General features: G+C 44.7%; 2 protein-coding genes across 2 annotated transcripts; both read left to right on the top strand.

The window, feature by feature from the left end:
• The first annotated feature begins 19482 nt into the window (after window positions 1-19482).
• LOC139234618 (scavenger receptor cysteine-rich domain-containing protein DMBT1-like) lies at window positions 19483-49581 on the top strand. The gene is made up of 7 exons (XM_070865306.1): window positions 19483-19501; window positions 25691-26008; window positions 28512-28766; window positions 38861-39175; window positions 41839-42153; window positions 49366-49487; window positions 49558-49581. Exons 1-7 carry the CDS (start codon window positions 19483-19485, stop codon window positions 49579-49581), a joined length of 1368 nt encoding a protein of 455 aa, XP_070721407.1.
• A 19-nt stretch (window positions 49582-49600) lies between these two features.
• LOC139234617 (scavenger receptor cysteine-rich type 1 protein M130-like) lies at window positions 49601-50477 on the top strand (the record flags this gene model as incomplete). The annotated part of the gene is made up of 4 exons (XM_070865305.1): window positions 49601-49680; window positions 49829-50146; window positions 50232-50309; window positions 50398-50477. Coding segments are annotated over exons 2-4 (465 nt in total), but the record flags the coding sequence as incomplete, so codon positions are not given.
• Between the last annotated feature and the right edge of the window lie 21612 nt (window positions 50478-72089).

The raw sequence follows: 72089 nt of genomic DNA, 5'->3' as shown, positions 1-72089 counted from the left end.
GGGCAAGACAACACGATTGCCCCACAATATATAGTCCGCCTGTGGAACAGCTTAATCGCCTCCTGTATCTCCGCTGGGAATCAGACCAGCTCCCATGGAGGAAATTTTTTTTTTTTTACCAAGGACAGTAGCAGATCCTGGCTGGTCCACGTCCTGATCTGGTGGGCTGTAACGGGGGACTTCTCGCTCTCGAATGTCTCCACGAGCATGAGCAAGTCCGCTGGCTGTGCCATTTCCACCCTGATGGTGGACAATGGCACCGAATGAGAGCATCTGGCAGTTCTCTATGCCCGGTCTGTGGCGGATTACATAGTTGTATGCCGACAGCGTGAGCGCCCATCTTTCGACGCGGTCAAAGGCATTGGTATTAATCCCTTTTCTCTTGAGAACAGCGATATGTGCGGCTTGTGGTCAGTTTCAAGCTCAAAGTTGAGGCCAACTAAGGACTGGTGCATTTGTTTCACCCCGTAGACGCACGCCAGAGTTTCTTTTTCAATCATGCTGTCGGCCCTTTCGGCCTTGGACAAACTCCTGGACGCATAAGCGACTGGTTGCAAAATCCCCGATTCATTAGCCTGTTGTAACACACACCCAACCCCGTACAACGACGCATCTCAAGCTACCACTACTCGTTTACAAGGGTTAGACATGACAAGCAGTTTGTTTGAAGACAACAAATTTCTGGCTTTCTTAAAGGCAGCCTCTTGTGAATTTCCCCATACCCAGTCGTCTCACTTGCGCAGTAGCGCATGTAGGGGTTCTGGCAGTGTGCTTGACCCAGGTAGGAAATTTCCAAAATAGTTAAGGAGTCCCAGGAATGATCGCAGCTCCGTTATGTTCTGTGGTCTCGGCGCATTCTTGGTGTCCTCGGTCTTGGCGTCGGTGGGTCTGATGCTGTCTGCTTCGATTCTTCTTCCCAAGAACTTGACGTCCTGCACCGGAAAAACAAACTTCGAGCATTTCAACCTTACTCATAATGGACTGACTTGCACCCGTGTCCAGTTCCATAGATACTGGAATTCCGTTCAGTTCGACTTTCAACATAATTGGTGGACATTTCGTAGTGAATGTGTGTACCCTGTACTTCTACCTCCTCGGTACGAGTCTCCAATTCAGCCTGATCCATAGTGGATCGATCTTCCTCATGCACATTGCAAATAATGGCAGCAAAGCAATTGAAGAAGTGACTTTTTTTTGAGCGTCTGTTCTTGTACCGAACGCCGAGGCTTCCAAGGGGCAATTTGATAATTTGAGCTGAAGCTTCCCCCTTTATGCACTTGGTTTGACCTCTTTCTCCCGTTATTAATTTCCCCTCAGCAGCCTTAATTCATTTCTGGGTAACTCTTCGGGATATACTCGGGTTATTAGTTGCTGGGTGACTTCAGTAACAGGTCACCGTTAGTTCTTAAAACTTTGGGGAACTTGCTGTGTGACTATAGCTGCTCAGTTTGTAATTAATTCAAATATACGACCGTTTCAAATTAAGATTTCTGTTTCATACATTTATAATTACAGTGCCATGCCCTAATTAAGTGTTCTTTATCTCCTTCCACATACCTTTAAAACAATGTAATGTGGTACTTAATAAGAGATTGAGAATGGTTTCTCAATCTCCTTCCACCTGCTCGATATTATTTACTGAGGTCCGTGACTCCATCATTTTCTCTCTGTTTACATGTGTGTTTGGTTTTATTTATTCATTCAACTCTGTCAATAACAAAAGCTGGGTTACTGACAGGGCACATTTATTTCACTTATCAGTGACCTGATGTGTTTAATTAAATATATTACTGTGAATCATTTTATATTATTTAATAAAACTGATTACTTGATAAAATCCTGTTTACGTAAATTAGTTAAAGAACATTTTCTGCTAATCATAAAATGGGGAAAAACATGAAATGTATATTTCTCTCTGATTCATTATCTTAAATCGCGTGCTGCTCAAAATCATAACATAAGAACATAAGAACTTAGGAACATAAGAAATAGGAACAGGAGTAGGCCATACGGCCCCTCGAGCATGCTCCGTCATTCAATACGATCATGGCTGATCTGATCATGGACACGATTCGCAGAAAACGGCAATGTTTTATTTAAATGTGTCATTCATTTGGGATGGCATGATCTGAGTATTGAAATTTTTATTTAATTAGTAGAAGTTCAATTTAATACATATTTTGCGTTGCTTGATTTCAAGTTCCATCAACGACAAATAGGCTTTCAGTTCCACATTTCTGTCGGTAGCAGCAAACACATTTAGAATATTTTACATCTGATTAACACTTATTTTAAATTGGCAGTTGAGATTTGTGTCAAACATAGAAACATAGAAAATATGTGCAGGAGTAGGCCATTTGGCCCTTCGAGCCTGCACCACCATTCAATACGATCATGGCTGATCATTCCCGCAGTACCCCTTTCCTGCTTTCTCTCCATACCCCTTGATCCCCTTAACTGTAAGGGCCATATCTAACTCCCTCTTGAATATATCCAATGAACTGGCATCAACAACTCTCTGCAGCAGGTCATTCCACAGGTTAGCAATTCTGTGAGTGAAGAAGTTTCTCCTCATCTCAGTCCTAAACGGCCTACCCCTTATCCTAAGACTATGTCCCCTGGTTCTGGACTTCCTCAACATCGGGAACATTCTTCCTGCATCTAACCTGACCAGTCCCTTCAAAATCTTATACGTTTCAATGAGATCCCCTCTCATCCTTCTAAACTCCAGTGAATAAAGGCCCAGTTGATCCAGTCTCTCCTCATATGACAGTCCAGCCATCCCTGGAATTAGGCTGGTGACCCTTCGCTGCATTCACTCAATAGCAAGAACGTCCTTCCTCAGATTAGGAGACCAAAACTGAATACAATATTTCAGGTGAGGCCTCACTAAGGTCCTGTACAACTGCAGTAAATCCTCCCTGCTCCTTTACTCAAATGCCCTAGCAATGAAGGCCAACATATCATATGCCTTCTTCACCGCCTGCTGTACCTGCATGCCAACCCTCAATGACTGATGAACCATGACACCCAGGTCTCGTTGCACCTCCCCTTTTCCTAATCTGCTGCCATTCAGATAATATTCTGCCTTCGTGTTTTTGCCTCCAAAATGGATAACCTCACATTTCTCCACATTATACTGCATCTGCCATGCATTTGCCCACTCACCTAACCTGTCCAATTCACCATGCAGCCTCTTAGCATCCCTCTCACAGCTCACACCGCCACACAGTTTAGTGTCATCTGCAAACTTGGAGATATTACACTCAATCCCTTCATCCAAATCGTTAATATATATTGTAAAGAGGTCCCAGTACTGAGCCCTGCAGCACTCCACTAGTCACTGCCTGCCATTCTGAAAAGGATCTGTTTATCCTGACTCTCTGCTTCCTGTCTGCCAACCAGTTCTCTATCCACGTCAGTACCTTATCCCCAATACCGTGCGCTTTGACTTTGCACATCAATCTCTTGTGTGGAACCTTGTCAAAAGTCTTTCGAAAGTCCAAATACACCACATCCACGGGTTCTCCCTTGTCTACTCTGCTAGTTACATCCTCTTCAAAGTTAGATTGAAAGCAGAAATCGAACACAAATCCCACGGCAGTTTTTTTTATTTTGTCCCCTGCAACTCTTGCACAGCCAGAGCAGACTGCAGCTGAAATTCTGATCGGATTATTTAAACCGAGCCTGCTAGAAGTAGAGCGCAGTTACTGTTAGAATAGAATGTATCAGAGCTAACTTAGTGAGTGTAGAACAGCAGTCAAAACTGTATATACTGCTGACTGAAGCCACACACACATTTCTGTAATGGATATCTCTCAGTAGATGCAATGTCTGGCCCCGTGGGATAAAAAGAATGAAACTAAAATGTTTGAAATAGTTTGCTCAGCATTAGATTGTTGGACAAGGACTATAATTATGATAAAGTTAAAGATTAACTAGGGGTGGAGCTAGTATTGTTTCAATTAGCATTAATTATTAGTATCATTATTATTAAGCATACTCTCCAAAAAATAAGCTTACTGAAAGGTCCTAAGACTTTGGGGAATTTGCAGTGAGTTGTTGTTGTAGTTAGTGGTGATCTTAAGAATTGTGAACTTTTATATTAAATTAACTGTTAAATTTTATGCATTTCTTAAAACAGTGTCTTGAATAATTAAGCTTTTTCAGTCGCCTTTCATGCCTTCCATACTTTTTATACAATGTCGTGTAGCATTTACTGAGATATCGGGACTTGTTTCTCAAATTCCATCCACCTGCTGGGTATTTTTTGCAGTCTGTCGGTCCGTTCCTCCATTCAGTTTCTCACTGTTTCCAGCACGTATTTGATTATATTTATTATCCTCTATCAACAACAAATGTTGGTTTACTGACAGGCAAACATTCCAGCAAAGATTTCATATACGTTATGCGTTTAAGGAAATATATTTCTGTGAATTGTTTTACTTTATAATCGTGATTTGATAATAAAATCCTGTTTCTGTAGATCATTTAAAAAAATTAATTTTCTGCAAATCATAGAAAGGTAAAAAAACTGAAATGTATTTTATTCTCTGAATCATTTTCACAAATCGCATGCACATCAAATTTAATGCAAAGGTAACGAGCATATTTTTATAAATGTGTCATTCATTGGCTTTGTACGCAGTGCAATTGAGAGCCTGCTCCATGCCAACAAGCAAGCCGTGTGTCGCAAACATGGCTCATAGGCTTTCAATCGTGGCCGTAAAGGTGCTTACATACATTATTGCACATTCAATCCATTTTGAGTAAGCGTCCACGACAACCAAAAACATTTTGCCGAGAAATGGGCCCGCATAGTCCACGTGGATCCTCGACCACGGTTTGGAGACCACGGCCACAAACTTAGCGGTGCCTCTCTGGTGCATTGTTCAGCTGAAAGCAAGTGTTGCACTGGTGCACACATGACTTTAAATCTGAGTTGATGGCAGACCACCACACAAGGGATCTGGCTGTGACTTTCATCTTTACAATGCCTGGGTGGGTGCTTTGTAGTTCACATATGAACGTTTCTCTGCCTTTCTTGGGCAAGACCACGCGATTGCCCCACAATAAACAGTCCGCCTGTGGAACAACTTAATCGCCTCTTGCACACCTGTGTGACACCGGACCAGCTCCCATGGAGGACAGAGTTTTGTTTACCAAGGACAGTAACAGATCCCGGCTGGTCCAGGTCCTTATCTGGCGGGCCACAACAGGGGCCTTCTCGTTATCGAATGCCTCCATGCCATGAGCAAGTACACTGGCTGTGCCATTTTCATCCCGGTGGTGGGCAACGGCAGCCGACTGAGATTATCTGCGCATTTCTCTGTGCCCGGTCTGTGGCGGATTACATAGTTGTATGCCGACAGCATGAGCGCCCATCCTTGGATGTGGACTGTGGCATTGGTATTAATCCCTTTTCTCTTGAGAAAAGCGATGAGTGGCTTGTGGTCAGTTTCAAGCTTAAACTTGAGCCCAAATAAGTACGGGTGCATTCCCTTCACCCCGTAATCGCACGTCAGAGCCTCTTTTTCAATCATGCTGTAGGCCCTTTCGGCCTCGGATAAACTCCAATGCCTAAGTGACTGGTTGCAAAATCCCCGATTCATTAGCCTGTTGTAACACACACCCAACCCCATAAAACGACGCATCGCAAGCTACCACTATTCGTTTACAAGGGTTATACAGGACAAGCAGTTTGTTTGAAGACAACAGATTTCTGGCTTTCTTAAAGGCAGACTCTTGTGAATTTCCCCATACCCAGTCATCTCCCTTGCGCAGTAGCACTTGTAGGGGTTCTAGCAGAGTGCTTAACCCAGGTAGGAAATGACCAAAATAGTTAAGAAGTCCCAGGATTGAATGCAGCTCCGTTACATTGTGGACTCGGCACATTCTTGGTGGCCTCCGTCTTGGCGTCGGTGGGTCTGATGCCGTCTGCCGCAATTATTCTTCCCAAGAACTCGACGTCCTGCACCAAGAAAACAAACTTCGAGCATTTCAACCTGAGACCCACGTGGTCCAACCGACTAAGAACCTCTTCCAGATTCTTCAAGTGCTCAATGGTGTCCCGACCTGTAACCAGTATGTCATCCAGTACGGTGCAAGGAACCGACCTTAGCAGGCTCTCCATGTTCAGCTGGAAGATATCCGCAGCTGACCGAATCCCGAATGGGCACCAGTTATAGATGAACAGACCTTTGTGTGTTGATGCAGGTGAGGCCTTTTGAAGTCTCCTCCAGCTCCTGCATCATATATGCCGAGATCAGGTCCAACATGGTGAACGTCTTCCCTCCAGCCAGGGTCACAAATAGTTCATCATCCTTGGGTAGCGTGTACTGCTCCTGCAGCGAAAATCGGTTAATCATTACTTTATAGTCCACACAAATTCTAACCGTGACATCCTCAATAAGTTCTGGGACAATTGGACTCGCCCAGTCATTCAATTCTGCCGGCGCAATGATGCCTTCTCGCTGCAGCCTGTCCAGCTCAATTTCCACTTTTTCACGCATCATGTACAATACCGGCTGTGCCTTGTGATGGTTGCGTCACGTACCGGGAACCAAATGGATCTGCACTTTCACCCCCGAGAAGCTTTCAATGCCTGGCTTGAACAATGGTGGGAACTTGCTCAGAACCTGGGCATGTGAGGCGTTGTCAACAGACGAAAGCGCTCGGATGTCATCCCAGTTCCAGCGGATTTTTCCCAGCCAGCTTCTGCCAAACAAAGTGGGGCTATCCCCGGCACAATCCACAGCAGGAGTTCGTGTACTGCTCCGTCATAGGAGACTTTGACTTCTGCACTGCCAATTCCAGGGATTTGTTCCTTGGTGTAAATCTTTATTTTGGTGTGAATGTGCCTGTGTGCCTTTTTACTCATTATGGACTGACTTGCACCCGTGTTCAGTTCCATAGATACTGGAATTGCATTCAGTTCGACTTTCAACATTATTGGTACACTTCTGCCTCCTCGGTATGAGTCTCCAATTCAGCCTGATCCACGGTGGATCGATCTTCCTCTGCAAAGTGGTGGTTTGCAGGGTTTCCAGGGTTTGCAGCTCACCTGCACATTCGCTAGAAGTGAACGCATAGTGCTTGAAGCGTCATTGATGGGGCCAATGATCACCTCCACAACGCCAACAAGGTGTTAACTGACTTGCATTAACGATTGATGGCAGACTCTGGGTCAACTGAGATTGGGTAGCAGCAGCCGGCGTGTACGTTCTGCCATGTACATTTCTGCTTGAAATTGACGTTGCTTTATGCAGAGTACTGTCCGAAACTTCTTTAGTCTGCGAAATCTGTTTGTTGTTGTCGCTGGTGGACATAAATGCCTGGGCTATCGTTATGGTTTTACTTAGATTCGGAGATTGTACAGGCAACAGTTTGTGAAGGAATGTCTCATGTCCAATGCCCAGAACAAAAAAATCGGAGTATTTGTTCTAGAAAACCCTCAAACTCACAATATCCTGTGAGGCGCTTCAGTTTGGTGACATAGCTCGCCACTTCCTGGCCCTCCAATCGTTGCCACGTGTAGAACCGATATCTCGACATCAAACCACTTTCCTTTGGATTTAGGTGCTCCCGGACCAGCGTACACAATTCTTCATAGGATTTCTCTGTTGGTTTTGCCGGAGCCAGGAGATTGTTCATGATGCCATATGTTGTTGCCCCACAGGCAGTTAGGAGGATCATCCTTCGATTGGTAGCATTCTCGTCCGCTTCCAGCTTTTTGGCCACGAAGTATTAATCGAGTCTCTCGACGAAGGCCTCCCAATCTTCCCCTTCTGTGAACTTCTCCAGGATACCGATTGTTCTTTGCTTTTTTGCACAGTTGTTCGTTACCTCATCGCCAATTGATACACTCATAATAAAGGATGAAACTGAGTACTGTGTACAATGGGCAAGTGTGACCTTAGCTCCTTTATTAAGACTCCAGAGTGCAGGTACCTCGTGGGTGGCCTGCTTATATATCGTGCTCCCAAGGGACACGGGGATCTCTTGGGACTCCAACAGGTGGGCCATCTGGTGGTCAGGTTTCATACAGGTTACAAGGGGTTAAATACATAACAAAAACCATCCCTTATACACTCCAGGTAATCCTCCTCCACCTTATTGCTACCAGTTTGCTTAGCCCAATCTATATGCAGCTTAAAGTTACCCATGATAACTGCTGTACCTTTATTGCACGTATCCCTAATTTCTTGTTTAATGCCATCCCCAATCTCACTACTACTGTTTGGTGGTCTGTACACAACTCCCACTAGCGTTTTCTGCCCTTTGGTGTTCCGCAGCTCTACTCATACAGATTCCACATCATCCAAGCTCATGTCCTTGCTTACTATTGCATTAATTTCCTGCTTAACTTGCAATGCTACCCCACCTCCTTTTCCTTCTGTCTATCCTTCCTGAATATTGAATACCCCTGGATGTTGAGTTCCCAGCCTTGGTCACCCTAGAGCCATGCCTTCGTAATTACATCATATCCGTTAACAGCTGTCTGCGCAGTTAATTCATTCACCTTATTATGAATGCTCCTCGCATTGAGACGCAGGGCCTTCAGGCTTGTTTTTTTTTTAAACACTCTTTGTCCTGGGTTATGTTACCTGTAGAATTGCAGGTTCTTTTAGCCCACAGGTTTGTTGTATTTAAATTCCATTAGCTACAAATAGGGAACATTTACCGATTTCTTTCGCTGTCACTAAATAGGTTTAGAATATTTTACATCTGATTACAACATATTTTAAATTCCAGATGGGACTTGTGTGAAACTTCTATTTCAAACGGAAATCGAACACAAACACTGCGGCAGTTTTGTTTTACTTTGTCGGTAGCGGATCTTGTACAGACAGAGCAGATTGGGATTGAAATTTCAGTCGGATTATTTAAAATGTGTCTGTTAGAAATAGAGTACGGTCACTGTTAGAATAGATTCTGAGGTGTAAGTTAACTTGCTGAGTGTAGAACATTAGTCAAAGCAACACTTACTGCCGACTGAACCCACACACACATTTCTTTCACAGATATTTTGCAGTAGAGGCGTTGTCTGACCAGTCATGCAAAGAAATAAACTAAAATATTTTTGAAAGTTTGCTCGGCATTCGAGTGTAGAAGAAGGAATAAAATATTGTGCACTTCAGTAATAACGAGACTTGGAACCAAAATGTTTTTCAATTTGCATTAATAGTCAGTATAATTATTGTTAAATATACTCTCTAAAAGTTTGTTACTGAAATTTTCAAAATCTCTGGGCGAATTGCTGTGTGCATATTGTTGTTCATTCAGTGACGACCTTAATAATTATGAACATCTTATCCGAAACTATTTATTCTTTTTCATCCATTTATATGAATAGTTGCATGTAATAATTAACGCTTTAATGTCTTCTTCCACATGATCTATGTTTTTAAACAATGCCATGTCAAATTTAATGAGTTATTGGGTCTTGTATCTCAGTCTCCTTCCACCTGCTTTGTTTTCCAGAGTCATGTCGTGTTTGATGAGATATCGGATATTGTTTCTCAATCTCCTTCCACCTGCTCGATATCGTTGCAGAGTTTGTTGGTCGCTGACACCACTCGGTTTCTCATTGTTTCCAGTGTGTGTTTGGGTAGATTTAGTAATCTCCATCAACAGCAAATGCTTTTAAGGAAATATATTTGTGTGAATTGTTTAACTTTATAAAACTGATTTGATACTAAAATCCTCTTTCTGTAGATCATTTAAAAAATGATCTATTGATTAGCACTTATTTCAATTTTGGAAGTAAGAACGCTTTCACCGTTACCATAGTCTGTATCGAAGCCTGGCGAGCAGCATAACTCACTGAGTGTAGAGTATAGAGCACCAGTCAAAGCTGCGCCAAATGCCGACTGATCCCACAAAGAGATTTCTGTCTCAATATTTCTCAGTCGAAGTGTTATCTGACGCATGTGAAATACAAAGATTTGAACTAAAAATATGTTATAATGTTTCTTCAGTGATAGAATGTTGGACAAGGACTATAAATATTGTGAATTGTAAAAATATTAACGGGAGGTGGAACCATTTTGCTTCAATTAGTATGAATTATTTATATAATTCTTATCAAGTACACTCTCCAAAAAATGATGCTATTGAAAGATCAAAAACTCCCGGGGATTTGCTGCATGTACAGTGTAAAATAACATTTAATGTTTCTCAGTGTCAGTCCACATGCCCCGTACTTTTTATACCGAATCGTGTAGTGTTTAATGAGATATCAGGACTTGTTTCCCAATCTCCTTCTGGCTGCTTTGCGTAACAAATTCTGAATTCGGTTGTGCATTTCTCTTCGGCAGATAGGGATCAGAGCAATTTTAGAGGTCTTCGATGCACGTTTTATTATTTTCTAACAGTGCTGACGTTTATTCAGGCAATAGTTAAGGGGTGTAGAAATATTTTGTTACACTTTATGAACGCTCAGAGTCTGGATTGTTTGGTGTGAGCGCCATCTGGTGTTTTACTGGAGGTATTAACCTGCAATTAATGTTTTTAAATTCAATTGCTGCCGAAATCCGGCAATACGTCGCTTAATTGTTTAAGCTCTTCAAATCTGTCCTGAAATAGTTCAATGTAGAATAATTAATTTGATTCTTGACACACCTGAGAAGAATTTTCAAATAAATATTCTATATTGACTCGAATTTGTAATCCCTAAATCAGCCTTGTAGTTAGTCAATAAACTCAACAATCTAATGTGATAATGACAAGTGGAGCGACGGTCCTGGAACCAGCGTGGAACCCCGACCTGCGAGGAAACACGAGCCGCAGGTTGGGGTAGAAGAGGTGGAGCCACCAAGATACAGCACAAGCCGTTCCAGGAGGGCAACGGCTTCGAGGAGGGCGACTGGGTGACGTCACCAAAATCTAGGCCGCCGATTGGAGCGTGGGCAGGAACTTCGTCGGATCCCAGATACAGCAGATGTGCGGTGAATGATCTGGGTGGAAGTGTGGTGAGAGATCGTGGCTGAGCTGCAGAGAGAGATTGGAGCCCAAGAGCAACGTGAACGGGGCTCAGGAGAGGTGAGCGTTTGGTGCTCAGAAGAGGTGAGAGCCCAGGGGCAGCACAGGCCAGCCCACACTGTGATATGTGTGTGCACTAGGTTCATGCAGCAGAGCTGGTCTCCAGTCATCTTGGTTAATCATTGCCACTGAACCAAGATCTAGCTCTGTCAAGCCCCTGTCAATGTGCAACGGCGACCACACGTTAAAAAAATCCACTCATAGACATCTTCCAACCTTCATTATGCAGTTCATGGCCTGATGTGAAAGCGAGTCATCCTTGATTCGCGTGACCACCTAAGAGAGAAGTGATTGACCAAATAATCTGTTTTCTTTATGTTGATCGCGGGATTAATATTAACAATCATACCAGAGATAATTCCCCGACTCTGCTTCGAAATAATGTCATGTTGCCTTTTCTGTCCAGGAATGAGGGCGACGCTGTGCAAACCGGAATTTATTGGTCAACCCTAGTTGCCTTGAGAAGTTGTTGATCACTTTGCTTAAGCCATTGCAGTCCTTGTGGTGTAAATGTTCTGGACCCATCGATTGTCCATCGCTAGTTGCCCTGAAAAGGTATTTTGGTGCCCCTTAAATCTCTGCTTTATATAAAAAGTCACCGACGTGACATGGAAAATTCAACAGGGATTTACCTGGATGGTTTTGGACTAACAGGATATAAACCAGAAGAAAAGGAGAAATACAGAGTCGCTGGAAGAATGTTCACCAATTCTAACATAAGAATATAAGAACGTAAGAAATATGAGCAGGAGTAGGACATGCAGCCCCTCGAGCCTGCTCCGCCAGTCAATAAGATCATGGCTGATCATCAATCTGAACTCCACTTTCGTGCCATATCTCCGCATCCCTTGATTCCCCTCGGCACTAAAAATCTATTTATCTCAGCCTTGAATATACTCAGAGACTCAACATCCACAGTCCTCTAGCGCAGAGAATTCGAAACATTCACAGCCGTGTGAGTGAAGATATTCCTCCTCAGGTCTGTCTTAAATTGCCTACACCTTATTCTGAGACTGTTCCCCGTAGTTCAAGACATTCATGCCAGGGGAAACAACGTCTCAGCATCTCCACTGTAAATCCCTTTCAAAATCAAGTATGTTTCATAGAAACATAGAAACATAGAAAATAGGTGCAGGAGTAGGCCATTCAGCCCTTCGAGCCTACACCGCCATTCAATGAGTTCATGGCTGAACATGCAATTTCAGTACCCCCTTCCTGCTTTCTCGCCATACCCCTTGATTCCCCCTAGTAGTAAGGACTACATCTAACTCCTTTTTGAATATATTTAGTGAATTGGCCTCAACAACTTCCTGTGGTAGAGAATTCCACAGGTTCACCACTCTCTGGGTGAAGAAGTTTCTCCTCATCTCTTTCCTAAATGGCTTACCCCTTATCCTTAGACTGTGACCCCTGGTTCTGGACTTCCCCAACATTGGGAACATTCTTCCTGCATCTAGCCTGTCTAAACCCGTCAGAATTTTAAACGTTTCTATGAGATCCCCTCTCATTCTTCTGAACTCCAGTGAATACAAGCCCAGTTGATCCAGTCTTTCTTGATATGTCAGTTCCGCCATCCCAGGAATCAGTCTGGTGAACCTTCGCTGCACTCCCTCAATAACAAGATTGTCCTTCCTCAAGTTAGGAGACCAAAACTGTACACAATACTCCAGGTGTGGCCTCACCAAGGACATGTACAACTGTAGTAACACCTCCCTGCCCCTGTACTCAAATCCCCTCGCTATGAAGGCCACCATGCCATTTGCTGTACCTGCATGCCAACCTTCAATGACTGATGAACCATGACACCCAGGTCTCGTTGCACCTCCCCTTTCACCATTCAGATAATAGTCTGTTTCTCTGTTTTTACCACCAAAGTGGATAACCTCACATTTATCCACATTATACTTCATCTGCCATGCATTTGCCCACTCACCTAACCTATCCAAGTCGCTCTGCAGCCTCATAGCATCCTCCTCGCAGCTCACACTGCCACCCAACTTAGTGTCATCCGCAAATTTGGAGATACTACATTTAATCCCTTTGTCTAAATCATTAATGTACAGTGTAAACAGCTGGGGCCCCAGCACAGAACCTTGCGGTACCCCACTAGTCACCGCCTGCCATTCTGAAAAGTATCCATTTACTCCTATTCTTTGCTTCCTGTCTGACAACCAGTTCTCAATCCGTGTCAGCACACTACCCCCAATCCCATGTGCTTTAACTTTGCACATTAATCTCTTGTGTGGGACCTTATCGAAAGCCTTCTGAAAGTCCAAATATACCACATCAACTGGTTCTCCCTTGTCCACTCTACTGGAAACATCCTCAAAAAATTCCAGAAGATTTGTCAAGCATGATTTCCCTTTCACAAATCCATGCTGACTTGGACCGAGCATGTCACCTCTTTCCAAATGCGCTGCTATGACATCCTTAATAATTGATTCAATTCCCTGTTTTCTCTCTCCCTCCTTTTTTAAAAAGTGGAGTTACATTGGCTATCCTCACTCCATAGGAACTGATCCAGAGTCTATGGAATTTTAGAAAATGACTGTCAATGCATCCGTTATTCCAAGGCCACCTCCTTAAGGACTCTGGGATGCAGACCATCAGGCCCTGAGGATTTATCGGCCTTCAATCCCATCAATTTCCCCAACACAATTTCCCGACTAATAAGGATTTCCCTCAGTTCCTCCTTTTTACTTGACCCTCTGACCCCTTTTATATCCGGTAGGTTATTTGTGTCCTCCTTAGTGAATACCGAACCAAACTAATTGTTCAATTGGTCTGCCATTTCTTTGTTTCCCGTTATGACTTACCCTGATTTTGACTGCAGGGGACCTACGTTTGTCTTTACTAACTTTTTTCTCTTTACATATCTATAGAAGCTCTTGCAGTCCGTCTTAATGTTCCCTGCAAGCTTCCTCTCGTACTCTATTTCCCCTGCCCTAATCAAACCCTTTGTCCTCCTCTGCTGAGTTCTAAATTTCTCCCAGTCCCCGGGTTCGCTGCAATTTCTACCCAATTTGTATGCCACTTCCTTGGCTTTAAAACTATCCCTGATTTCCCTCAATAGCCACGGTTGAGCCGCCTGCCCTTTTTTATTTTTATGCCAGACAATTGTTGTAGTTCATCCATGAGGTCTCTAAATGTCTGCCATTGCCCATCCACTGTCAATCCCTTCAGTATCATTCGCCAATCTATCCTCGCCAATTCACGCCTCATACCTTCAAAGTTACCCTTCTTTAAGTTATGATCTCTGAATTAACTGTTTCATTCTCCATCCTAATGTAGAATTCCACCATATTATGGCCACTCTTCCCCAAGGGGCCTCGCACAACGAGATTGCTAATTAATCCTCTCTCATTACACAACACCCAGTCCAAGATGGCCTCCCTCCTAGTTGGTTCCTTGACATATTGGTCTAGAAAACCATCCCTTATGCACTCCAGGAAATCCTCCTCCACCGTATTGCTTCCAGTTTGGTTAGCCCAATAGAAACATAGAAAATAGGTGCAGGAGTAGGCCATTCGGCCCTTCTAGCCTGCACCGCCATTCAATGAGTTCATGGCTGAACATTCAACTTCAGTACCCCATTCCTGCTTTCTCGCCATACCCCTTGATCCCCCTAGTAGTAAGGACCTCATCTAACTCCTTTTTGAATATATTTAGTGAATTGGCCTCAACAACTTTCTGTGGTAGAGAATTCCACAGGTTCACCACTCTCTGGGTGAAGAAGTTCCTCCGCATCTCGGTCCTAAATGGCTTACCCCTTATCCTTAGACTGTGACCTCTGGTTCTGGACTTCCCCAACATTGGGAACATTCTTCCTGCATCTAACCTGTCTAACCCCGTCAGAATTTTAAATGTTTCTATGAGGTCCCCTCTCATTCTTCTGAACTCCAGTGAATACAAGCCCAGTTGATCCAGTCTTTCTTGATAGGTCAGTTCCGCCATCCCGGGAATCAGTCTGGTGAACCTTCGCTGCACTCCCTCAATGTATATGCATATTAAAGTCACCCTTGATAACTGCTGCACCTTTATTGCATGCACACCTAATTTCCTGTTTGATGCCCTCCCCAACATCACTGCTACTGTTTGGAGGTCTGTACACAACTCCCACTAACGTTTTTTGCCCTTTGGTGTTCTGCAGCTCTACCCATATAGATTCCACATCATCGAAGCTAATGTCCTTCCTAACTATTGCATTAATCAACTCTTTAACCAGCAATGCAACCCCACCTCCTTTTCCTTTTATTCTATCCTTCCTGAATGTTGAATACCCCTGAATGTTGAGTTCCCAGCCCTGATCATCCTGGAGCCACGGCTCTGTAATCCCAATCTCATCATATCTGTTAACATCTATTTGCACAGTTAATTCATTCACCTTATTACGGATACTCCTTGCATTAAGACACAAAGCCTTCAGGCTTGTTTTTTTAATACCCTTTGTCCTTTTAGAATTATGATGTAGTGTGGCCCTTTTTGTTTCTTGCCTTTGTTTACTCGGCCTTCCACTCTTGCGTTTTATCTTTCTACCATCTGTTTCTGACTCTATATTACTTCACCCTATCTCACTGCATAAGTTCCCATCCCCCTGCCATATTAGTTTAAACAATCCCGAACTGCATTAGCAAATGTTACCCCCGGGACATCAGTTTCAGTCCTGCCCAAGTGCAGACCGTTCCTTTTGTACAGACCCCACTTCACCCAGAACTGGTTGCAATATCCCAGGAATTTAAACCCCTCACTCTTGCACCACTGCTCAAGTCATGTATTTATTCTAACTATCCTGCTCCCTCTACTCTGATTAGCAGGTGGCACTGATAGCAATCCAGAGATTACTATCATTGAGGTCCTATTTTTAATTTAACTCCTAGCTCCCTAAATTCAGCTTGTAGGACCTCTTCCCGCTTCTTACCTATATCGTTGGTACCTACATGTACCACGATAACTAGCTGTTCACCCTCCCTCTCCAGAATGCTCTGCAGCCGCTGCGAGACATCCTTGACCCTTGCACCAGGGAGGCAACATACCATCCTGGAGTCTCGGTTGCGGCCGCAGAAACTCCTATCTATTCCCCTTACAATAGAGTCTCTGATTACTATAGCTCTCCCACTCTTTTTCCCTCCCTTCTGTGCAGCAGAGCCACCCATGGTGCCATGAACCTGGCTGCTGGTGCCTTCTCCTGGTAAGTCATCTGGCAGGGGACTCATGCACTACGTTCCTGCTCTTACCTTGTCTCTTGGTCACCCATTCACTATCTGTCCTAACCCTTACCTGCGGTGTGACCAACTCACTTAATGTGCTATCCACAACATTCTCTGCATCGCGCATGCTCCAGAGTGAGTCCATTCGCAGCTCCAGTGCCATCATGCGGTCTGTCAGGAGCTGCAGCTGGACACACTTCCCGCACACATAGTAGTCAGGGACACTAGAAGTGTCCCTGATTTCCCACATAGCATAGGAGGAGCATGACATGGGTCCGAGCTCACCTGCCATGTCTTAACCCTTAAGTTAATTTACTTACTAAAATTTACTTAAACATCAAACAGCTACTTAGTGATCATCTCTCATTCATCTACACTCCAGAGAGTATGGGACCAATTTACACAATCTCTCATCATAATTCGGCCCTGTCATCCCAGTTATCAACCTAGTGAACTTCTGTTGCACCAACTCCAAGGCAAATATATCTTCCTTAGATAAGGCGAGCAAAACTGTGCACAATGCTCCACGTGTGATCTCAGCCATGTCCTGTACAATTGTAGCAGATTTCTTTAATCTTCTACTCCAATCCACTAGCAATGAAGTAGAACATGCTATTTCCCTTACTTAATGCTTCCTGAACCTGCATGCTTGCTTTCTGTGTGTCGTGCACAAGGAAAACCAAATCTCTCTGAAAACCAACATTTAAAAGTTTCTTGCCATTTAAAAAATGTTCTGTTTTTCCATTCTTCCTGCCAATGTGAATAACCTCATATTTCCCTACATTATACTTCATCTACCACCTTACTGCCCACTCACTTAGTCTATCTATATCCCTTTACAGACGCTTTGTGTTCTCCTCGCAGCTTACTGTCACACCTAGCTTTGTATCATCAGCAAACTTGGACATATTACACTCGGCCCCTTCATCTAGGTCATTAATATAGATTGTAAAGAGCTGAGGCCACAACACTGATCCTTGTAGCACCCCACTAGTTAAAGCCTGCCAACCTGAAAAAGACCTGTTGAACCCTACTCTCTGTTTTCTGTCCGTTAACCAATCCTCTATCCATGCTAATACATTGCCTCCAATCCCATGAGCACTTATCCTGTGTAATAACCTTTTACGTGGCATCTTATCGAATCCCTTCTGGAAATCCAATAAACTACGTCCACTGGTTCCCTTTTATCTATCCTGCTAGTTACATCCTCAAAAAAACGATGACAAATGTTTGAAGCACGATTTCCTTTTCATAAAACCATGTTGCTTCTGACTAGTAATGTTATGATTTTCTAAGTGCCCTGATACCACTCTTTAACAATGGATTCCAGCAATTTCCGATGACTGATGTCCGACTAACTGGACTATAGTTCTTTGTTTTCTCCCTCACTCATTTCTTGAATAGCCCTGTTACATTTTGAACCTTCCAATCTGCTGGGAGCATTCGAGAATCTATGGAATATTGAAAGATCTGCATTAATGCATCCACTATCACTGCAGCCACCTCTTTTAGAACCCGATGCCACAGTCTGTCAGGTCCATGGGATTCATCGGTTATAGTCCCATTAGTTTATCTAGTACTTTTTCTCTACTTATATTAATTGCATTAAGTTCCTCACCCTAATTAGACCCTTTGTTCCACAACATTTTAGGTATGCTTTATGCGTCTTCTATGGTGCAGACTGATATAAAATATTTGTTTAACTGACCTGACATATCCTTATTCTCCATCATAATTTCTCCTGCCTCAATCTCTAATCTTTACTTTGGCTAACCTCGTCCTTTTTACATACTTGTAGAAGCAAACAATCCGTTTTTATATTTCTCACTAGCTTCCTCTCAGTGTATCTTTTCACTTTTTACCAATTTTTGGGTCATCATTTGCTCTCTGAATTCCTCTGAAATTCTCCCAATCCTCAGGCTTACCAGTACTCTTCGCAACATTATAAGCTTCATCTTTGAATCCAGTGCTATGCTTAACTTATTCAGTTAGCCAAGGGTAGACCTCTCATCCTGTGCAGTTTTTGTTTCTCAATGGAATTTGTTGTTGAGAATTATGAACTATTTATGTAAATACTAGCCACTGCTTATCTACTGCCATACTTTTTAATCCATTTTTACAACCTACCTTAACTAACTCGCCCTTCATATCTTTGTAATTGGCTTTATTTAAGTTTAAGACTCTAGTTTCGGACTTTTGCAAGTCACTCTCAAAAGTAAGGTGATATTCTATCGTATTATTATCATCTGTACAAGAGGATCCTTTACTATGAGATTGATGATTAACCCTGTCTCATTAGATAATATATGATTTAAAATATCCTGTTCCCTGTTTGATTTCATGAAGTATTGTTCTAGGAAACTGTCCCGAACGCATTCCATGAACCCATCCTCCAGACAACCATTGCCAATTTAATTTGTCTAGTATATATAAGAACATATTAACATAAGGAATAGGAGCAGGGGTAAGCCATTTGGCCCCTCGAGCCTGCTCTGTCATTCAATAAGATCCTGGCTGATCTGATCATAGGCTCAGCTCCACTTCCCTGCCCGCCACCCCCACCCCCGCCCCGCCCCTTAATCCTTTACTCCCTTATCATTCAAAATTCTGGCTATATCCGCCTTAAATATATTCAATGACCCATCCTCCACAGTTCTCTGGGGTAGAAAATTCTACAGATGTATAACCGTCTGAGAGAAGAAATTCGTGATCATCTCAGTTTTAGTTGGGCTACCCCTTATACTAAAACTATGCCCCCAAGATCCCCCACGAGGGGAAATATCCTTTTGCATCTACCTTGTCGAGCCCCCTCATTATCGTACAGGTCTCAATAATATCACCTCTCATTCATCTGAACTCCTTGAGTATAGGTCCAACCTGCTCAACCTTTCTTCATAATTCAACCCATTCCACTCAGGAATCAACCGAGTGAACCTTCTCTGAACTGCCTTCAATGCAGTATATCATTCCATAAATAAGGAGAGCAAAACTGTACGCGGTAATCTAGATCTGAGTCATGAATAAATTCTGATGGGATTGGACAGGTTAGATGCAGATAGAATCTTCGCAATGTTGGGGAACTCCAGAACCAGGGGTCACAATCTAAGGATAAGGGGTAAGCCATATAGGACCGAGATGAGGAGAAACCCAGAGAATTGTGAACCTATGGAATTCTCTACCACAGGAAGTTGTTGAGTCCAGTTCGTTGCATATATTCAAAAGGGAGTTACTTATGGCCCTGGTGGCTAAAGGTACCAGGGGGTATGGAGAGAAGGCAGTAGTGGGGTACTGAAGTTGCATGATCAGCCATGATCATATTAAATGGTGGTGCAAGCTCGAAGGGTCGAATGGCCTGCTCCTGCACCTATTTTCTATGTTTCTATGTTTCTATGTACAGTTGTAGCAGGACTTCTCTGTTTGATACTACATTTCTTTGCAATAAAGGACAACAGTCCATTTGCCGTCCTGATTAATGCTTTACCTGAAAACTAACTTTGTGTTTCATGCACAAGGACCACCAGGTCTCTCTGTACTGCAGCATTTTGTAATGTTTCTGCATTTGAATAATAATTTGCTTTGAAATTGTTTCTGCCAAAGTGGATAACCTCACACTTTACCACATTATCCTCCATTTGCCAAATGTTTTGCCCACTCACTTACCATACCTATATCCCTTTGCAGATTTCATGTGTCCTCCTCACACCTTGCTTTCCCACCCATCTTTTTATCATCAGCAAACATGGCTATATTACACGGTCCATTCATCCAATTCCTCAATATAGATTGTAAATAGTTGAGGCCCCTGCACCGATCCCTGTGGCACCGCACTAGTTACTGTTTCCCAACCGGAAAATGAGCCATTTATCCCGACTCTCTGTTTTCTGTTAGCTACCCAATCCTTTATGCATGCTAATAAATTACCCTCAACCCCATCTTGTGCTGTAACCATTTATGTGGCACCTTATTGAATGCCTTCTGGAAATCTAAATACAACACATCCACTAGTTCGCCCTTATCCACCCTGCTTGTTACATCCTCAAAGAGCTCCAGGAAATGTGCCAAACATGATTTCTTTTTCATAAAACTATGATGAATTTGCTTGACTAAATTATGCTTTTCCAAATGTCCTGCAAGTGTTTTCTTATTAATGGAATCCAGCATTTTCCTAATGACAGAGGTTACGCGAACTAGTCAATAGTTTCCTGCTTTGTGCCTGCCTCGTTTTTTAAATAGGGGCGTTACATTCGCGGTTTTCCAATCCGCTGGGACCTCCCCAGAATCCAGGGAATTTTGGTAGATTATAACCAAACTATCCACTATCTCTGCAGGCACTTCTTTTACGACCCAAGGAAGCAAGCTATCAGATGCAGGGGACTTGTCCATCTTTAACCCATTATTTTACCGTGTACTTCTCCTTTAGTGGCAATGATGGTTTTAAGTTACTCCCTCCCTTATAGCCCATTGATTATCCATTATTGGCATGTTTATAATGTCTTCTACCATGAAGACCAACACCTAAATATTTGTTCAAAGTCTCTGCCATTTCCCTGATCCCCATTAAATCCCTAGTCTCTTCCTCTAAGCAACCAACATTTATTTTAGACATTCGTTTCCTTTTTATGTACCTGTAGAAACTCTTACTATCTGTTTTTATATTTCTTGCTAGTTTATTTTCATAATCTATCTTCCCTCTCTTTATTATATTCTTAATCGTTCTTTGCTGGTTTTTAAAGTTTCCCAATCCTCTGGCCTCCCACTAATCGTGGCACGTTGTTTCCCATTGTTTACAATTTGCTACCATCCTTTATTTCCTTAGTTAGCCACGGATGGTTATCCCTTCTCTTAAAGTCTTTCATAGCAACATAGAAACATAGAAAATAGGTGCAGGAGTAGACCATTCGGCCCTTTGAGCCTGCAACACCATTCAATAAGTTCAAGGCTGATCATTCCCTCAGTATCTCTTTCCTGCTTTCTCTCTGTACCCCTTGATCCCCTTAGCCCCTTAGCCGTAAGGGCCATATCTAACTCCCTCTTGAATATATCCAATGAACTGGCTTCAACAACTCTCTGCGGCAGGGAATTCCATAGGGTAACAACTCTCTAAGTGAAAAAGTTTCTCCTCATCTCACTCCCAAATGGCCTAAGACTGTGTCCCCTGGTTCTGGCCTTCCCCAACATCAGGAACATTCTACCTGCATCTAATCAGTCCTGACCCGTCAGAATTTTATATGTTTCTATGAGATCCCCTCTCATCCTTCTAAACTCCAATGTATAAAGGCCCAGTCGATCCAGTCTCTCCTCATATGTCAGTCCAGCCATCCAGGGAATCAGTCTGGTAAACCTTCGCTGCACTCCCTCAATAGCAAGAACGTCCTTCCTCAGATTAGGAGACCAGAAATGAACACAATATTCCAGGTGAGGCCTCACCAAGGCCCTGTACAACTGCAGTAAGACTTCCTGCTCCTATACTCAAATCCCCTCGCTATGAAGGCCAACATGCCATTTGCCTGCTGTATCTATATGCCAACTTTCAATGACTGATGAACCATGACATCCAGGTCTCGTTGCTCCTCCCCTTTTCCTAATCTGCCATCATTCAGATAATATTCTGTCTTCGCTTTTTTTGCCTCAAGTGGATAACCTCACATTTATCCACATTATACTGCATCTGCCATGCATTTGCCCACTCACCTAACCTGTCCAATTCACCATGCAGCCTCTTAGCGTCCCCCTCACAGCTCACACCATCACCGAGTTTAGTGTCATCTGCAAACTTGGAGATATTAAACAAAATTCCTTCATCGAAATCATTGATGTATTTTGTAAAGTGCTGGGGCCCCAGCACTGATCGCTGTAGCACTCCACTGGTCACTGCCTTTCATTCCGAAAAGGACCCGTTTATCCCGACTCTCTGCTTACTGTCTGCCAACCAGTTCTCTATCCACGTCTGCATATTACCCCCAATACCATGCGCTTTGATTTTGCACACCAATCTCTTGTGTGGGAGCTTGTCAAAAGCCTTTTGAAAGTCCAAATACACCAGATCCACTGGTTCTCCCTTGTCCACTCTACTAGTTACATCCTCAAAAAATTCCAGAAGATTTTTCAAGCATGATGTCCCCTTCATAAATCCACGCTGACTTGGACCGATCCTGTCACTGCTTTCAAAATGCGTTGCTATTTCATCCTTCTTATTGTGATGTATTTGTGTTGAGAATTATGAAATATCTCCCTAAATGCCCCCGCTGCTCTTCAACCATCTTTTACTTAATCTTTTTTCCCAGTCCACTTAATCCAACTCTGCCCATATCTTTGTAGTCTCCTTTATTTAAGGTTTGGAAACTGGTTTGAGATCGAACTTTCTCACCGTCCAGCTGAACTTGAAATTCATCCATGCTATGATGACTCTTTCGTAGAGGATCCTTTACTAGGAGATAATGTATTAATCCTGTCTCATTACACAGTACCAGGTATAAAATAGCCTGCTCCCTGTTTGGTTCCATAATGTACTGTTCAAGAGTATTATCCGGGATACACTATATAAACTCTTCCTCAAGGCTACCTTGAAGATTAAAGTCCCCGCATTACCTTTTGTTACAAGTTCCTACTATTACTTCATTAATATTTTGTCCAATGGTGTAGCTACTGTTAGGAGGCGTATACACTACTCCCACCAGTCTTTTCTGCACCTCGTTATTCCTTATCTTCACCAATACTGATTCTACTTCCTGATCTTCCTAGCCAAGATACTTTCTCTCTACTGTCCTTCTGTCGTCCTTTATTATAAGTGCTACCCCCTCCATTACCAGTCTGTCTTCTTTTCTAAACGTCAAGTCGGCTTTTATTTCCCAATTTTCGTCACCTTTCAACCACGTCTCTGTAATGGCTATTAGATCAAATACATTTTTCTCTATTGTGCCAATAGATTGTCTACCTTGTTAAGAATGCCCGGTGCACAGATAAAGAGCCTTTCATTTTTTTCAAAACATTATTCCTTTTTTTAATCTTATTCTCTGCTGCACTGCTACCTGTGTCGCTTCTTGTGACACTGTGCTTACTTTACCCAAATTGTTTCATTGCTCTCTTGCATTAACCTCTCTCTTCAGGTATTTAAATTTCTTCTTACCTGACCCTTTCTTTCCCCACCCCTCCCAAGTTTCAGATTAAAGCCCTATCTATTTCCCTAGTTATTCAATTTGCCAGGATGTTGGTGCCAGCCCAGTTGAAGTGGAGCCTGTCCGAACGGAACAACTCTCTCTTCCCACACCACGCTTTGAGCCATGCATTTAACTCTCTGATCTGGTTGACCCTATACCAATTTGTGCGTGGTTCGGTAGTAATCCAGAAATTATTGCCCTTGAGGTTTTGCTTATGAAGTTAGACCCTAGCTCCTCAAACACACTCAGCAGAACCTCACTCTTAGTTCTACCTATGTCATTGGTTCCTACATGGATCACTAAAACTGGATCTTTTCCCGCCCACTCCAACTGCTTCTCCAGCCGCAAGGAGATATCCTGAACCCTTAACCTAAGAGTTGCTGAGTTTGTTAGCGTTTTTTAGGAAATACTGAAAGACTATTCCCACTAGTCTGTCAATGGGTAACAAGAAAAGAGGAATTTACAGGCACTAACTATTATCAATGAGAGTTAGTAACGAAAGTTGAGACTCTCGTGGTGTGGAAGCAAGTCACGCACTGACAGAACTCGAGGCAGACGAGAGCAGAGAACTTATGTTTGGGAAAATGTGTATCGTTCAAAAACGCTCTCCAAGCGCAGCTTAGGACACAAATCGGCGTCACCCTGTCTGTATTATATAACGTATATAATAGAAAGTAACCATGTCATCTGTGGGACTCAATACCACCAGGGGTATTGGGAGCAGGTCAGCATACTGGCTGCATTTTAAAAATCAGCAAGGCTTAATCAGTAAACGAGAGGAGAATTAACCGAACATCATTAACGGGTAAAATGATGGAACAATTCGGCGAGGGCAGATTAAAAGACAATCCGCACAGGAATAACTTAATGAGGCACAGCCAGCACGGAGACAGGAGATGTGAACCCAGATGACGAACGGTTTATTTTGTTGTGTTTGTTTTGTTTGAGGACGTTGGAATAAAATGAGTAGCAGAAACTCTCAATTGCAATTTTATTGAAATGTTGACATTTCCACGTGGTAGCCATTGGATTAAAATAAAAGTACTGAAGTTCATCACTCTAAGATAATCTTTAATTTAATTTTAATTTTATTTCTGTTCCTTCATGGGCTTTGGTTCGGAATCGCCATCACAATTAATAATGCAGAGGACCAAAGAGCGGGCCTATCAGCACCGCTTAATCAAGGCACCTACACACCTGTAATAAATGGGTCACGAACACCGTCACCACAAGGACAGCGTGAACCCAGGTGTCTGTGTTTGTGTGAAAACATTTCTCGATAAATTGTAGGCACTTTAGACTTTTTAGCTTTCTGCAGATATTGTATTTGCAGTTTTATGAGGAATGAAAAATAGATTAAATCACAGACCCTGCAAAGTGACGGGAATTCTTGCCCACAGTTTGTTCTATTTGTGACTTTTCTTTCTGACAGTTCCATTCATTTCTTGCCTCAGCCAATTCTAATTCTCAATGTCTCATTTCAGGCAGACCCGGGAACAGTCAGGCTGACCCGTCAGGTAATCGCAATTTATTGTCACTTTATCTGGCACCTCGGCTCTGATACTTCCATTGAATATTATGGCGGGTGACAATCTCAGGCCCTTTTGATCGCCCGCTTCCTGTTTGCCTCTCTGAATGCTTCCCGCTGACTACTACTAAAGATCTTTAATTACAGCTGAGAGGTGGCTGCTACCTTCATGCAGACCGATAATAAAGGAGTTTACTGAAGGGCAGAGACTGAAGGTTCGGTTCAAATGACACTGCTCTTCGTCCCGAACGAGCTCTCACTTTCCACCTCACCAATCAGTGCTTACATGAAGATCACAAGACCATCCAGCCCCGCCTCTATCTCAATTGGCTACGGGGATGGAGGCGATTTCTTCTAATCCATACTGGATTTGAGGGTCTCTCTATTTTCGGCCAATCTAGACTGTGCTATATGGAAAGCTGACCATTTCAGCCACGTCCTTCTCACCTCTTCAGAAGCTGGAATATATTCTGAGCCTATCGCCCACCCGGCCCTCGTGGGAGCCGCTCTTAGGCTGGGAACTTCTTGTTGACCCCATTTTCACTGCTCGTTTACACCGTGCATTAATAGTTCACTCTTCCTTTTGCCATGTTCAATATTTACTCCGGTTTCATTCGGGGTCTGGGCACAGTCTGATGTTCCCACTGATTCCTCACATGTTCCCACGTCTCCGGTGAATGAGTGCGGTCCGCGCGCTGGGAGACTGCGGGTTTAATACACAGCAACCTCTTGATGTTATTTCTGATATTTTACAGAGCTGATGAAGCTGAGACTGGTGAATGGGGGCGACCCGTGCGCTGGGAGACTGGAGATTCACTACAGGGGACAGTGGGGAACTGTGGATGATCGTCGCTGGGACCTGCCGGACGCCGCTGTTGTGTGTCGGGAGCTCGGCTGCGGGGTCGCGCTGTCGGCACCGGGCGGGGCTCACTTTGGGAAAGGGGCCGGACCCATTGTGACGTCACAGGTTCAGTGCGGCGGGACCGAGGCCGCTCTGCGGGAGTGTGTGTCAGATATCCCATGGGATCACTATCCCGCGCCACACTCCGGGGATGCCGGCGTCATCTGCTCAGGTAAACATCTTTCTCCTGTCTCTCATCTCCTGCCGCGTTTGGTGGTTTGCGGAAAAAGCAGAAGTAAAATAATCCGCAACTGTCCGTCCCCGGAAACTGGGAGATTATAATATCAGTGTCCTTCGGTTATTAATGTTACATTATTAATAAAGGATGACTGTTTGTGGTATCCTAATCTCACTATTATTATATGTAATACACCCTCACCCCTACCCACCGAGAGCAGTAAATACCTGACACGCGGCACATTTACAATGCAGACAGAACAAGTTCCCATTGAGATTTGACCCAAAGCCGCAGTGAATGAGCGGAACCGCTGGAAATGTCACAATCTCAATCCAACTCCCCATTCTCGACCCGACAGCTACCGGGCATGCGCCGTGAGCCCGGCTGTGCGCCTGCGCTCATCGCTTCATGACAGATCTGATATTTTGCACAGACTGTGAATCTGACACTGGGGAGGGAGGCTTCCCTGCCTCGGGGAGCCTGGGCAATGGGCTCGCGGTTACTGTGGCAGCACGGGAGGAAACTACACAATAAGAATCCATTCTTAAGAGATTTAGATAGATATTTAAACAACAAAGAAAGAATCTTAGACAAGAGCAACAAATTGTTCTGATAAATAAACATCATCCCATGGGAATGCTGGAAAAGAGCAGAGAATTCTCCTGGAATCCTGGCCCATAGTTCTTGTCGCGTCGCTATCGAAACTGATTTATTAGCTATTTACTCCAGTTGCTTATTGGGGGTCATGCTGTGCGCAACATGGATGTCCCTGAAACATGCCGGGATAGCGTATTGTGAATGGACATTCATTTCCCGGTTGGACTATTTGAGAATAGTTCTCTCCATAAGTAAGTACACAGAGGTGTACAGGGCCGGGAATACCTGGACATCTGGTGCACCTGCTGCTCCTGAATGTTTCGCAGCCTTCGGTCCGAATTTCTTCAGGGTTTTATCCATTACCCCTTGAATTTGCCGAATATGATTACTTCATATCTCACGATTCAGTTTAAGTCACTCACTACTCAGCATTCAGAAAGGTCCATCCGTGTGAGTGAGTTAAACGCCTGACCTGCCCACAATAATTAGATGTTTTCTCGATTGTGACAGAAATATTTTCATTTAAATTCATCAACATTTGATCATCTCGGTGCGATTGTGTTGCAGTCCCTGGATTCAATTTTCAACTCTTCTCTTTTTGCAATGCTCCACCTCACACTTTAGAAGCTCCCCGCTGGAGTAGAACTAAACTACAGAACCAGTGGGAATCTCTTCAACCTTCGTCGACTCCAGGCCAGGTCCAAGACCATCCCAACCTCTGTCGTCAAACTACAGTACGAGGATGATGCTTGCGACTGCACACATTCAGAGACTGAACTCCAAGTCATCGTCAGCATCTTCACCGAGGCATACGAAAGCATGGGCCTTACACAAAACAACCGAAAGACAGAGGTCCTCCACCGACCTGACCCCGCCACCCAGCACTGTCCCCCAGTCATCAAGTTCCACGGCGCGGCCCTGGACAACGTGGATCACTTTCCATTCATCGGGAACCTATTATCAGCAAGGGCAGACATCGACAGCGAGGTTCAACACCGCCTCCAGTGCACCAGCGCAGCCTTCAGCCGCCTGAGGAAGAGAGTGTTTGAAGATCAGGCCCTCAAATCTGGCACCACCAAATCTGGTCTACAGGGCTGTTGTGATACCCGCCCTCCTGTATGGCTCAGAGACGTGGGCCATATAGTGTAGACACCTCAAATCACTGGAGAAATGCCACCAACACTATCTCCGCAAGATCCTGCAAATCCCCTGGTAGGACACACACACCAACGTTAGCGTCTTCGAATGGGCCAGCATTTCCAGCATCGAAGCACTGACCACACTCGACCAGCTCCATTGGGCGAACCACATTGTTCGCATGCCTGACACAAAACTCCGAAAGCATGTACTCAACTCGGAACTCCTACATGTCAAGCGAGCCCGGGTGGGCAGAGGATGTGTTTCAGTCCTTCTTGATAAAATGCAACATCCCCACTGACACCTGGGATTCCCTGGCCAAAGACCGCCCTAAGTTGAGGAAGAGCTTCTGGGAGGGCGCTGAGCACCTCGAGTCTCGTTGCCAAGGGCATGTAGAAATGAAGCGCAGGCAGCGGAAGGAGCATGTGGCAAACAGTCCCACCTACCCTTTCCTTTAACAACTGTAATTCCCATATTGGACTGTTCAGTCACCTAAGAACTCACTTTTAGAGTGGAAGCAAGTCTGCCTCTATTTCGAGGGACTGCAGACGATAATGAAATTTTCAACTTTCAAATGAAAAGCACAAAATAGAAGGGTTTATCTTAAAATAACATGAGTAAGATGTGCGGCGATAAGATAGAAACTCATATCACCGACACTATGTCTAACATGTTGAAGTTTGATGTCAGTGTTTAATTGTCTCTCGCCTGATTAAATAAACATGGCAATGGATTAATTGATGAGATTAAATATAATTCCCAGGAAGCGCCAAGCCCAGACTGGTGAATGGAAGCAGTCCCTGTGCGGGGAGACTGGAGATTTACGGGAATGGAATCTGGAGGACTGTTTGCGGTGATAGGTCCTGGGTCCTACAGAATGCGGAAGCTGTTTGTAACGAGCTGGGTTGTGGCTCAGGAGTAGCAGCGCCACTTGATGCTCAATTTGGAGAAGGGTCAGGGCCTGTTATTGGTCCACCTGGCTGCGGACACCAGCGGGATGTTGGAGTTATCTGTTCAGGTACAAATTCCGATAGTTATGGGAATGTACGGGTTAGAGTGCAGCTGCCTCTAGATAGATAGCGAAAGTTTCGAAGCATTCACATCTTGATAAAGGGGAGGACTTCAAAGAGCTTTCTGTATTACATTTCTTGGCTTTCAGGTGAAGAGGTGGAATTTTCCACAAATAGTCGTTATAATTCACTGGCTGACTTGTACAATCAGAAGTTAGTTGCTATTTTTCAATCCTATTACTTTGACTGCACACACTGAGCTGGCAAGGGGTAAGCATTTGTTGTCCCTGCTGCTGAGCGGTTTCTCACTGCAACTACGAATGGTTGAGCTGACATTGCACATTGTGCTGAGCGCTGCCAGTGCCTTTCAGTAAATCATAGAGTCATAGAATGGTTACAGTACAGAGTAGGTCATTAGGCCCATCAACCTCATTCCGGCTAACTGCAAGAGCACCTCAGCTATTCCCAGTCCCCGCCCTTTCTTTGCAGCCCTGCATTGTTTTTCTTTCTGGTAATTATCCGATTCCCTGTTGAAAGCCATGATTGAGTCTTCCTCAGGCATCCTGTCATTGCAAATCCGAACCACTCGCTGCATAAAAAAATCCTCATGTTGCCTTCAGACCTCTGCCAATCACCTTAAATTGTTGTCCTCGAGTTCTCGACCCTTCTACCAAAGGGATCAATTTCTCTCAATCTACTCTGTCCAGCCCCCTCATGATATCGAACACCACTCACGTCTCCTCTCAATCTTTTCTGCTCGAAGGAGAACAAGCACAGCTTCACCAGTCCCTCATTCCTGGAAGCATTCTAGTCCCTCTTTTCTGGACCCTCTCAGTACTCTCTGCCTCTATTCACAAAGTTCAGGATCCCGTATGCTATATTAAGCGCTTTCTCAATCTGCCCTGCTACCTTCAACGAATTGTGCCCAGCAGCCCAGTTCTCTCTGCTTCTACACCCTTTTAAAAAATTTCAAAATTCTCATCCTTGCTTTCAAGTCCCGCCATAGTCTCACCCCTCCCTATTGCTGTAAAGTGCCCCGAGATGTCTGCACTCCTCTAATTCTGCCTTCTTGAGCATCCCTGGATATAATCGCTCAATCAATGGTGGCTGTGCCTTCTATTGCCTCGGCCCCAACTTTGGAATTCCCTACCTAAACTTTTCCACCTTTCCATCCTTTCAGACGCTCCACGACCAATCCCCTGCCTTAATTTCTCCTTATGTGCCGAATGTTTCACTACGTTAACGGCGCTCTATAAATAAAAGTTGTTGTTGCTATTATTTAGAATTGTATCCTTTAGTGTATGTTGCCCCGCCTCGTTCTTCCAACCAAACTGTATCACTTCGCACTTTTCTGGACTAAACATCATCTGCCACGTGTCCACCCATTTCACCAGCCTATCTATTTCCTCTTGTTGTCGATCCCTTCCTTCCTCCGTCACCACTGTATGTTTCCTGTCACTTAGGCAATTTCATGCTGCCACTGTCCCTTTTATTCCAGGGGCTTCATCTTTGCTGGCATGTCAATTATGTGGCACTTTATCAAATACCTTTTCGGATTTCATGTACACGACTTTGACTGCATTGCTCTCACCAACCGTCTCTGTTGCCTCATCAAAAATTTACAATCATGTTGATTAAACACAATTTGCCTTTCAAAAATCTGTGCTGGTTTCCCTTAATTAATCCACACACCTCCAAGTGATGTTAATTTTGTCCCTCATTACTGTTTCTGAAAGCTTCCCCACCACCGAGGTTAAGCTGACTGGCCTGTTGTTGCTGGGTTTATCCTTGCACGTTTTTTGGAACAAAGTATGATCGGACGATTATGGCCAGTAACTCCACAATTTCCTCCTTTACTTCCCTCTTAATTCTAAAATGCATCCCATCTGGTCCTGGTGGTTTATCTAGTTTAAGTTCAGCTAACATTTCCAGTTCCTCCTCTTTACCAATTTTTATCCGATCCAATAACTCAACTTCCTCCTTCACTATGACTTTGGCAGCATCTTCTGCCTTGGTAAAGACAGATGCAAAATACTAATTTAGCACCTCAGCCATGCCCTCTGCCTCCATGCATAGGTCACATTTTCCACCCCTATTTGGCCCACTCTTTCTTTTACTAGCTGTTTACTATTTAAAGGCCTATAGAACACTTTTGATTTATTTATATGTTCGCTGCCGGTCTATTATCATACACCTGCTTTGCCCTTCTTATTTCATTTTTCACTTCCCCTCTGAGCTTTCTGTATTCAGCCTGGTTCTCACTTATATGTTCAACCTCACATCTGTCATAAGCCACTTTTTCTGCTTTACATTACTCTCTATCTCCTTCGTTATTCAAGGAGCTCTGGCTTTGGTTGCCCTACCTTTTCCGCTCGTGGGAATACGCCACGAATTTACCAGAACAATCTCATCTTTAAAGGTAGCCCCTTTTGAGATTTTATGTACCAATCTTTGATTATATTAGCATGAATAAAGGGGGCTAACTAACAGAAAACAGAGTCAGGATAAATGGGTCATTTTCCTTTTGGCAAAGTATAATGAGTGGGGTGACATAGGGATCGGCGCTGGGGCCTCAACTATTCACAATCTATATTAATGGCTTGGATGAAGGGACCGAGTGTAATGTAGCCACGTTTGCTGCTGATACAAAGATGGGTGGGAAAGCAAGTTGTGAGGAAGAAGCAAAGAGTCTTTAAAAAGATATTGACAGCCAAAGTGAGTGGACAAACATTTGACAGATGGAGTACAATGTGGGGAAGTGTGAGGTTATCCACTTTGGCAGGAACAATAAAAAAGCCAATTATTATTTAAATGGAGAGAGATTACAAAATGTTGCAGTACAGAGGGACCTGAGCTTCCTTGTGTATGAAACACAAACAATTATTATGCAGGTACAGCAAGTAATCAGGAAGGCAAGTAGAATTTAGGCCTTTATTGCAAGAGGGATGGAGTATAAAAGCAGGGAAGTCATGCTACAACTGTACACGCTATTGATAAGACCACACCGAGGGTATTGCTTACAGTTTTATCTCGTTATTTATGGAATGATATACTTGCATTGCACGCATTTCAGAGATGGTTCACTAGGTTGACTCCTGAGATGAAGGGGTTGAATTGTGATGAAAGGTTGAGCAGGTTCTGCCCCAGAGAGCTGTGGAGGCTGGGTCATTGATTATATTTAAGTTGGAGATTGAGAGATTTTTGAAAGATAAGAGAGTGAAGGGTTATAGGGAGCGGGTAGGGAAGTGCAGTTGAGCCCAAGCTCCGATCAGCCATGATCATATTCAATGGCGGAGGTGGCTCGAGGAGCCAAATGGCATACTCCTGCTCATATTTCGTATTCCAATTTACCCAGGCCAGCTCCATTCACAACCGATTGAAATTTGTCCTCCTTCATTTAAATATTTTGAGTCTAGGTTTCTCTTTTTCCTTTTCCGCAGCTAAACGAAAACTTATAATACTATGATCACTGCTCCCTATCTGTTCTTCTACTGAAACTTGATTCACCTCACTTCGCAGAGCCAGATCCAGCAAAGCCTCTTTCATCAGTGGGCCTGAAACGTATTGATTAATATAGTGCTCCTGAACACACTTCAGAAATTCTTCCCCCTCTCTGCCCTTTACACGTTTACTATGTTAATTGAAACCTCCCATTATCACTACTCTGTAGTTCTTACAACCATCTCTAATTTTCCTCCAAATTTGCTCCTCTATATCCGACCCACTCATAGCTAGCCTACGGAATACACCATTAGTATAACGCCACCTCTATTGTTTCTTAACTCTAACCAAATGGATCCTGTTCTTGACCCCCTCCAGGCCATCCTCTCTCTCTCCCCACTGTAGTAGTATCCTTAATCAATACTGCCACACCACCTTTCTTTCCTTTCCTGTCATTCCTGAACACGGTGGGGAGACATTTAGTATTGCCCGGTTTGGGGCACTGAAACTTTAAAAGTTGTAGAATTAGCACCAGTTGCTAATCATTCTCGTCTCCTGCAAAATTCAATTTTAGCGCTCCAAGAGGGAAATGGAGCTCTCACTCAAGTGCGAACCACTTATCTTCGGGAATAAAGTCCACAACAGTCCATACCGGAAACTGAGATGATAATTCAAATATTCTCCCGCTTTTACTAATGTTACTTTTTTTAAAGCAGGATCACTGATTGTGTTGTAATAATATCACTATTATTTTATTGATTAAACACCCTCACCGGGAGCAGTAAATACTTGGCACTCGGAATATTTGCAAAGCAGACAGAACAAGTTCACATTGAGATTTGACCCAAAGCCGCAGTGAATGAGCTGGAAATCTTACCATCTCAATCCAACTCTCCATTCTCCACCCGACAGATGCTACCGGGCATACGCAGTGAGCCTGGCTCTGCGCCTGAACGAATCGCTTGATGTGAGATCTGATATTTTACACAGACTGTGAAGCTGAGATTGGGGATGTAAGTTTCTTGGCTTCGGGGGAACCTGATTAATGGGTTCACGGTCATGGTGGGTAGCACGGGAGGTAACTGCACAGTAGAATCCGAGAGGTGACTGCACACTCCTATTCTTTTCAAGTTTTGATAAATATTGAGAAGCTCGATATCATCAAGGACAAAGTAATCTTCTGGAACGGCAGTGCATCCACCACCTTTAACATCTGCTCCCTGCACCATCGATGTACAATGGCTGCAGTGCCTACTATCTGCAGGATGCTCTGAACCAACACGCCAAGCCTTCTTTTGCAGCATCTCTCAAACTTGCGACATCCACCATCAAGAAAGATAAGGACAGTCAATGCAAGGGATCACCAACACCACCATATTCCTCTCCAAGTCACACAGCATCCTAACTTAAACATATATATATACATCGCAAATTCTTCATCATCGTTGGGTCAAATTCCTGGAACTCCCCATCTAATAGCATTGTGCGAGCTCCTTCATGACAAGTTCTGCAGCTGTTCAAGAGGAAAACCCATCACCACCTTTTCAAGGCAACTAGGTATAGGCAATAAATACTGCCTTGTTAGCGACGACCACAGCTCTATAATTATTGTAAATATTACACGGAAATTCATACAATATACAGTACAGAAACAGGTAATTCAGCCGAAATGGTCCATGCCTGTGTTTGTGCTTCTCCCATTCCTCCTCATCTAACTCTATAAGCATAAACTTCTATTCCTTTCTCCTTCATTTGCTCAATTAATGCCCCCTTAACTGCAGCTATTATATTATTCTCAACTACTCCTTGTAGTAGCGAGTTCCACATTCTGGATAAAGAAGTTTTTTCCTGAAATCCATATTTGGACTTTCTTCTTAATATATTTATGGCTTCAAGTTTTGATCTCCCCCACACTGTGCCCTTTCAAACCAGTTGAAAATCTTAAAGATCTCTATCAGGTCACCACTTAGCATTTTCTATAGCAAGGAGCCCCAGATTGTTCAATCTTTCATAATATTTCCGAATAAGCAATAGTTTGTTCTTATATCCACTCTGCTACTTGTACTCTAACTCCATAAGCCCTCACGGGAGAAACAACGTTTACACCAGAGTCCAGGAATCCTGCTATAAAAGTAACCAAAAATACTGCGGATGTTCGAAATCTGAAATAAAACCCGAAAATTCTGGAAACACTCAGCTGGTCAGGGAGCATCGGCGGAGAGACAAACAGAGTGAACGTTTCAGGTCGAAGACCGTGGCTCATTACGAAAGAAAGAGGGGATATTCTTGGACAGCAGCTGTTATTAGGGGAACTATCCTTGAAATTAGGTGGTAGCCATTAATCAAAGGCAGCGATCTGGATCCGGCAGTGCAAGGGTTGTTCGCGATTATTGAACCTCATCACTGAGGGATGAACTAGGTCTGGTTCTGTGGTGGCCGAAATCATTCTGGGAAATTCTGGCCATGTGCTGCAAGTTTACTGGTCATTCGTTGAGGACGTCGGTTAGAAAAGATTGGATTTACTGTGATTCCCTTCAAATCGTCACTCAGTGTCCACGTTATACAGGGGCAAAGTGGGAGGAAGAGAGAGAACACAGCTGGGAATCTGCAGTCCCGGCCCGTGAACCTCATCGATCATTGTCATTTTAGTCATTGTCCAGTGAGGCCCCTTGCGGAAGGGTGTGATTAAATAAGGAACTGGTTATGGGATTTCACTGTAATACGTCAAACATTTTTTGAGCGATAAGTAGTTATAGGTTGATCCCGTTCTGTTACGACGTGTTCAGGTCTTTTAGTGAGAGAAATCATAAATTATGCCGGGAGGTTATCCCGTGCTAAGTAGCCAAAATACAAACTGGTCTGGTCTCTTTATCTTATAGAAACTCTAAATTCAATGAGATGTTTCACAGGATCATTTTCAAGACGTGTAATTGTAATTGAAATTAAAACTCGGGAATTTAAGGCAGATCAAAGAATGGGTAACAAGTGGGGCAAGATAAGAAATTTAGTGAGGTGCCCATTCTAAACTGGATGGCTTGGAGGATAACATCACACTGGGGGAGGGAGATGGAAGAGTTGGAGCAGAGTGGAGGGGAGTTGCAGGGTGCGGATCGGAGCAGACCTGGAACACGGAAAGTCATAGGTAGTTCAGCCCCATTAGTCTTTTCCATCTCTCATGCATTTTCGGCCAGTCACTGAGATCATTGCTGATCTGTATCCGAACTTCCTTTAACTACATTGGCTCCATAGCCCTAATAGCTTTGGCTGCCATAAATCTATCGATCTCAGATATAAAATCAATAATTCAGTTAGCATCGATTGCATTTTGTGACACCATCCTAAAAATCTCAAGCAAATCAATCTTAACCATACTTACTCTCGACAATACTAGTCGAGTAGATCTAAGCTATCCTCATAATTTAACCATTGGACAACTAGTAATTTTATTTTGAATCTGCGCTGCACTCCTTTCTAGGTCTGTTTTGTAAGCTGTGGTGCCAGAACTGTACACCTTACTCCAGATGTAGTCTAACCAGGGTTTTGTACAGCTGTGGTAAACCCTTCTCTTCTTTATATTCTACCCCGATAGATAAAAAGGCTATCATTCCACTAGAATGCTTTGTTTTTGTACCTGATCACTACATTTAATGATCTGTGTGCATGGACCCCTAAATCTCTTCGGAACGCCACTGTTCCTATTTTTTCAACACTTGGAAATTATTTTACCTATCCTTCCTTGATTGAGATTGTTTTATGACCTTGATACGTAACATGCCCCATCAACGAAAAACAACTATCAGTCGGCAGATCAACTGCTCAACAAAGCAATCAAAACATTCACGTAAAAATCAGGATGTGAGCATTAAACCGAACAGTCCCGCCTTCTACACTGTGTATAACGCCGGTGCCCAGGTAGAGGGCGGCATTATGCCCTGGAAGAGAGGTATAGAGACACACCTGGAGTCATATCTGTACAAGCAGTTGCAGTGAATAGTGGGCCTTGTAACGGGGACTGAGCTATTGAAGGAATTCAGCTCAGAGTTGCTCAGCTGGATTGCGAGCATCAAGCACTGCGATACATCAGGGAGGGGTGGAGATATCTGGACACTGCATTCCAGCAGGCAGTCACAACCCTGAAGTTACATAATTAAAATTTGATCTGTGGTCAGCTACAGGAGGGTGTGACTACGAGTGAGGCTGGTATGGAGATGCAGAATGCAGCATTGGAGGAGCCTCAGCCCTTGCACTTGTCCAACCTGTCCGAGGTTTTTCCTCCCCATGTGGTCAAGGACAAGGTGGATGAGTAAGCGAACAAGAGCACCGTTGTACAGGGGAGCTTTCAAGTTGGGGGAGTAAAAATAAATGTGGGAGTGGTAGGGGACAGTATAGTTATGGGGATAAATACTGTTCTCTGCAAATGAGTCCGTGCCTCCTAAAGGCCGTGTTGCATGCCTGTGCTAGAGTTAAGGTCATCTCCTCTAGGCTGGAGAGGAACTGGATTACTACCTGAAACATGAGCACATTTTCATACTGGACATAAGATCAGAGAGATGAACCCATGTCTCACAAATTGATGTGGTTGAAATGGAATTTGATTGATAATAACATAAGAACATAAGAAATAGGAGCGGGAGTAGGTCATTTGGCCCCTCGAGCCTGCTCCGCAATTCAGTAAGATCATGGCTGATCTGATCATGGAATCAATTCCACTTCCCTGCCCGCTCCCCGAAAACCTTTATTCCCTTATCGCTCAAAAATCTATCTCAGCCTTCAATATATTCAAGCCTCCGCAGCTCTCTGGGCCAGAGAATTGCATGGATTTACAATCCCCTGAGAGTATAAATTAATCCTCATCTCAGTTTTCAATGGGCGACCCCTTTATTCTAAGACTATGACCCCTAGTTTTAGTTTCACCTATATGTGGAAATATCCTCTCTGCATCCACCTTGTCGAGTCCCTTCATTATCTTATAATTTCAATAAGATCACCTCTCATTCTTCTGAACTCCAATGTGTATAGGCCCAAGCTACTCAACCTATCCTCATAAGTCAAGCCCCTCATGTCCTGAATCAATCTATTGAACCTTCTCTGAACAGCTTCCACTGCAAGTATATCCTTCTTTAAATACGGGGAGCAAAACTGAAGGCAGTACTCCAGGTGTGGCCTCACCAATACACTGTACAGTCTCTGCTTGTATACTCTATCCCCCTTGCAATGCAATTCAACATTCCATTTGCCTTCCAGATTATTTGCTGTACCTGCATACTAATGTTTTGTGTTACGTGCACAAAGACTCCCAGGTCTCTCTGTACTATAGCACTTTGCAATGTTTCTCCATTTAAACTATAATTTGATGTTCTATTATTTCTGCCAAAATGGATAACCTCACATTTTCCCACATTTTGCTCCATCTGCCAAACTTTTGCCGACTCACTTTGCCTGTCTATATCCTTTTTCAGATTCTTTGAGTCCTCCTCACAATTTGCTTTCCCACCCATCTTTGTATCATCAGCAAACGTGGCTACATTACACTCGGACCCTTCATCCAAGTCATTAATATAGATTGTAAATAGTTGTGGACCCAGCACCGATTCCTGCGGCATCCCAATAGTCATTGTTTGCCAACTGGAAAATGACTCATTTATCCCGACTCTCTGTTTTCTGTTAGTTTTCCAAGCCTCTATCCATGCTAATATATTACCCCCAACCCCATGAGCTTTTATCTTGTGCAGTAAGCTCTTATGTGGCACCTTATCAAATCCCTTCTGCAAATCCAAATACATCACATCCACTGGTTAACCCTTGTCCACCCTCCTTGTTATATCCTCAAGGAAATCTTGTAAATGTGTCAAACATGATTTCCCTTTCATAACTACATGCTGACTCTGGTTGACTGAATCATGCTTTTCCAACTGTTACTGCTTCCTTAATAAAGGACCTCAGCATTTTCCCAACGACGGATGTTAGGCGAACTGGTCTATAGTTTCCTGCTATTTGTCTGCCTCCTGTTTTAAATTTGCGGTTTTCCAATCCGCTGGGACCGCCCCAGAATCCAAGGAATTTTGGTAGATTACAACCAATGCATCCACTATCTCTGCAGCCATTTCTCTTATGGCCGTAGGATGTAAGCCATCAGGTCCAGGGACTTGTCCGTCATTCATGGGGCACTGGCATCGGTATTGGAATCCGTTTGGATGGGCTTCAATTGAATCATGCTGGGAGCAATGTTCTGGCGAATCGAAGAACTGCGGCTGTAGGTCGGGCTTTAAACTAAATAGTGGGGAATGGAGGGGATGATTCAGGTGAGCAGAAATTTAAAAAGTGAAACAGAAAGAAGATGGCAATAATGCACGATAGTGTGTAAACAAAAGAGTGCATCAGAAAGTGGGGTCAGTCTAGGTAAAAATATTAAAAATACATAAGTAAAATATCTTTATTCCATCAGCTTTTTTAGGAGGAACTGTCAGCTTTGAGTTATCCGACATTTTAATGGGATCCTTTACTAACTGTAATTGTTTTGAAGAGATAATTTATATAAAATACGGATATATGATCGTCGTAGAAAACATGCTTATTTTTCCCGCTGTTTTCTATGCTGCCCTTTATGCAAACTTAGGGAGATTTACAAGCTATTTACAATCTGTATTTGTTTCCAAACCAGGGAACCGTGTACCAAGATTGGTTGGTGGAGGGAACAGATGCTCCGGACGGGTGGAAGTGCTACACGGAGTGCAGTGGGGAACAGTTTGTGATGCTTACTTTGGTTTAGAGGACGCCAGCGTGGTCTGCGAACACCTTCAGTGCGGGGCAGCAATCGCAACCCCGGGAGCAGCTCACTTTGGGGAGGGAACCGGCCCAGTGTGGAAGGAGAACTACAGGTGCCGGGGGAACGAAACCCAATTGTGGGATTGTCCGGTTTCATCCTGGGACCAGTTTATCTGCTCACATGGAAATGACGCCAGTGTCATCTGCTCGGGTGATTTCTCTCAGTCCATTGAACTATGATGTGGGAAGTGCGGCTCCTGTTATTTATATGGGCTTTCAAAAGACAAAGTACCACCGATTCGAATTGTTAGCAAAATTAAAGCCCATGGGATTAAAAGGGGAAGTTTTGGCCTGGATGCAAAATTGGCTAAGGGATAGAAAGGATGTAGTGATGAACGGTTGCTTTTTCCAAATGGATGGAAGTATACAGTAATGTTCCCCAGGGGTCAGTAATAGGATACCTGCTCTTCTGATATTCATGAATGACCTAGGTTTGGGTATACAGGAAATCATTTCAAAGTTTGTGGATGAACTGAAACTTGGAAATGTCGGAAAAAATTCATGTGGACATCAACCGACCACCGAAATGGAAAGACAGGCCACGCATGGGGTGCCGCAGGGTTCAGTGATTTAGATGAGAGAATTGAATGTAATATCTCCAAGTTTGCAGATGACTCTAAGCGGGGTGGCAGTGTGAGCTGTGAGGAGTATGCTAAGAGGCTGCAGGGTGAATTGGACAGGTTAGGCGAGTGGGCAAGTGCATGGCAGATGCAGTATAATTTGGATAAATGTAAGATTATCCACTTTGATGGCATAAATAAGAATGCAGAATATTATCTGAATGATAACAGATTAGAAAACGCGGAGATGCAACGAGACCTGGGTATCATGGTACATCAGTCATTGAAGTTTGGCATTCAGGTACAGCAGGCAGTGAAGAAGGCAAATGGCATGTTGGCCTTCATAGCTAGAGGATTTGAGTATAGGAGCAGGGAGCTCTTACTGCAGTTCTACAGAGCATTGGTGAGGCCTCACCTGGAATATTGTGTTCAGTTTTGGTCTCCTAATCTGAGGGAGTTGAGGGAGTACAGCGAAGATTGATTCCCGGGATGGCAGCACTGACATATGAGCAGAGATTAGATCAATTGGGCTTGTATCCACTGGAGTTTAGAAGAATGAGAGGGGATCTCATAGAAACATATAAAATCTGACAGGATTGGACAGGTTAGAGGCAGGAAGAATGTTCCCGTTACTGGGGAGTTCAGAACCAGTGGTCACAGTCTAAGAATAAGGGGTAAGCCATTTAGGACCGAGATGAGGAGAAACTTCTTCACTCAGCGAGTGCTTATCCTGTGGAATTCTCTACCACAGAAAGTTGTTGAGGCCAGTTCGTTAGCTATATTCAAAAGGGAGTTAGATATGGCCTTTACGGCCAAAGGGATCAAGTGGTATGGAGAGAAAGCAGGAAAGGGGTATTGAGGTTGAATACTCAACCATGATCTTATTGAATGGCGGTGCAGGCTGCAAGGGACGAATGGCCTACTCCTGCACCTAACTTTTATGTTCTATGTTCTATGCATTAAATTTAACGCAGATAAGTGTGAAGTGTTACATTTTGGTAGGACGAATGAGCAGAGACAATATGAATTAATTGCTGCAATTTTAAAAGTAGTACAGGAACAGAGGGAACTAAGGGCAAACGTACAAAAAACTTTGAAGGTGACAGGATAAGTTGAGAAGGCTGTTAAAAAGCATATGGGATTATAGGTTTTATAAGAACGAAATAGAGTATAAAAGTAAGAATTTAGGCTAAAGGTTTATAACACACCGACTAGGCTTCAGCTGGAGTATTCGGTTCAATTCTGGGCAATTTAGGTAGGATGTCAAGGTTTTGGAGAGAGTGCAGAAGAGACTTCTTTGGAATGGCACCATAAATGAGGGAATGTGGAGAGACTGGTAAGATTGGGTTTGTTCTCCTTTGAGCAGAAAAGGTTAAGAGGACATTTGATAGAGATGATCAAGATTATGAATGGTTTTAATAGAGTAAATGAAGAGTAACTGGTTCCAGTGACAGAAGGGTCAGTAACCAGAGGAATCCGATGTAAATTGACGAAAAAAGAAACAGAAACAACAGGTGGAATCATTTTATTACGCAGCTATTTATTGTGATCGGAATGCACTGCCTGAAAGGGTGATGGAAGAAGATTAATTAGCAACATTCAACTGAGAATTGGATCAATACTTGCAGGTAAACCATGTAGATTTCTATGTGGAAAGAGAAGGTGAGTGGGATTAATTACATAGCTCTACCAAAGAGCCGGCACCGGCAAGCTGGGCCAGATGGTTGCCGTTTGTGCTAATCATTCTCTGAATCTATGAAACGAATGTCCCATGTCACGGTGTTTAAATCTGTCCGCGTTAATACAGAGCATTATCCAGAATTCGTCGTTAATAAAGCATTTGAGACCATTAGCTGTAATATTAAGGGAATAGTGTACAAAAGTAAGGAAGTTATGCTAAACCTTGATAAAACAATGGTTTGGCCTCAGCTTGGAGTATTGTGTTAAATTCTGGGCACCGCACATTCTTGCTAAAGTGTATTTATCATTTCCGAATTTTTATCAGTAGCGGGCCTGCTCCGCTCCCCTAGTTTCCCCTTTTTCAGATTAGCCCCTGGACACAGCTCGGGATCTCTCTATAATCTATTCAATGAGACACGGTCATGGATTAGAGGATGTGTCCTTAGGCCTCGAGGGTATTTATTTCAGGAACTTTAATCATTAAAATGAATAATAGTTTTCCGGTGGGATGTAGTAACCTATGGGATACTTTGGGTTCAGTTTACCCATTGTCTCAATGTGTTTCTTTTTGTAGATGAAGGTTGGCCGCCGAGATTGTCCAAGGGGGGAAGCCGCTGTGACGGGCGAGTGGAGATTTACTACAACGGCCGCTGGGGGAGTGTGCAGGACAATCTATGGGACATAAATGATGCCAACGTGGTCTGCAGGCAGCTGGGCTGCGGCTCTGCGATAGCCGCTTATAATTCTTCAAAGTACAGAGAGAGTGAAGGGCTCGTGTGGGTGAATGATGTCCAGTGTGAAGGAAACGAGTCGCAGCTCAGGAACTGCAGCTCATTCACATTGAATGCGTTTCTCACTGACAGCGTCGGCGTAGGGGTTCTGTGTTCAGGTGAAAAAATGATTCACTTTTACAGAATTATATAGTACTGTATGGTGCTTTTATTCTGTTGTTACCCTGTGTATTAAGCTGATTTTTAGTGCAGAAGGATGTTCTGAGTTCTACTTGTGTGAGTTCCATGATGCAATAAATGTAGTCAGATGCTCGAGATTATGCTAGTTGAGTTTCAATTTGCGGGTTGTATGAGATTTAGCTCTTCGGAGGTGATACTGATGTAAGTTCCGTAACCAGAAGAACATTTCTTTCGCCAGTACGTAGCAAGGCCAACAAGAGTGAAGTTAGTTTCACGGCAAAAAGTTGGGCACAGAGAGGGGGTATCAGTGGGAGAGTGTTTTGGTGGTAGTGATCATAATTTAGTTAGATTTGGCATAGATATGGAAAAGGACAAAGATAGACCAAGAGTAAAAGCTCTCGATTTGGAAATGCCAAGTTTTACCATAATAAATAGGAGCAGGAGTAGGTCATTTGGCCCCTCGAACCAACTACACCGTTCAACAAGATCATGGCTGATCTGATCTTTGGCCTCAACTCCACTTCCCTGGCCCCTCCCCATTACCCTTCACTCCCTTATCGCTCAAAGATTGTCTATCTCAACCTTAAATATATTCAAAGACCCAGCCTCCACACCTCTCTGGGGCAGAAAATTTCACAGATTTACAAGCCTCTGAGAGAAGAAATTCCTTCTCTCCCCAGTTCTACATGTGCGATTCCTAATTCTGAAACTATACCCCCTAATTCTATACTCCCTCAAGAGGAAAAACATCCTCTTTGCATCTACCATTTCGAGCCCCCTCATTATCGTCCATATTTCAATAAGATCACTTCTCATTCTTCTGAACTCCAATGAGTATCGGCCCAACCTACTCAACCTTTCTTCATAAGTCAACCCCTTCATCTCAGGAATCAACCTAGTGAACCTTTTCTGAACTGCCGCGGAGACCCAAACTGTACGCAGTACTCCAGGTGTGGCCTCACCAATACCCAGTATATTTGTAGCAGTACTTCACTGCTTTTATAGGCAATCTCCTTTGCAATAAAGCCAATATTCCATTTGCCTTCCTGATTACTTGCTTTCCATGCCTACTTACTATTTGTGTTTCATGCTGAAGGACCTCCAGGTCCCTCTGTACTGCAGCATTTTGGAGTATCTCTCCAATTATATAATAATTTGCTTTATTAGTTTTACTGCCAAAGTGGATAACGTCACACTTTCCCAAGTTATTCTCCATCTCCCAAATTTTTGCCCCCTCACTTACCCTGTCTATATCCTTTGCAGATGGTTTGTATCCTCCTCAAGCATTGCTTTTCCTCCCATATTTGTATCGTCAGCAAACTTGGCTCTGTTACACTCAGTCCGTTCTTCCAAGTCGTTAATATAGATTGTAAATAGTTGGGGTCCCAGCACTGATCCCTGCGGCACTCGACTAGTTACTGGTTGCCAACCAGAGAATGAACCATTTATCCCGACTCTCTGTTCTCTGTTAGTTAGCCAATCCTCTGTCCATGCTAATATATTACCCCCAACCTCATGAATTTTTATCTTGTGCAGTAACCTTTTACGTGGCCCCTTATCAAATGTCTTCTGGAATTCCAAACACATAACATCCAGTGGTTTCTCCTTATCCATTCTGCGTGTTACATCCTCAAAGAACTCCAACAGATTGGGTAAACATGCATGCCCTTTCATAATACCATGCTTACCTTGCTTGACTGTATTATGTTTTTCGAAATGTCCTCCTACTGCAAATTTAATAACGGATGCCAGCATTTTCCCAACGACAGATGTTGGGCTAACTGGTCTATCATCGTTATAGGCAGTCTCTCGGGTTCGAGCATGATCTGGTTTCACACTAAAAATGAGTACTCAGATGACTGATAAACTCAGTTTAAACAGTGGAAAATGCCTGTGCGTGAATTATTTTAATGTGGGGTGGCGGTTGCACACCAGCCACCACAGGGGCTTGACAGAGTAAAGTCTTTTTCCAGTGGCAAGTGGATCCAAGACGACTGGAGACCAGGCTGTGCCACATGTGCCAATACATACGCAAGTTCCCTGTTTAAAAAAACGCCATTTTTAAATAAGGGCGTTACATTTGTGGTTTTTCAATCCGCTGGGACCTCACCAGAATCCAGGCAATTTTGCTTTATATTGCAACCAATGCATCCACTATCTCAACAGCTCCTTCTTTTAAGACTCTAGGATGCAAGCCATCAGGTCCTTGTCCAACTTTAGTTCCTTTATTTTATCGAATTATTTTCCTTTAGTGATCGTGATTGTTTTAAGTTCCTCACACCCTATTGCCCCTTGATTACCCAATTTCCATTTTTGGCATGTTTTTATTGTCTTCTACCTTGAATAGCGCTAGAAGATCCGTGTTCAAATTCACTGCCATTTTCCTATTTCCCATTATTAATTCCCCAGTCTCCTCCTCTAAGGGACCAATGTTGACTTTACCTACTCTCTTCCTTTTTATATACCTGTACTACACTCTTACTATCTGTTTTTATATTTCTTCCTAGTTTACTTTCATAATCTATCTTCCCTCTATTATTTTTAGACGTCCTTTGCTGGTTTTTAAAAGTTTCCCAATTCTCTGGCCTCCCACTAACATTAACCACTTTGTATGCCATTGTTTTCAATTTGATACCACCCTTTACTGCCTTAGCTAGCCTCGGATGTTCTTTCCTTCTCACTGCAATATATTTTTGTTGAGAATAAGAGTGCATTGAAAATGACTACAGTGTCAGAGCAGAGGGAGGCACTCAAGGAGGAGAAAGTGAAGGTTCAGAGCAAATATGTCCCCACAAAGAAACAGGTTGGGATCCCCAAATCTACAGCCCCTGGAAATCAAGGGGTATACAAGGGAGGGTAACGCAAATTATCTTTTGTCAGATGGCGACAGTTAAATTCTGCAGAAAGCCTGGAGTAGTACAGAAAGTGCAGGGGTGAAATTAAAATGGAAATTAGGAAAGCAAAGAGAGCATGAAAATTATTGGTAAGTAAAATCAACAAAAACAAAGAGATGTCTTATAAATATATAAAGTTTAAGAGGATAACTAAATAAAAAGTAGGGTCTATCAGAGATCAAAAAGGAAGATAGTGTGTAGAGGCAGAAGACACGGCTAACAGTTCTGAATGCATAATTCACAAAAGAGAGGGACGATGGAGACATTGTAGTTATCAGGAAGTGTGAGAAATATTAGATGAGATAAACATAGTGAGAGAAGAATTATTAGTGTATTTAGCATTTTTGAAAGTAGACAAATCGCCCAGGCTGTTAAGAGAAGCAAGCGAGGAAAGAGCGGAGTCTTTGACCATCATTTTTCAATCCTCACTGACTACAGGTGTGGTGCCAGAGAACTGGAGGGGTGCTAACTTTGTACCGTTGTTTAAAAAGGGTGAAAGGAATAGACCATGTAATTTCAGGCCAATCAGGCTAACCTCGGTGCTGCGCAAAGTGTTGGAAAAATTTCCGAGGACAGTATTAATCGTCATTAAGAAAGGCACAGATTGATCAAGGACAGTGAACATGGATTATTTAAGGGACGGTTGTGTCTGACTAACTTTTTTGAATTATTTGAGAAGGTAAACAGGAAAGTTGATGATGGTAATGCAGTTGTTCTAGTCATATCAATTTTAGCTACCGGTAGGTGTTTGACAAGGTCCCACATAGCAAGCTTGTCAGTAAAATAAAAGACAATAGAATCCAACGGAAAATGGCAAGTTGGATCAAAACTTCGGTCACTGGCAGCAAATAAAGTGTAATGGTTGATGGGTGTTTTTGTAACTGGGAGGCTGTTCCAGGGGGGTTCGGCAGCGCTCAGTACTGGGTCCATTTCTTTTTGTGGTATATTTCAATGATTTATTCTTCAGGACAGGGAGCTTGATTAAGAAGTTTGCAAAACATTTCCGTATGATTGATAGTGAGGAAGAAAGCTGTAGACTGCGGGAAGGTATCAATGGACTGGTCAGGTGGGAATGAAAATGGCAACTGGAATTCAATCCAGAGAAGTGTGAGTTAAGGCCATTTGGAGAGGGCTAACAAGGCAAGTGAATACAAAATAAATGTTAGGATACTGAGAAGTGTAGAGGAACAGCGGGATCGTTGGGTGGATTTTGATAGATCCCTGAAGGTAGTTTGATAGGGAGAAAATGTTGCTATCATCATCATAGGTAGTACCTCCAAATCGAGGAAGACTTGCTTCCACTGTAAAAGTGAGTTCTCAGGTGACTGTACAGTCCAATATGGGAAATCCAGTCATTGTCACAGGTGGAACAGACAGTCGTGAAAGGATAGTGTGGGTGGGGAGTCTGGTTTGCCGCATGCTCCTTCTGCTGTCTGTGCTTGTTTTCTGCATGCTCTCGGGGACGAGACTTGAGGTGCTCAGCGTCCTCCAGGATGCTCTTCCTCCACTTAGCGTGGTCTTTGGCCAGGTATTCCCAGGCATCAGTGGGGATATTGCACTTTATCAAGGAGGCTTTGAGGATGTCCTTGAAATGTTTCCTCTGCCCACCTGGGGATCGCTTGCTGTGTAGGAGTTCCAAGTCGAGTGCCTGCTTTGGGTGTCTTGTGTCGGGCATGTGAATGATGTGGTCGGCACAATGGAGCTGGTCGAGTATGGTCAGTGCTTCGATGTTGGGGATGTTAGCCTGATCGAGAACACTGAAGTTGGTGCATCTAGCCTCCCAGGGGATTTGCACGATCTTGCAGAGACAGCGTTGGTGACATTTCTCCAGTGACATGAGGTGTCTACTGTATATGGTCCATGTACTGTAAAAGCTCCACGTCTCTGAGCCCTATAGGAGGGTGGGTATCACTGCAGCCCTGTAGACCATAAGTTTGGTGCCAGATTTGAGGTCCTGTACCTCAGGCGACCAAAGGCTGCGCTGGCGCACTGGAGGCGGTGTTGGACCTCGTCATCGATGTCTGCCCTTGTTGATAGCAGGCTCCAGAAGTATGGAAAGTGGTTCATATTGTCCAAGGTTGCGCCGTGGATTTTGATCCACAGCTGCATTGCTGTGTGGCGGGATCAGGTTGAGGACCTTTGTCTTACGGATGTTTAATTTAAGACCCATGCTTTTGTACAAGATATTGACGATGGCTTGGAGTTCAGCCTGAGAATGTGTGCAGCGACAAGTGTCGATCACATACTGTAGTTCTATGACAGAGGATGGGACGGTCTTGAATCTAGCCCAGAGGCGACAATGGTTGAACATGTTCCCACTGGCTCGACAGTTTAGTTCCACTCCAGTGTGGAGAAGATCGAGAAGAGCGTTGGCGCAATGACGCAGCCGTGCTTGACCCCGGTCCAGACATGATTGGGTCTGTAGTAAATCCGTTGGTCAAGACCACAGCTTGCATGTCATCGTGGAGCAGGCGGAATATGGATACAAACTGTTGGGGGCAGGTGAAACAGAGGAGGATGCTTCATAATCCCTCATGGTTAACAGTGTCAAAGGCTTTTGTGAGGTCAAAGAAGGCCATGTACAAGGGTTGGTGCTGTTCCCTGCATTTCTCTTGCAGTTGCCGCACCATGAAGATCATGTCTGTTGCACCCCGTCGTGGACGGGATCCGCATTGTAACTCCGGATTGATCTCTTCAGCCACAGGGAGAAGATAGTTGAGTAGGATTCTAGAAATGACTTTCCCAGTGTCTGCCAACAGGGTGATTCCTCTGTAGTTGCCAATTTCGAAATTGTCCCCTTTTTTAAAGATGGTCACGATGACAGCATCTCTGAAATCACCAGGCATGCACTCTTCCTTCCAGATGAGATAGATGAGGTCATGCATTCGTGCCTCTCCACCATACTTTAGATCCTCAGTGGGGATTTCATCTGCTCCTGAAGCCTTGTTCTTCTTGAGCTGATGGATGGCCTTTCCTACCTCGTGAAGGGCTGGGGTTTTGCTGAGATGGCGGCAGGTAGCATGCTGCGTGATGGAGTCGAGGACACTCATGTCAAAGCCAGAGTCTCGATTAAGGAGATGTTCAAAGTACTCATTCCAGCGGGAGTTGACTGCTTCAGTAGCCTTGATGAATGTCTCCCCATTCTGGCCAGCAGTGCAGTGCGGCCTTGGGTGCTTGGGCCATAGGTGGACTTAACTGTGGTGAAGAATCCTCGCACGTCATGGCTATAGGCCACCTGCTGAATCTCCTGTGCTTTCTCCACCCACCATCTGTTGTTTCGGTCGTGGGTTTTTTGTTGGACGTTGGCCTTCAGCCGTCTGCGCTGCTTTGTTGGTCTCGAGTTGGGCTGTTGCTTTAGGTTCAGAGATACCCCAGCTTGTGGTTTATTCGCTCTTGGACCTCCTGGTCATTCTCATCAAACCAGCCCTGGTGTTTCGAGTTTGAATAATCGAGTGTCTCTTTGCAGTTACTTGATATGGTGGCCTGGAGGGCAGACAATGCACTTTCTATGCGCCTCGGCGTCATCGAGGGTCGCCAGGTATGCTTGACTTGCAGAAAACACTGTTTAGGCCACAGCTATAATATTGTATACAGTTCTGGTAACCAAATTATCGGAAAGCTGTGCTTGCAGTAGAGACGCTACAGAGGAGATTACCGAGGCCGTTGTTGGAACTAGAGGATTTTAGCTACGAGGTATGATTGGATAAGCAGGAGTTTTTTTTTGAAGCAAAGGAGGCTGGAGAATACGTGTTTGAGGTGTGTACAAAATTGAGCGGCCTAGATAGAGTGGATCTGAAGGAGCTATTTCGTCTAGCTGAGAGGTAAATATACAGTGGGCATAGATTGAAAATAATTGTTAGAAGGATTAGAAGGAAGTTGATAAGAACGTTCTTTACCCAGAGGGTGGTGGAGTTCTGGAACTCACATTGTGGTAGAGGCCGAATCGCCCAAACATCCATAAAGTACTTGGTATGCACTTGATGTGCTGTAACGTACAAGGCTATGGACCAATAGCTGGACAGTAGGATTAGGCTGGATAAATCTTTGTTGGCTGGCAAAGGCATGATGCTTCGAATAGCCTCCTTCTGTGCCGTAAATTTCTATTATTCTACGCTTATCTGTATCTGTGCAGTATGTAAAAGTAAACAGATGTTCTTGGGTCTCGTTTCAATTAGCTATCTGAGCGGCATGAAGAACAATTCGGATTTTTTTAGCGGGAGAACAAGCAATGTTTGGATTGAGTCTTGACCTTAATATGTATTGGAAGTATAATCCTACTGTATTGTTGTCCAACAGAACACGTGCAGCTAAGACTGTCGGACGGTGGAAGCGCCTGTGCTGGGCGAGTGGAGGTTTATTACAATGGAACCTGGGGCTCAGTTTGTGATGATTCCTGGTACCTGGCCGACGCTGACGTGGTTTGTAGACAGCTGGGTTGCGGAAATGCGTTGAACGTGTCACTTCCTGCTTCTTGTGGACTCGGCTCAGGTCATATTTGGTTGGGTGAGCTGAACTGTTCGGGTAACGAATCGTTTCTCTGGGAATGTCCCTCAGCAGGGTGGGGTAACCACGACTGTTCTCATAAAGAAGATGTGAGGGTGCTGTGTTCAGGTAAAACCGCTTTCAATCTGCTAATTTGCTAACGTGTTATACGGGAGGCTTTACCGGGATTATTTCAAACATAATTACCGACAGTCAATCAACGCCACACAACAAGTTATCAAACGTACAACATGGGCATTTCTTGTTCAATTGACAGAGCACAAAGAGATGCGGCTGGTGAAAGGAAAGCATCGCTGTGAGGGCAGAGTGGAAGTGTTCTACAATGGGACCTGGGGAACTGTGTGCTCGGAAAAACTGGATCTACATGATGCAGAAGTGATCTGTAAACAGTTACAGTGCGGCCCCCTCCTATCTATTCAGTATGACACTTGGTCATTCGGAGCGGGATCCGGACCCATTTGGCTCGATGAGATGGAATGTAATTCACACGAGTCGACCCTTTGGCAGTGTCAGTCTGACCCGTGGGGTGAATCCAACTGTCATCACGGGGAGGATGCAGGTGTTGTTTGTTCAGGTAACTCAACGAACCTGTCAAGGTGCGGGTGTCATTCAAAATATTTTGAGGACTAATACAGTCAGCATGTTTCTCTTCTCAACAGAAGCCCGAGTGCTGGAGAGATCCCACAGTTCAAGCGTCTGCATTCCAGAATCTGGTTCTAAACATAGACATTCACCAGGTGCTTCCCTCCATTCATTATACTAACTATCTGACTTGTGTTCCTGGCTTGTACTAAATACATAACAATCAATGATTTCCTTTGATAGACGCGGGCCAACCCTTGCGCCTGGTTGGAGGCAACACCAAGTGCTCCGGGAGAGAGGAGATATTATCCAATAAAAGCTGGGGCACGGTGTGTGATGACTCCTGGATGCCAATGTTGTCTGCAGAGAGCTGGGTTGTGGCCCGCTCTATTGGCCGTAGGAGGGGTCACATTTGCCCAGGGTGACGATGTTATCTGGCTGGATGAGGTGAATTGCACCAGACGTGAGTCCTTTCTGTTCGACTGTCGTTCCTCACCGCCAGCTCAACATGACTGTGCTCAGAAGGAAGATGCCAGTAAGGGTCGCAGGATGGTTTCTTCATTGTATAAATATGACTCAATGAACTCAGTGGAAAATTTTCCTCTGAATTCCGTTGACTTGACTTAAATTTTACTCAGGCTCATTCCAAAGCTGCCTTGAAGTAAAGGGCAGCCACACTTACATCCCCTCTGGAATTCAACACTTTTGTCCATGTTTGGACTCAGGCTGTAATGAGTTCTGGAACAGAATGCTCCCAGCAGAACTCAAATTGAGCACCGGTGAGTAGGCAACGGCAGGCAATGTGGACCACACCTTCCATCACTTTGCTGATGATTCAGTGTAAACTGATGGAGATGTAATTGGTCAGGTGTGATATTTCCTGCTTGTTGTGGACAAAGCATACCTATGAAGTATTCTACATTTTCAGATAGCTAACCAAACTGGCAGCAGTGCGGTAGAGAAGGATTTCCTGGAGTGTATTGGGGATGGTTTTCTGGACCAATATGTCGAGGAACCAACGAGAGGGCTGGCCATCCGACTCTGCATGATGTGTAACAAGAAAGGCCTAATAAGCAATCTTTTTGTGCGAGGCCCGTTGGGGGAGACAGACCATAATATGGTAGAATTATTTATTAAAATGGAGAGTGACACAGTTAATTCAGAGACTAGTGTCCTGAACTTAAGGAAAGGTAACTTCGATGGTATGAGACGTGAAATGGCTAGAATAGACTGGCGAATGATACTTAAAGGGTTGACGGTGGATAGGCAATGGCAAACATTTAAAGATCACATGGATGAACATCAACAATTATAATCCATGTCTGGAGTAAAAAGAAAACGGGGAAGGTGGCCCAACCGTGGCTAACAAGGGAAATTAGGGATATTGTTAAATCCAAGGAAGAGGCATATAAATGGGCCAGAAAATGCAGCAAACCTGAGGACAGGGAGAAATTTAGAATTCAGCAGAGGCGGACAAAGGGTTTAATTAGGAGGGGGAAAATAGAGTATGAGAGGAATCTTGCAGGGAACATAAAAACTGATTGCAAATGCTTCTATAAATATGTGAAGAGAAAAAAATTAGTGAAGACAAAAGTAGGTCCCTTGCAGTCAGAATCAGGTGAATTTATAATGGGGAACAAAGAAAGGGCAGACCAATTGAACACCTACTTTGGTTCGGTCTTCAAGAGGGAAGACACAAATAACATTCCGGAAATACTAGAGGACTGAGGGTCTAGCGAGAAGGAAGAACTGAAGGAAATCCTTAATAGTCAGGAAATTGTGTTAGGAAAATTGATGGGATGGAAGACCGATAAATCCCCAGGGCCTGATAGTCTGCAACCCAGAGTTCTTAAGGAAGTGGCCGTAGAAATAGTGGATGCATTGGTGATCAGTTTCAATAGTGTATCGACTCTGGATCAGTTCTTATGAACTGGAGGATAGCTAATGTAACGCCACGTTTTAAGAAAGGAGGGAGAGAGAAAATGGGGAATTATAGACCGGTTAGCCTGACATTAGTAGTGCGGAAATATTGGAAACCATTATTAAAGATTAAATAGCTGCGCATTTGGAAAGCAGTGGCAGGATCTATCCAAGTCAGCATGGATTTATGGAAGGGAAATTATACTTGACAAATCTACAATAATGTTTTGAGGATGTACCTAGTAGAGCAGACAAGAGACAACCAGTGGGTGTGGTGTATTTGGATTTTCAAAAGGCTTTTGACAAGGTCCCACACAAGAGATTGGTGTGTAAAATTAAAGCACATGCTATTAGGGGTAAGGTATTGATGTGGACAGACAACTGGTTGGCAGACGTGAAGCAGAGAGTCGGGATAAACGGGTCCTTTTCACAATGGCAGGCAGTGACTAGTGGGGTGGCTAGGGCTCAGTGCTGGGACCTAGCTATTTGCAATATACATCAATGATTTAGATGAAGGAATTGAGAGTAATATCTCCAAGTCTGCAGGTGACACTAAACTGGGTGGCGGTCTGAGCTGTGAGCATGAAGCTAAGGGGCTGCAGGGTGGCTTGGACAGGTTAGGTGTATGGGCAAATGCATGGCAGATGCAGTATATCATTGATAAATGTGAGGTTATCCATTTTGGTGGCAAAAACATGAAGGCAGAATATTATCTGAATGGCAGCAGATTAGGAAAACGGGAGGTGCAATGAGACCTGTGTGTCATGGTACATCAGTCATTGAAGGTTGGCATGCAGGTGCAGCAGGCGGTGAAGAAGGCAAATTGCATGTTGGCCTTCAAAGCTAGCGGATTTGAGTATAGGAGCAGGTACGTCTTGCTGCAGCTATACATGGCATTGGTGAGGCCTCATGTGAAATATTGTGTTCAGTTTTGGTCTCCTAATCTGAGGAAGGACGTTCTTGCTATTGAGGGAGTGCAGCGAAGGTTCACCAGCCTGATTCCCGGTATGGCAGGACTGATATATGAGGAGAGACTGGATCGACTGGGCCTATATTCACTGGAGTTTAGAAGAATGACAGGGGATCTAATAGAAACATACAATTCAGATGGAACTGGACAGGTTGGATGCAGGAAGTATGTTTCCGATGTTGGGGGAGTCCAGAACCAGGGGTCACAGTCTAAGGATAAGGGGTAAGCCATTTAGGACCGAGATGAGGAGAAACTTCTTCACTCAGAGTTGTTAACCTGTGGAATTCTCTTCCACAGAGAGTTGTTGATGCCAGTTCGTTAGATATATTCAAGAGAGAGTTGGATATGGCACTTACGGCTAAAGAGATCAAGAGGTATGGAGAGAAAGCAGGAAAGGGGTACTGAGGTGAATGATCAGCCATGATCTTATTGAATGGTGGTGCAGGTTCAAAGGGCCGAATGGCCTACTCCTGAATCTATTTTCTATCTTTCTATGTTTCAATTCCAATGTTGCAGCTGCACTGGAACAACTTGGCTATAGGCGGGGCTAGTTCTGGAATACCTCTGTTCAGCATGAGATGTTTTCAGAGCCCATAGCTGTTGCTATATCCATTGCGCTCAGTCCTTTCTTGGAATGAATCAAATTGGTTTCAGACTGACCTCCTTGATAGTGGGGATGTCAGGAGCTGGCTGACATGGATCATGCACTCAGCACTTTTGGCTGAAGAAGCTTCCAACTCCTTCATCCTTGTCTTTTGCACTCGCGAGCTGGGCTCCACCATCATCAATGATGGGGATATGGATGATACAGATTGTGGTGTTATACAATTCTGCTGCTGATGATGACCCACAGCACCTCATGGAAGACCCAGTTTTGAGCTGCCACACCTGTTCTAAATCTATCCGATTCAACACGTGGTAGTGCATCACAACACGATGGAGGATGTCCTCAGTGTGAAGACTAAAATGTGTCTCCATGATGACTGGCTGGTGCTCACTCTTAACAGTAGTGTCATGGACAGCTGCCTCTGCGACAGTTAGATTGGTGAGGACGAGGTCAAATAGGGTTTTCCCTCGTGTTGGTTCTCTCACCAAATGCTGCAAGCCCAGGCTGGCAGCTATGTCCTTCAGGACTCGAACTGTCCGCTCAGTAGAGGTGCTAGCGAACCACTTTTGGTAATGGACATTGAGTTGAATCTCTGATATTCGTGCAGTCATCAGCCCCCTGGGGAGGAATGGACGACGTTGTATTAACTTCAGTTTCAATTCGCGATGACTTGGAGCGGTGCTTGATTTAAGTTGATATTTTGATTTCAGGAAATGACGTGTGCTAGAAAATAGATGTCCTACCAAAGAGATGCTGATGTTGTTCAGTGTGTAATATCTCCCTTGTAAATACACGCATCAGGAATCATTCCAGGGCGCGAACTGAACCACCTGATTCTCTGATCTTAGATGCACCTCATTTGCTGTCACCCAACGGTAAAACGCAGCACGGGAGTGTGGGTAGAAAACAATTTTCTCCCACTCACAGATCAACAAAGTCCAGTCCCTTCACGCAATTGCCACAAGTAAATGACCCACACTCATACGAGTTTTAATGCTATTATTGATCCATAATCTGTCACTCTCACAGTATACTATTGTCAGACCCGCACTAATGCCGGTATTAATGCTATCATTAATCAATAATCTGTCTCCCTCAACAGTGTACAGCTCTCAGACCCGCTCTGATCCCAGTTTACCAGTTCCTGGCACTCCTGGTAACAATGACGATATTCACCGTGACACGTTCACAACTCTGGACATTCCACCACCGATGCGCAGAGACTGAGTGGTTCAAAATTATACATCTACTTCAACCCTGTAAGAGCAATGTTTTAAGATAGATCCTTTGTTTGTGTCGCAGTGCTGGGGAAGAGTCCCGATCGTGGTGGTTTCTGCTGTGTGGTAAAGCGGAGTATCAGTAACAGTATCAGTAATGGTAATCATAAAACTATCGGATTGTCGTAAAAACCCATCTGGTTAACGAATGTCCTTGATGGAAGGAAATATGCTGTCCTTACCCGGTCTGGCCTACATGTGACTCCAGATCGACAGCTATGCTAAGGATGCTGAGAGGCTGCAGGGTGACTTGGACAGGTTAAGTGAGTAGGCAAATGCATGGCAGATGCAGTATAATGTGGATAAATTTGAGGTTATCTACTTTTGTGGCAAAAACAGGAAGACAGATTATCTGAATGATGACAAATTAGTAAAAGGGGAGGTGCAACAAGACCTGGGTGTCATAGTACATCAGTCATTGAAAGTAGGCGTGCAGGTACACCAGGCAGTAAAGAAAGCAAATGGCATGTTGGCCATCATAGAGAGAGGACTTGAGTATAGGAGCAGGGAGGTCTTACTGCAGTTGTACAGGGCCTTGATGAGACCACACCTTGAGTATTGTGTTCAGTTTTAGTCACCTAATCTGAAGAAGGACATTCTTGCTATTGAGCGAGTGCAGCAAAGGTTCACCAGACTGATTCACGGGATGAGAGGACTGACATATGAAGAAAGACTACATCGACTAGGATTATATTCACTGGAATTGAGAAGAATGAAAGGGGAGCTCGTAGAAGCATATAACATTATGACAGTATTGGACAGGTTAGATGCAGGAAGAATGTTCCTGATGTTGGCGAAGTCCAGAACGAGGGGTCCCAGTTTAAGGATAAGGGGTAAGCCATCTAGGACCGAGATGAGGAGAAACTTTTTCACCCAGAGAATTGTGTACCTATGGAATTCTCTACCACACAAAGTTGTTGTGTCCAGTCCGTTGGATATATTCAAAAGGGTATTAGATGTGGTCCTTATGCCTAAAGGGAGCACTGGGTATGGACAGAAAGCAGAAGTGGCATATTGAAGTTGCATGACCAGCCATGATCATATTGAATGGTGGTGCAGGCTCGAAGGACCGAATGGCCTAATCCTGCGCCGATTTTCTATGTTTCTATGGTGGTTTCTACTGTGTGATTATGGGAAGTGTGTTTCAGTAACTGATACAGATTCTGAAACTATTAGAGAGAAAATGCTGTGTATTTACTGATACAGTAAAAGGCTTATTTTATTTTATGTAATTAATTCAGTTCTGTGATTGTGGGGTGTGTGTTTACCGGCAAATTATACTAAAACTATGAGCGAGAAAGTGGTAATTTATTATTTAAATAAAAGGCTAATTGAATTGAAATATCGGAGGGAATATTCTGAGTAGTGAAATAAGTCCATATTTGATTGTATCGTGTGTTGGGGCGAATTGTTTTAATCCTCTCTTTCAGTGTTTTTTTTTCCAATTCAGGTAAACTTCAAGGTAAACTCAACGATGAGATGTCCGAGGCGTGACACAGATTAGCGGGAAATATTCTGTGTTAAATCTGAGAGAATGTCCATTAACGTTTCCAACAGTGTGAACATGCTGAATGTGCTTCTCATCACGATAGAAACATCCCTTTTCTTAACCAATTGTCATATTATTTCTTACTGAAATAACTAGATTTAGCTTTTTCGTATATATTGTCTGAAAGTGGCTGTGTTCTGCGTTATTAAAAATTGTAAAAGAGAAATAATACATTTTGGATCATTGTTCTATCTATATTAATACTGTGAGACACTGCTCTGAGTGGATTAATCAACTGTGTAACAGAGATTAAGGGCTGGAAATTCATGAAATACCGCTACCACCGTTATTCCGCTGGTATTTCGGCAGTATTTAACCTAACCTATGCTTATTAATGAATGGTTTTCAGGAACTTCATTTTGTAAGCGTTTCACTTTTTCATATTCCATTTAATGAGGTTCAGACCCCGCGGGGGGTTTGTTTTTATCTCCGTTTAAACTTATTTTATTCTAACTGTTCCCTGTGTTCGATGTACCGAGACTGCTGCAGTCTCATAGAATAATAGAAATTTACAGCACAGGAGGAGGCCATTTCGGCCCATTGTGTCAGCACCGGCAGACCAAGAGCTATCCAGCCTAAACCCACTTTCCAGCTCTTGGTCCACAGTCCTGTAGGTTAACGGCACTTTAAGTGCACATCCAAGTATTTTTAAGGGACTAACTATTCGTACTTCAATTGTTTTGACAGATAGATGCCCGGCAAGCCACGCCCCCTCTCCGTACTGCACTTTTTTGACCAACAGGCGACAAGCTCCGCCCTCCTCCCGGCCCGAATCACTCCATGCGCGTGGTGTCGAGCAGCAGGACCTGAGGTTCCGTCTCTCCCCACACCCCACACCCCTCGGCGTAGGCCCGGTGATGGCAGGGTGCTGGCGTCCGTCCAGGACCCGATAGCGATGGGGGCTCGGGTGGGGGGGCGATGGCGGCGGTCCTGGACCCGAAGGTTGCGGGGAGAGATAGAGGCTGGGAGAGAGAGAGAGAGAGAGAGAGAAGAGGAGAGAGAGAGAGAGAGAGAGAGAGAGAGGGGGTGAAGAGAGGGAGAGCCGCTGGGGGGAGACAGAGTGAGGCACTGGTGATGAGGGGCGCGGGGTTCGGGGTGGGGGGTTGCGGCGCGGGTGGTGTCGGAGGGGGTAGAGAGAACTGACGTTCTTCCAATCCCCTAAAATGGACATGGTTGGAGTGGATGATATCCAGAAATCACGACACTGTCACTATTCACTTCATACCCAACAAACCTGTTAACATTCCATACACAATGCCCCATCTATGGTGTGGCGCGGGGTGGGGGGGGAGGATACACTTGGGCTGGGGTAAGGCACTTTCGCTGAGGGAGGCATGCACTTGGACTGGGTTAAGGCACTTTGTCTGGGGGAGGCATGCACTTGGACTGGGATAAAGCACTTTGGTTGGGGGAGGGAAGTACTTGGCCTGGGGTAAGGCACTTTGGCCGGCCCTTGTGGTCTTCTGAGGAGCTCTGTCCTCTGTCGCTTCAGGAAGTCAAAGTGGATCGAGTTACAATTTGCAAAGTCAGTGAGACCTTGGGATGGGCGGTTCCAGTTACACATTCCTGTGAAACTTCAGGATGTGGGTTATCCTCCAAGGGGACCATTCAGAAACTAAGGATGGAGCATGGTGGCCATTTTGGCAGCACAAATAAACGCATCCATTTTTTAAATGTGGTGAGCTTTCTGCCTCTACCACCCTTTCATGCAGTGAGTTCCAGACCACCACCACTCTCTGGGTAAAGACATTTCCCCTGATATCTCCTCTAAACCTCCCGCCAATTAATTAAAGTCCATGCCCCCTGGTTGCTGACCCCTCCAATAAGGGAAGTAGGTCCTTTCTATCCTCTCTATCCAGGTCACTCATAATTTCATACACTCCCCTCAGCCTCCTCTGTTCCAAAGCAAACACAACCAGCATCACCAATCTTTCCTCATAGACTAAATTCTCTCGTCCAAGCAATATTCTTGTAAATCTCCTCTGCACCTTTCCCAGTGCAATCACATCTTTCCTGAAATGAGGTGAACAGAACTGCACACAGTACTACAGCTGCGCCTTAACCAATGTTTTATGCAGTTCAAGCATAACCTCCTTGCTCTTGTATTCCATGCCTCGATTAATAAAGGAAAGTATGCAATATGCCTTCTTAACAACCAAATCTACCTGGTCTGCTACCTTCAGGGATCTGTGAACCTGCACTCCAAGGTCCCTTTGTTCCTCTACACTTTTTATGTCCTACTATTCAGTGTGTATTCCCTTGCCTGGTTAGACATCTCCAAATGCATTAACTCACACTTATCCGGATTTAATTCCATTTGCTACTGTTCTGCCCACATGACCAGTACTTTGTTATCTTCCTGAAGTCTGCAGCTTTGTTCTTCTTTATGAACCATACAGCCTATTTTAGTTTAATCTGTAAACTTCTTAATCATATCCACAACAGTCAAGTCCAAGTCTTTAATATACGACATAAAAAGCAAGGGACTCAACACTGAATGCTGCAGAACCCCACTGAATACAGCATTCCAGTCACAAAGGCACGCATCAACCATTACCCTTTACATCCTGCCTCTGAGCCAATCTTGGATTTAACGTGCCACTTTGCCCTAGATTCCATGGGCTTTTACTTTCGTGACCAGTCTGCCATGCGGGATCTTATCAAAAGCTTTGATACAATCCATATACCCTACATTATATGCACTGCACTCATTGACACTCCTTGTTACCTCCTTGAAAAATTCAACCAAGTTAATCAGACACGGCATTCCCGTAACAAATCCATGCTGAATGTCCTTGATTAATCCATGTTTTTCCAAATGAAGATTTATGCTACCCTCAGAATTGTTCACAATCATTTTCTCACCACTGAGGTTAGGCCTACTGGCCTGTAATTACTCGGTCTAGCCCTTTCTCCATTTTTAAACAAAGGTACAACATTAGCATTCCTCCAGTCCTCTGGCACCACACCTCTCGCTCGAGAACTGGAAAATGAAGATCAGAGCCTCTGCTATTTCCTCTTTTGCTTCACTTAACAGACTTGGATACATTTCATCAGGGTCTCGGGATTGATTATACTTTCAAAGCCCCTAAGCCCTTTAATACTCCTTTTTTCACTATATTTATCTCATCCAATATTTCACACCGTTCCTCCCTCATTGCAAAGTCTGCATCACCGCTCTATTTTGCGAAAACACATGCAAAGTGTTCATTGGGAATCATATGCACATCTTCCACCTCCACATACAGATTTCCTTCATGGTCTCTAATAGGCCCCACTATTTATCTAGTTATGTTAATCTTAATATATTTATAAAATATCTTTGTATTTTCCCCGATTTTACTTGCCAACATACTTTCATGCTCCCCCTTTGCTTTCCTGATATATATTTTTAATGCCACGCCTGCATTTCTTATACTCCTCTAGATTTTCTGCAGTATTGAGCCCTCGCTATTTGTCATAAGCTTGCGATTTGCTTTTTATCTTACACTGTATGTCCCTCAACATCCAGGGGGATCTAGATTTGTTAGCCCCACCCTTTTTTTAATGGAACATACTTACGCTGTAACCTCAGGATCTCCTCCTTGAATGCCTCCTACTGCTCTGACACTAATATCAAGTAGCCGTTTCCAGTCCACTTTGGCCAAATCCAATCTCAGCTCAGAAAATTTGGCTTTACCCAAATTGAGAACTTTTATTCCTGGTCCACCTTTGTCCTTTTCCATAAATACCCGAAATCTTACGGAATTCTGATCACTAGCACCAAAATGTTCTTCCACCTGCCCCTCTTCATTCCCCAAAACCAGGTCCAGAACCGTCCTCTCCCTTGTTGGGCTGGGCTTGTTAAAGAAGTTCTCCTCAATACATTTTAGGAATTCCGCACCTTCTGTAAAATTCACACTGCTTTTTTTCCCAGTTAATATTAGGATAGTTGAAATTCCCCACTATTACAGCTCTATAGTTTTTGCACTGTGCAGCACTTTGACCACATATTTGTTCTTCTATCTCTCTCTGATGGTTTTGGATCTATAGTACACTCCCAATAGAGTGATCGCCCATTTTTTGTTCTTCAATTCAACTCATATGGCCTCATTTGATGAGCCCTCTAACATATCATCCTTCTCCCAGCTGTAATTGTTTATTTTTCTTAATACTGCGAATCTGCTCCTTTTTACCACACTCTCTATCCCTTCTGAACATCCTGTAACCATGAATGTTGAGCTGCCATACCTGACCTTCTTTCAGCCATGTCTCAGTAATAGCTATAAAACGTACTCCCAAGACTCGATCTGTGCTCTCAGCTCATCTGCCTTATTCCCTATACTCCTTGTATTGAAGTATATGCCATTTAGTGGTGCCACACTCTCCTGTTATCTATTTTCCAGCCCTTGTTTCCTCTGTCCTCCAAATTCACTTTCTAGTTTTCTGCTGCCAATTCCAGCTTTGCTTCTCTCCCCACTGAATTTATTCTCTGGTTGCCATCCTCCTGCCAAGCTAATTTAAACCCTCCGCAACCTTCCATGAGGAAACTGGTCCCGGATCTGTCGAGGTACAACCCATCCGGCTTGTACAGGTCCCACATCTCCCAGAAACGGTTCCAATGCCTCAGGAATCTAAAACCCTCCCGCTTGCACCATCTCTCTAGCCACAAATTTGTCTTCTCTATCCTGCTATTTCTGTATTCACTAACGTGGGACCAGCAGTAAGTCAGCGATTATTACCTTGGATGTCCTGTTTTTTAATCTCTCCTAGCTCCCTAAGCTCTGCCAGCATAACCTCATCCCTCTTTCTACCTATGTCATTGCTACCAATGTGGACCACGACCTCTTGCTGTTTACCATCTCCCCCGCCCCCGCTTCCCAGAAGGTCTTGCAGCTGCTCCGTGACATTCTTGATCCTGGCATCGGAGAGCAACATAAAAGAACACAAGAAATAGGAATACTGGAATTACATCTGCGGCCGCAGAAACGCCTGTCTGCTCGCCTGACTATGGAATCCCCTACCACTATTGCTATTCCATTCTTCTTGCTTTCCCCTGTGCAGCTGAGCCACCCGCGGTGCCATGGACTTGGATCTGGCTGCACTCCTCAGAGGCACCATCACCCTCGCCAGTAGTCAGAACAAAATACTGGTTGGAGAGTGAGATGGACTCTGGGGACGCCTGATACTACCTGCCCTTCCTTTTCTTCTGTCTGGTGGTCATCCAATTCCTCTCTGCTGGAAACGCTTTAGCTGTGGGGTAACCACCTCTAGAAACGTGCTATGCACATACCACCCAGCCTCCTGGATGCACCGCGCTGACTCCAGCCGCTGCTCCAGTTTCAAAATGCAGTGCTCAAGTTGCTGTCACTGATGGCACTTGCTGCACCCGTGGTCATTCAGGCTACGTGAAGTATCCAGGAGTTCCCACATGCAGAGGATGTACACTCCACGGGACTGAGCTGACCTGCCATGCCTCGAGCCAATTGACTATGAACTAAACTATGCAATAAACTTTACCCAAGAAGACAAGAAAAATATTCATCAGCTACTCACCAATCAGCTCCTTCCCTTGTGCCGACGTCACTCTTGTGTTGAGTTGCTCCTGGCTCTCTGCCTGCTCGCTGCCGCCTCTGCTCCGGTCAGCCAATAACTTCCCTACTTCCCTGTGACGTCACACTTTGATTCTTTCTGCATCTTATCCTCCCAGATCAGTTGGTGTTGCTCAGGGTGTAGCGGTGCTTTCTCCTGGAAATACTAGGGGACCGAGGGTCGAGCGAGAAGGGGGAACTGAGGGAACTGAGTGAATTCTTGTTAGTAAGGAAATGGAGTTAGGGAAATTAATGGGATTGAAGGCTGATAAATCCACAGGGCCTGATAGTCTGCATTCCGGAGTACTTAAGGAAGTGGCCCTAGAAATAGTAGATGCATTGGGGGTCATTTTCCTACATTCCATGAACTCTGGATCAGTACCTATGGATTGGAGAGTAGCTAATGTAACCACACTTTCTAAAAAAGGAGTGAGAGAGAAAGCAGGGAATTATAGACCGGTTAGCCTGATATCGTTATTGGGGAACATGTTGGCATCAATTATTAAAGATGTAAAAGCAGCGCATTTGGAAAGCAGTGATAGGATCGGTCCAAGTCAGCATGGATTTATTAGAGGGAAATCATGCTTGACAAATCTTCTAGAATTTTTTGAGGATGTAACTAGTAGATTGGATAAGGGAAAACCAGTGGATGTGCTGTATTTGGACTTTCAAAAGGTTTTTGACAAGGTCCCACACAAGAGATTAGCATGCAAAATTAATGCACATTGTAATGGGGGTAATGTATTGATGTGGATAGAGAACTGGTTGGCAATAAGGAGGCAAGGAGAGAGAATAAACGCTCCTTTTCAGAATGGCAGGCAGTGACTAGTGGGGTACCACAAGGTTCAGTGCTGGGACTCCAGCTATTTACAATATATATTAATGATATAGACGATGGAATTGAATGTAATATCTCTAAGTTTGCAGATGACACTAAGCTGGGTGGCAGTGTGAGCTGTGAGGAGAATGCTAAGAGGCTGCAGGTTGACTTGGACAGGTTAGATGAGTGGGCAAATGCATGGCAGATGCAGTATTATATGTATAAATGTGAGATTATTCACTTTGGTGGCAAAAACAGGAAGGCAGATTAAAATCTGGATGGTGACAGAATAGTAAAAGGTGAGGTGCAACAAGACCAAGGTGTCATGGTACATCAGTCATTGAAAGTAGGCATGCAGGTGCAGCAGACAGTAAAGAAAGCAAATGGCATGTTGGCCTTCACCGCGTGAGGATTTGAGTATAGGAGCAGGGAGGTCTTGTTGCATGTTCAGAGCATTGTTGAGACCACACCTTGAGTATTGTGTGCAGTTTTGGTCTCATAATCTGAGGAAGGACATTCTTGCTATTGAGGGAGTGCAGCGAAGGTTCACCAGACCGATTCCCGGAATAGCAGGACTGACATATGAAGAAAGACTTGATCGACTAGGCTTATATTCACTGGAATTTAGAAGAATGAGAGGGGATCTCAAAGAAACATATAAAATTCTGACAGGATTAGATAGGTTAGATGCAGGAAGAATGTTCACTATTTTGGGGAAGTCCAGAACCAGGGGTCACAGTCTAAGGAGAAGCCGTAAGCCAGCTAGGACAGAGATGAGGAGAAACCTTTTCACCCAGAGAATTGTGAACCTATGGAATTCTCTACCACAGAAAGTTCTTGAGTCCAGTTCGGTGGATATATTCAAAAGGGAGTTAGATGTGGCCCTTACGGCTAAAGGGATCAGGAGGTATGGAGAGAAGGCAGGAGTGGGGTACTGAAGTTGCATGATCAGCCCTGATCATATTGAATGTTGGTGCAGGTTCGAAGGGCCGAATGGCCTGCTCCTATGTTTCTATGATTCTCTGGTCCCGATTTCATGCTCTTTGGAGACCTGCTGCTCAGTCGCGCTGCTTTCTCTCTGGTCCGATCTCGCGCTCATAGTGGGTATGGTGATGTACTTAGCATTTTAAAATAAAAAATACATCTATTAAATATTTTATTTGAAATTTGTGCCTTTGCCGATGTTAATGTCTTTATTATGTTCCATTTAGTAAACATACAACAATTTTAGGCACAGCACGATGTTTTACCACAGTACACCTATCCCTGGAGATTGCGGTGTATGGCGGGAGACCAGGAGAACCTGATCAGTTTCACCGCCACTGTTTTTGTACTTTAATTCAAAAAGCCAAGAATGTCAGTTATTCGCCTGCAGTGGCCACTCAATCATTGAAGCGACTGTACCGAGCCGTATCCGCCAGCAGGTGGCGATGCTTATTCCAGCAGTATAACTACAGCAATGGCAATTGTCTACCAGCAGAGGGCGAACATTATTATAACTAAAAACAGAAAATGCTGTAAACACTCAGCAGGTCAAGCAGCATCTGTAGAAAGAAAAGCAAAGTTACCGTTTCATGTCAGTGACTGTTTCATAAATCTAAAATGTTAGTGATTAACCACTTTTAGCCAAGACAGAGCCAGGGAAAAGGAGGGCATGAAAAGATCAGGACGGTGAAAATCTGTGATAGGATGGAGAGTAGGAGTGATTAAGTACATCCTAGTTTCACTCACTCTGATCTGTGTCCACGTCAACTTGAAATACTCAATTCTCTGAGGCCGAACCCTGATTTTATAATTAAACCTTCTCACAAGGGAGTTGCTGTTGTTTTTTGGTGAATAGACCTTTGCCTTGTGGAGCCTAAACATAAACTCTCAGACATCTCCTCCTGCTCCCCCGGATTATGTCTCACCACCGAACATCAAGGCATCCTTTTCCAGACTGTCACTGACCTCATCTTCTCTGGAGATCTTCACCCCACGGCCTCCAAACTCATCGTGCACTAATCTGGCACAGCCCCTACTACCTCCTTTTAAACATCCATCAATACGGCAACGCCAGTAGACCAATCATGTAAACCTGTTCCTGCCCTACGGAACTTATTTATTCCTATAGTTCTAACTATTCTCTCCTTGTCTAATCTCTTCCTACACCATTCACCATTTTAACCTTCTCCAATTTCTTGGCCATGGCCGTCTCCTTTTCCCATGGACACACAATTCTTCTATAATTCCACCCAACCAGGACATTGAGACCCTTACATCTCCATCTCTCACCAGTACGCCCAGTCCCTCTGCACTTCACCCGCACCGGATGGCCTGCAGCCCCTCCAATTCTTCTTTACATTGTCGGCCAAACCAATTCCGATGCACAGCGACCTTCCTCCACCCGGCCAACCTTGTTTTTCACATTGAACAACTTCTCCATTGACGGTGCTCACTTCCATCAAATACATGTCTCGCTGAGGGAATCCATATGGGTCAAACCACACTTGTCTTTTAATGGTATATGTGAAACATTCTTTGCCACACACCCAGTCATGTCATTTCCCTGACATTTGTTTCCGGTACGAGTATGGTCTGTGTAGCTTCCTACTCTCGCCCTGAACTGGAAAATGTGATCAATTTTGCTGTAACTGCCACCCTGCCACATGTTCCATCTCCGACTCTTGCCGTCCATTCCTTGACTTCCCATCTTAATTTCTTGGGTTAGATTGTGTAGAGTTTGTACTAACGGGCCACCGACTCACACAGCTCCATTGATCATACTTCCTGCCATCCTGCTTCATGCAAGATCACTACTGCATTCTCCCAGTTTTTCCATCCTATCAGTTCCGACAATGCTACCTTCCACACCAGTGCTTCCGATATGCCTTTCATATTGCTGTACCGAGGAGTCCTCTGCGCAGACATTCACATGGCCCTTGACTATGTCCGACCCATTTTCTGCACTTTTGCGTTCACCTCTTCTCCTCATCACCAGCACATGATGGGTTCTCCCTTGTCGTCACCTTCCTTAACACCACCTTCACATTCAACAGGTTTATCCAATTTCCGCCACTTCAGCACGATGTCGTCACCAAACAAATCTTGCCCTCCAGTCATCTTTCAGCTTTCCATAGGGACCATTCTGATGACGATACCCTGGTCCAGTCTCTATCCATTCTCACTGTGACACCCTGGTACACTCTCCATCCATTCTCACTGTGACACCCTGGTACACTCTCCATCCATTCTCACTGTGACACCCTGGTTCAGTCCTCCATCCATTTCCACCACGTTACCCTGGTCCACTCTGTATCCACTCTCACTGCAATGCCATGGTCCAGTCTCTATCCACTCACACTGTGACACCCTGGTTCAATCCTCCATCAATCCCTACACCACTCTCTGTCCCCCGGAATCATCCCATGTGTAAGACATTTTTCAATCTAAAAGTACGGCTTTAAATCCAAATTAATTGCAAATTAGAAAAATGGATAATAAACCTAAAGAGAAAGGCTTTACATCTCAGCAGCTGGGAAATGGCTAACAGGAATGACAGCTTAGATAAGCGCAGGCTAACACAAGCACACCAACACACAGGATGAACATCCCCGGACATTAAATTGATAAATAAGGACCAGCACAGCGTGGTAGAATAAACAAGGTCCTCTTACGATGATTTGAAGACAGACAGCATGGGTCCAGGAAGGTAGTAAAGTGTTCTTAAGAAATATAACGAGGTAGTCAGCAGAGATAAGGAAAAAACCACTGTCAGTTAGATGAGAAGAAACTGCCAGAGGTACCCTCTCCCCGGTTTTGGACAAGAGGATGGGTGAAACATGATTGATACCAGGTATCCACCTGCCCATTGAAATAAAGTATAAAATGGGTGACTGAGAGGAGAAAGCAGGCATTCAGGGGAATAGGTTTTCCCAGGATGGATGAATGCTGGTCCATCACCACTCACAGCTCGAGGAACAGCACGTCAGAGGTGACCGATGCCTCAGGCTGCAGGGATCCACCAATCCGAGATCTCTGCTCTGCCTCGCCATGCTTCTGCCTGTCCGTGTGTCTGGCCGGTCGTTTCGCTCTGCGTAGACCACTCTCAACTGTCACGGGTTGTGTGTCTCTACCTATCTTAATTTTCTGTCATATATGATTAGGTTTTATAACTGTAGCTCTTTAATAAAATAGCTTGCAAATCCTAAGACCTTAGGGTATCTATGTGTGACCTGCGATCCTAATCTGACAGTGGTGTCAGCAGTGGGATTCACAATGTTTGGATTGATAAGGTTGAGAGTGGTGAACCGGACAAGCTTAGTCGAACTTGTGTGATCGTCGCTTAGACTGAGTAGTTTTCTCTCTGAAAGATTGTAGCGGGAAACAGCGTGTTAAAAAGTAAAACCAGAAATACAATACCATTGGCATCACTGGGAACGTTTAATTTACAGCCTGACTGAGAAGATTGGTGCGTCTCCGGCAACAGAAATCTTAAAAGTCTTAGAAGATAGTAACGGGGAGTATGATCATATTTTTGACAGACATCCAGAAAAACAAACGCCAGCTGATAAGCGGCGGGATAAATTAACTTACTGAGCACACTTATGTGCTGTACAACTAAATGAGGCAGTTAAAAAGTGAAAGGAGAGAGCCGCTGCAAAAACAAAACGATGGCTGGAAGGAAAACATTTCTGACCTTCGCAATCAGCTAATCTGGCAGCAAAAGGAAAAATGGAAGCAAATTATACACAAAATAAACAGACCAAATACGAGAACAAAATATTGAACTACAGGCAGAAAATCTCAGATTGAGTGAGGAGTTAGAATATATCAGATTGAGCAAGGGGTGTTTTAAGGGAATTTAACCGGTGCCAAAACATCGCCTCCCCCGAAGCAGACCAAACCATGTGTTTAGCAACAATCCGACAGCTCCAGGTACAGACCAGCCAACAGCGGGCAGGAGTGGCAGCTGTCTCCAAAGTTAAACCAACAAATCTGTGCCCTTGGTGGGGCAACATAGCTGAGTATCCCATTCCGTCTCATCCCTCTGCACCTCCTCCACCGTACATGGATGACGAGGCAGGTGAGGCAGGTGAGGCAATACCAGTGCCCGAGCTAAGGGAGCACACGCGAGCCCAAGCGCCAGACTGATCCAGACCTGGAAGAGGGACAACATCCCTCGACCACCAGTAGCGAAGTAGAAACACGTATCATAACCACGCCTCAGTCCCTTACCGCGATTGAAGTCTGGTCGCTAATCTGGGGGCAGTGGGTATGGTAACCAGTACCCTCGACCTCAGCAGTGTTGGAGGATTTTCAAATCACCCACCTTGGACAGATTAGGTAAGTGGGCAAATGCATGGCAGATGCATTTGAACGTGGATAAATGTGAGGTTATCCACTTTGGTGGCAAAAACAGGAAGACAGAATATTATCTGAATCGTGACAGATTAGGAAAAGGGGAGGTGCAACGAGACCTGGGTGTCATGGTACATCAGTCATTGAAGGTTGGCATGCAGGTACAGAAGCCAGTGAAGAAGGGTAATGGCATGTTGGCCTTCGTAGCTAGATAATTTGAGTATAGGAGCAAGAAGATCTTACTGCAGTTGTCAGAGCCTTGGTGAGGCCACACCTGGAATATTGTGTTCAGTTTTGTTCTCCTAATCTGAGGAAGGACATTCTTGCTATTGAGGGAGTACAGCAAAGGTTCACCAGATTGATTCCCGGGATGGCAGGACCGACATATGAGGAGAGACTGGATCAATTGGGCTTGTATCCACTGGAGTTTAGAAGAATGAGAGGGGATCTCATAGAAATATATAAAATTCTGACAGGATTCGATGGGTTAGAGGCACGAAGAATATTCCCGTTGCTGGAGAGATCCAGAACCAGGGGTCACAGTCTAAAAATAAGGGGTAAGCCATTTAGGACCGAGATGAGGAGAAACTTCTTCACTCAGAGAGTGGTTAACTTGTGGAATTCTCTACCGCAGAAATTTGTTGAGGCTAGTTCATTAGATATATTCAAAAGGGTTTCAGATATAGCCCTTACGGCCAAAGGGATCAAGGGATATGGAGAGAAAGCAGGAAAGGGGTACTGAGATTGAATGATCAGCCATGATCTTATTGAATGGCAGGGCAGGCTTGAAGGACCGAATGGCCTGCTCCTGCACGTAATTTCTATGTTTCTATGTTAGAAGGAAACAACCTTAAACAGGTCCTCCTGGAGCCATGCTGCGCAGAGGTAAAACAAGAAATAAGAACATAAGAATTTGGAACAGGAGTAGGCCATCTAGCCCCTCGAGCCTGCTCTGCCATTCAACAAGATCATGGCTGATCTGGCCGTGAACTCAGCTCAACTTACCCGCCCGCTCCCCATAACCCTTAATTCCCTTATTGGTTAAAATCTATCTATCTGTGATTTGAATACATTCAATGATCTAGCCTCAACTGCTTCCTTGGGCAGAGAATTCCACAGATTCACAACCCTCTGGGAGAAGAAATTCCTTCTCAACTCGGTTTTAAATTGGCTCCCCCGTATTTTGAGGCTGTGCCCCCGAGTTCTCGTCTCCCCGACCAGTAGAAACAACCTCTCTGCCTCTATCTTGTCTATCCCTTTCATTATTTTAAATGTTTCTATAAGATCACCCCTCATCCTTCTGAACTCCAACGAGTAAAGACCCAGTCTACTCAATCTATCATCATAAGGTAACCCCCTCATCTCCGGAATTAGCCTAGTGAATCGTCTCTGTACCCCCTCCAAAACTAGTATATCCTTCGTTAAGTAAGGTGACTAAAACTACATGCAGTACTCCAGGTGCGGCCTCACCAATACCGTATTCAGTTACAGAAGGACCTCCCTGCTTTTGTACTCCATCCCTCTCTCAATGAAGGCCAACATTCCATTCGCCTTCCTGATTACCTGTTGCACCTGTAAACTAACTTTTTGGGATTCATGCACAAGGACCAATTGTGGAGCAGTGGAGGCGTGTCCTGCACAGTAGGAGCTGAGCTGCAGAGAGAGGAGCAGCTATCAACTTGAGCTCCTGCCTGGAGAGCCCTGAGACCAGCCCAGGAAGAGAAGGAAGGAAGGGGCTTCACCACCACTTTCACCCAGAGGGAGAGGAGGAGAACAGAAAACTTTAAACAACTTTTACCATTCTGCAAAGAGTTGGAGAGAGGGGGAAAAACCAACAACAAACCAGTGTGGAAGGAGGAAGACTCTACATCTTCTACAGGTGGGTGTGGGTGCATTTCCCAAACAGACTTTGTTGTATCGGTGGGGGGAGGAAAGAAGACCACTGAGGGCCGGAACATCGCGGGGGGTGTGTGTGTGTGTGGAAGTGTGTGTGGGGGCCTTGCTTACAACTAGGCCCCCCCCACAATTGGAACCCCCCCCAATTGCCTAGCCTGGGATAGCTGGAGCTACCAGGCTGAAGATTTTTCTTAATCACCTAATTAAACATCATTGGGAGTGTGTGCCTGGTGGCTCTAGCTGCCCCAGGTGAAGACATCTTCTCCCCTCACCTGAAGACCACCCCAAAGACTTTGTGTTTTGCCATCTGGGATTGCACCCACCCACAGCTGCGAGGGGAGACCTGCCCTCGCAGTCCCCCCCCTTCCCACCCCCCTCTCTCTTTCTCTGTTACTCTGTTTCTCCCCTCTCTCTCTGAGGCCCCTTTCTCCCAAATTAATTAAAAAAAAACAATTAAGACAACTGAGCAGAGGGAGCAAGGCCCCTCCCCAATTGCCAACTAGGGGAGAGGTGCCTCATTAAGAGCTCCTCTGCTCAGTCAAATCAAACGAGGCCAATCAAGACCATTAAGGCCTGTGACTTTGGGGTGGGTGTAGCCCTTAAAGGGACCCCGTGATGGCGACCCCATCCACGCCGGTGGCAGGGCCAGCGAAGACGTATGCGCAGGTGGCAACCGCTTCCACGGCACCTCCTGCGCCACCCGCTGCCGTGCCACCATTCAGACTCATTACGAAGAAACACGGGGTCAAGAGCTACACTCACCCCACAATGAGCATCGAGGAGTGCGTGCGGGCGATGGCTGGGGTAGTCGGCCCCTCGGCCATTGTCGCAGCCTCCAAGATGTCTGGGAAGGCTGTTTTCTTCCTGGGGTCGGAGCGGGCGGTGTCCCTGGCCCTCGAAAAGGGGCTCACGGTGGGCGGGACGTTCCTGCCGGTGGATCCTCTCGAGGCCACCGCGCAGAGGGTCATCGTGTCGAACGTCCCGCCCTTTGTTCCCGCTGGGCTCCTCCTCCCTCACCTACAACAACTGGGGGAGGTAAGGTCAGGGATCAACCCCATACCGCTCGGCCTCAGGGAGAACAGCCTGCGCCACGTGTTCTCCTTCCGCCGCCAGCTCTTTGTCCGGCTGGCGCGGGAGGACATGACAGAAGGGCACTTTAATGTGGTGCACGAGGGGACTGCCTACCGCGTCTTCTGGACGTCGGACGGCGTGCGGTGCCATGCCTGCAGGGAGGTGGGGCATGTTCGCAAGAACTGCCCCGCCTCCAAGGCCGCCAAACCACCGAAGGCGGCCAAGGCTGGCGCTGCCGCCACCCCTCCCCCTAGTTGCGTCCGCGTGCCGGGAGCCATGGGTGCGCGGGCATCGTCGGAGGCCTTTGTTTTCAGGGCCTCCGGCGGGGGGGAGGGAGAGCGTCCGACCGGAAAGAAGGCGCGGAAGAAGACAAAACATCAAGAGGCGGGTCCCCTCGGTGCGCCGGATAATTTGACCACCGCGCTCAGCCCAACCCCGTCACCGGCGAGCGCGGGGTGCCCCGAGCCCGTGCCCGAGCCCTTGAACAACACCACAGAGGGGCCCGGGCGCGGGCAAGAAAAGGAAAAGGGGGGGGCGGAGCGGGAGGCCTCGGCAGACATGGAGGTCTCCCTGACTCCGCGCGCCCCCAGGAACAAAAAGAGGCACCGCCCCAATGACGCGGAGGGGGAACAATATCCCTCCGCGGAGGAGTCGGTGCCCGCCGCGTGTCCCGCGTCCCCCACCAGCGCCCCCAAATTGCGCTGCAGGCGCGAGGAGTCTTTCCCCGGGGAGGGTGAGACAGTTGAGGCTGCCCAGCCTCTGCCTCCCGGGGATGGAGTGGAAGATCTGCCTGTCGTGGGGGGCGTGGGGACCGCGGAGGAATGCGTAGCCGCCGGGCCGGGCGTCCCGGGGACTGAGGCGGGCGAGGCCGAAAAGGCCGAACCTGAGCCCGCCCAGCTATTACCCAACTTCCCC

This window comes from Pristiophorus japonicus, chromosome 22 (genome assembly GCF_044704955.1).
Source record: "Pristiophorus japonicus isolate sPriJap1 chromosome 22, sPriJap1.hap1, whole genome shotgun sequence".
In the NCBI taxonomy this organism is placed as follows: Eukaryota; Metazoa; Chordata; class Chondrichthyes; family Pristiophoridae; genus Pristiophorus; species Pristiophorus japonicus.
The sequence above is the reverse complement of the archived record's forward strand: the minus strand, read 5'-3'. Positions and strand labels throughout refer to the sequence as shown.

What these genes read in the sequence shown, in the direction of transcription:
- LOC139234618 (XM_070865306.1), top strand. An exon ending in CGCCAGTGTCATCTGCTCGG is followed by an intron (nt 39,176 to 41,838) that starts GTGATTTCTCTC and finishes TTCTTTTTGTAG; the next exon opens with ATGAAGGTTGGCCGCCGAGA. An exon ending in ACCTGGCCGACGCTGACGTG is followed by an intron (nt 49,488 to 49,557) that starts GTTTGTAGACAG and finishes GACTCGGCTCAG; the next exon opens with GTCATATTTGGTTGGGTGAG.